This window comes from Grampus griseus (genome assembly GCF_964374135.1).
Source record: "Grampus griseus genome assembly, chromosome: 7".
In the NCBI taxonomy this organism is placed as follows: Eukaryota; Metazoa; Chordata; class Mammalia; order Artiodactyla; family Delphinidae; genus Grampus; species Grampus griseus.
In genome coordinates this window covers 28,025,194-28,097,282 of record NC_139001.1, presented here as the reverse complement: position 1 = coordinate 28,097,282, position 72,089 = coordinate 28,025,194, and the positions used below count along the sequence as shown (strand labels likewise).

Sequence of the window (72,089 nt, the reverse complement as noted above, 5' to 3'; positions counted from 1 at the left end):
GGGACCGTCTTTAGAGATGCTGACAGTAAAGCCATACTGCAAAATGACCTTCGCAAAAACTTGGTGTGGACCCCTCCTGCTCAGGACTCCGGTTTTCAAAACGAGGAAACATCTTTGTCTTTTTCTTTTTTATTCCAAGGTGATTTTCCCTCATTTCCTCTTACTGGTTTGTGGCCGTTTGGGTTTTGGGAAACTTGTCATTGAAAACAGCAGCACTCAGTGAGAATAAAGCAGAATGACACCCCAAGCAATTCCCCCTTTAGCTCTCCGCTTCTACTCATCTTCCAGGGGTCTACTTCTCCAGAAAAATCACTTATCCTATTACTCCTTTTAAGTCTGTCGTGCACTTACATTTCAAACTTAGGATGGCCCCCTGGATTCAAACTGCCGTATTATAATTAGCCAGCTTTATCAGCCTCCCAATTCTTTCTCCCTACAGCGGCCGGAGCAACTCTTTCAAAACAGAAATCTAAACACCTCAGTGGCTTCCTATTATGCGTAAGAATTCTTGATATTATCTATGAGACTCAGCATGGTTTGGACCTTTCTTCCTCTCTAGCAACATCTTGCATCATGCTTCTTTCAGCTATTTGATCCAGCCACTGGGATCTTTTCCAGTGATTATGTCCTGCTCATTCCTGCCACAGGTCCTTTGTACATCTTTCTGCCCAGTAAACTTTTTGCCTCTTATCCTCCATTCATCCTTCAGCTCTCAGCTCAGTAGTCAGATCTTCAGGAAAGTCTTCCCTTACTACCCTTTCTAGGTCGACAACTTTTTTTTAAACGCTTATTACTTTATTTATTTTGGCTGCGCCGAGTCTTAGTTGCAGCACGCGGCATCTTCGTTGAGGCATGCGGGATCTTTTTAGTTGTGGCATGTGGGCTTCTTAGTTGCAACATGCGAACTCTTAGTTGCGGCATGCATGTGGGATCTAGCTCCCGACCAGGGACCAAACCTGGGCCCCCTGCATTGGGAGCGTGGAGTCTTACCCACTGGACCACCAGGGAAGTCCTGACAACTTCTATTTAATGCATTCATAACAACATATACTACTCCTTCACAGCACTTACTGTAATTAAACTTTTACATTTATTTGAATGGCTTACGTTATTTATAGTTACCTCCTCATGAGACTGTAAATGTCATGAGAATACTAAGCTCTATAAGCAATAACTATGTCTGGTTTTGTATATCGTTATATCCTCAGTGCTGAGAACAATGTCTATGACCTGAGTGCCTGCCTATTTTCAATTTTTCAAACAAAGTTTGTTGCCTTAGAGGTTCCCATGACTATTATCTTTGAGAATTACCAATATCCCATATTTTCCCATATCAGTATAGAGGCCTGTGCTCCTTTCCTATGAGATTAAAGACTAATTTTCCAGTTTCAGGGGTAGAACTAAAAGCACATTCTTATTCCCCTAATGAGTGGATCTTTATGCAGTAGCATAGATTCACAAGGCACAAATAAACACACACAAGATTTAATGATGCCTCCTGTCTCATCAAGACCCAGTGGGAAAGAGAATACGGTGTATAGCCAAAGAGGGGAGTCAAGGATTAGAGATTCTCAGCACTCCAGACATACTGGGACAGAGATGGGATGGGTGGGTAGGATGGTTCCAATTGTCTTTGGTCCCCATGAAAACTGGGGACTTTCTCTACTGGTTGGAGAAAGAAGGGTGGACCTCGGCAGATGCAGAGTAGCAGCACGGATTGGGTGTGTATTCTGTTGCTTGGGCTGTTCTGCAGAGATGGTCAGCAAGGCTGCCCTATATGGGGCCAGCTGAGTGTCCCTTGACTTGCACTGAGTGGCATCAGACATTCAAAGAGTGGGCTGACCAAGCCCATCAGTCCTTTTAAAAACTTAGGCTAGAAGTCAATCTCACACTTGCATTTTTCACACTTAGTTCTAGCCACCTAAATTCAGACTGCTCTATTATATTCAAGTTGCATCAGCCAGACTTGGGATTCCACTAATTAAGAACAGTTTAGTAATTAAAGAAAGAAAGTCATACTATAAAGTTGTGTTTTCAGAGAATCTGAGGCTCCCTAAAGAAACTGTCCCCTTGAGGATGGCATGTCTGTTGTCCCTTAACCTATGTAAATTCACATGGTCACATGCATGGATCCCAGATGCATTCAAGTTCAGAACCAGGATCAGAAAGTTTTCTGGACCTGGTAATAGTGCAAATTGTTACATAATCTCTACCCCTGACTAAATTACTGAGAAAACCTGCAGACCTCCAAGCCTCAGTTAACATGTATCCTATGAACAGCTCTTGGCTCTCAAGCTGCAGAGGACACAGAAGAGAGTAACACAAGGTGCCCCCTATTACAGAGAACTGACAATCTATAGAAAAAGATACATGCTCTATAAAATAAATGGGGCAAGAGATATAATGAGTCCTAAGTTGTTGGGTTCTAGTCTAGTGTCTCTATAAATGTGGTCCACAACCTGTAGCATCAACATCACTTGGGAGTATCGTTAGAAATGCAGACTTGGGGGCCCTACCACGGTCCCACTGACTTGGAATCTCTGGGGGTGGGGAAACAGCAGGTTGACAATCTCTCCAGCGGATTCTTAAACACACTGAAATTTGAAAGGCATTATAAAAGTTGGGGAAAGTAGTCTGAATGAACTGAGAGCTGGGGGAAGAGTTTCAAGGAAACCCTTGAATTCAAGGGCCATCCTTGAAGGTCAGGTGAGTAGAATTTGGAATAATTAAGGGCTCAGGGGAGGGCATTCCAGGCAGAAGGAGGGGGAAATGAGCATGGCATGGAAGGGGCTGATTGAAGCTGAAGGTCTGGGGGTGGTATGGAGGCAAAGCCAGATCTTGTAAGGAAGTGAGTTTTAGAAAACATGTTACGCATAAAATACGAATATATGTATGCATATATATTCACATCTAGTTTTTTTCTCATTTCAAAGGTAATATATATTTTTTGAATAAAATGTAAGACATTAGAGAAGCATGTAACATAGAAAAAATAGAATGTTTCCCCATGACCTCTTCAAAAGGAAAAAAAAGGTAACATTTTGATGTAGATTCCCTTAGAATTTTTTCTATGCATACTCTAATCATCTCTCCCCCACAAGAAAAACAACAAAGTCTCCTCTGTTCACAGCTATGCAACTTCCTTTGCTCACTTCACAACACAATTCTCCATATCTGTGTCAGTCTTTCTCTGTTAGTCCTAAAGATCTACCTCATTCTTTCAAATGGTCCCATAGTATTCACTGTATAATGAGGTAGCAATGAAGCACCATGCTTTGTCACTGTTGGTTCTTATGCTGGGAAGAATCTGATGAGGGGGTGTTTTAGAATATAGTTGTGAAGATGGCTATGCTATGTGATGTGCTCAAGCTTTTAGAAGATCAGCTGGAGTGGAGGCCTGGGTGTCCAAAGCCAGCTCTTTACTGGAGTAATCATAGTCTACTATATCTATATATCTACATCTATATCTGTTTGTATATGTATGTATATACCTTATACATATATGTACATGATATTTATATCTATTCTGTATCAATATATGTATACCTTATATATATGTATATATGTATATCTATGTATCCATGTATATCTTATATGTATGTGTATACATATACGTATTGTATATGTATATCTATCTAGCGTTAAATTCCACATAAAAGCAAAATGGGGACCCTTACCCAGGGTTTTTTTTCATTTCTTTTTATGGCTGAGTAATATTCCATTGTATATATGTGCTACATCTTCTTTATCCTTTCATCTGTTGATGGACACTTAGGTTGCTTCCATGTCCTGGCTATTGTAAATAGAGCTGCAATGAACATTGTGGTACATGGCTCTTTTTGAATTACGGTTTTCTCAGGGTATATGCCCAGTAGTAGTGGGATTGCTGGGTTGTATGGTAGTTCTATTTTTAGTTTTTTAAAGAACCTTCATACTGTTCTCCAGAGTGGCTGTATCAATTTACATTCCTACCAACAGTGCAAGAGGGCTCCCTTTTCTCCACACCCTCTCCAGCATTTATTGTTTGTAGATTTTTTGGTGATGGCCATTCTGACTGGTGTGAGGTGATACCTCATTGTAGTTTTGATTTGCTTTTCTCTAATGATTAGTGATGTTGAGCATTCTTTCATGTGTTTGTTGGCAATCTCTATATCTTCTTGGGAGAAATGTCTATTTAGGTCTTCTGCCCATTTTGGATTGGGTTGTTTGTTTTTTTGATATTGAGCTGCATGAGCTGCTTGTATATTTTGGAGATTAATCCTTTGTCAGTTGCTTCATTTGCAAATATTTTCTCCCATTCTGAGGGTTGCCTTTTCATCTTGTTTATGGTTTCCTTTGCTCTACAAAAGCTTTTGTTTCATTAGGTCCCATTTGTTTATTTTTGTTTTTGTTTCCACCTCTCTAGGAAGGGGGTCAAAAAGGATCTTGCTGTGATTTATGTCATACAGTGTTCTGCCCACGTTTTCCTCTAAGAGTTTGATAGTGTCTGGCCTTACATTTAGGTCTTTAATCCATTTTGAGTTTATTTTTGTGTTTGGTGTTAGGGAGTGTTCTAATTTCATTCTTTTACATGTAGCCGTCCAGTTTTCCCAGTACCACTTATTGAAGAGGCTGTCTTTTCTCCATGATATATTCTTGCCTCCTTTATCAAAGATAAGGTGCCTGTATGTGTGTGGGTTTATCTCTGGGCTTTGTATCCTGTTCCATTGATCTATATTTCTGTTTTTTTGTGCCAGTACCATACTGTCTTGATTACTGTAGCTTTGTAGTATAAAGTCAGAGGGCCTGATTCCTCCAGCTCCGTTTTTCTTTCTCAAGATTGTTTTGGCTATTTGGGGTCTTTTGTGTTTCCATACAAATTGTGAAATTTTTTGTTCTAGTTCTGTGAAAAATGCCATTGGTAGTTTGATAAGGATTGCATTGAATCTGTAGATCACCCAGAGTTTTTGAGAAGGGTCTTTTTAAGAAAGACCATTCTCAGCTCCACAAATTTGTCTCCAACAAGTGGTGGTTTCTTGAGCTTGGCGGTGGAGACTTTTTGCCCCCGCCTGCTCCCCCCCTAGAAGTTTGGAAGTCTTTATAATCAGAAACTTCTTTCACTCTCTATTGCTGCAGCATGTGAGACTTTTCTTCTAGCATCTTTTTTGCTGAGTTCATCCTTCATGCCATCTTCTGAGGTGGGAGACATTAAGAAAACATATCTGATCATGCAAATTTTCACCAAAAAATATGTTCTTCACTTCACAACAAGAAAACAAGGGGAAAACAAGGGCCTAATACTGGAAGGGAAAGCCCTAGACTGGATGAAATGAAGAACTTCCTCAATATTAGGAGCTCTAGCATTAAAAACACCATCCAAAGAATGACCATTGCTTCTCTTCTTCCTCCCACAAGTTGCTTTGCAGGTGGGACCAATGACTCATAACTGAATGGCAAGTAATAAATAGTGCTACCAGGGCCACAGCTGCTTTTAACTCTAGGCAAATTCAAGAACTTGAAAGACAGGTGGACAGAAAAAGGGATGTCAGTATTTACCTTTGCAGCAGACTGCTTCTGGATTTAATAATCTTTAGAACTTATACTCATGGTGATTGAATAAGGTAATATACTGTTTTATTTTTTCTTGGTCACAGAAAAGGAAAGTAACAAGGGGGAAAATACTAAAATACAAAGTATATTAAATTTTTTTTAAAGTAGAAACATGAAGTATTGTGACCCAGAGCAATTCTAATTTCTACTACAACAGAATTAAGCATCTTTCAAAAAATGGTTTGTTTATATGGATGGTCCATTCAGATTATTATAACAAAATGTCACAGAGTAAGTAGCTTTCAAACAACAGAAATTTGTTTCTTACCATTCTGGAGGCTGGGAAGTCCAAGATCTTGGCACCTTCAGATTTGGAGTCTGGTTAGGTCCACTTCCTCATAGAAGGCAACTTCTCCCTGTGTCCTCACATGGTGGAAGGGGCAAGGGAGCTCTCTCGGGTCTCTTTTATAAGGGCACTAATCCCCTCACTCATGGAAGCTCTGCCCTCATGACCTAATTACCTCCCAAAGGCCCCACCTCATAAGACCTTCATCTTTAAGGTTAGGATTTCAACATATGAACTTTAGGGGACGTACACATTCAGAACATAGCATGGATTTTTCTCCTGTTATAGCACTGGAACTATGTATTAAAATTATAGTGATTCTTAACCACAGGTTTCTCCTTTTGGGAAATTCAACTATACCCCCAAGTTTGTTTATTTCAGTACTTTTATAGCAACAAAAGAATTTAATAGCTAGCCCTTAATCTCCAGAGGGTTTACCTAAATGATATCCATTCTTCCCTGTCAAAAAAAAGCCCAGTTTTATTTGGGATGGCAATGAGTCCAGCTAAAAACAAAAACAAAACCAAACACTTTATTTCCCACTCTTTCTTGCAATTAGGATAACAAGTTCTGGCCAATGAGATGTAAGCAGAAATCTGATGAATGAGCTTCTAGGAAAGCTACTGTTTTCCTCATTAAAAAAAAAAAAAAGTCAGATTGGCTTGTTATGAGCATTTTGCCTGTGCTTTTCCTGCTGCACATTGAGGGGAATGTCAGCGCAGGATCTTGAGGTTTAGAAGCTACTTGCTGAACTTAAGGGAAAAAGACAGAAGTGAAGGATGTTGACACAAAAAACTAGAGGTAGCATGCATCACTGATGGCAACACGGAGATACTCTACAGCCGTGCACTGTCCATTACGAGAAAAAAATATTCCCCTCACTTGCTTAAACCACTGTACTGGCTTCCTGATACATGGAGTGAGGGCATAATGCTAACTGATTAAACCACAGTCCTTTCTTTGGAGGATAATTTGGAAAAGAGAGACCTAGGGCCTGGCATTCAGTTTTACCCCCAGATTTACAGAATTATTAAAACCAGCGGTCGCCCAAGGGCAGAGCAGTGGGAGCATAATGAAACCAACAAAAAGTTGTCTGCTTTTTATTATCACCATGTTCCAGCAAATGTAACAGCCAGTGATAAAATACTCCTCCTTGAAAAAAATCTTCAGCCTAAATCCTAAACAATTGCTGAGGTTCCTGAATTTTAATAAGACACATATAGACATCAACTTAGCACATTTTATGACTTGTCCTTTAGTAAACGTTGTATTCTACATGGGCAACAATTATAAGAATTCTTAGTTATACACTGGGCTTCCAACACACGGGCACACACAAGCTCATTGAAAGGTAACTTTATAACGGTTCAGGATTTTTCCAACTCACTTTAGGGACCGAGTTTGTGTTTCCAACCCCTGTGGTACCACAAATGCCTGTGTTTAAGCAGTACATTTGACATAAGTATCACGGTGATTGCAAAGACAAAGAATCAGAACATGGGTTGACTTCTGTCATTCTTTGTGACTATTTGAACTTTTGGTATTTAAAATAGAAAAGAGTGAAACAGTGCAAACTGCAAGGTGAATATTTCTGATTGGCAAGTGCAAAATTTAGTTTATACATGAAATGTTTTACTGAATTCTAATATTATCTTTAAAATAAAACTTTCTTCTTGTTTTTAACCTTGTTAGTCTTTTGCAATTATTATTAAATTGTAATGGGTTTTTTGTCTTCATTATATATATTTTATTCATAATTTTGTTTATGCGTTTATTTTAGTATCTTTTATGGTTCTGGTAGTATAAGTTATATCCTTTATAAAAGCCTTGCAATATTCTTACTAGAAGTCAAGATAAAAGAATACCAAATCAAACTAGCCAAGGATCTAAGTTATCCATCTACTGAGTTTTAGTAAAAATACAGGATTAAGATTATTTTCCTTTGGAGAGTCAAACCTGAGACACTTGCCATCAGACTGACATTAAATTGTAATGTTTTAATTCATTACTGTGACTCACCAATATGTAGGTACAAGTTATTTCCTTTTTTGACCAAAAACACACATCATTGTAATTTAAAAATATTAATCCATATTTCTCTTTTTTTGAAATGTAATTTTTTTTCTTTTTTTTTTCGGTACGCGGGCCTCTCACTGTTGTGTCCTCTCCCGTTGCGGAGCACAGGCTCCGGACGCGCAGGCTCAGCGGCCATGGCTCACGGGCCCAGCCGCTCCGCGGCATGTGGGATCTTCCCGGATCAGGGCACAAACCTGTGTCCCCTGCATCGGCAGGCAGACTCTCAACCACTGTGCCACCAGGGAAGCCCACTATTCCCTTTTTCTAATGACTTATAACCTTTCCCTTTTAAAAAGTCCATTTGGGACCTACTAAGGCTATCAGTTCCCTGAAGTTTTCAGTAGTCTACAGTGGATCAATTCCTGGAGCAAGCTCTTCTCAGGAGGCTCCTAGAAGTTGCTTCCTTTCTCCTATTCTGCAAAAGGTTTTTCCTAGGCTGTTGTATTTTATTCTCCTTACTCGTCCTTGAATAAGGTAAGCTATGCCCAGACTGAAGCTTTATCACCAGACATGTTTTTGAATTAATTCCTTGTCAAGCGGAATAAAGCTGAATCCTCTTCTCAGACACATCTGGGGCAGAGGTCTCACTCACAGCTCTCAGATTAGTTCCAGGGTTTTGCCTGCTTCCACCTGTGCTCTCCTGCAGCAACATCTCTCACTGGTGCTCCCTTCTTCTTCTTCTTCTTTTTTCTTTTTGGCCACCCAGTGCAGCCTGTGGAACTTCCCCGACCGGGGAGGGAACCCGTGCCCCCTGCAGTGGAAACACGGACTCTTAACACTGGACAGTCAGGGAAGTCAGTGCTGCCCTCTTTTTTTTTTTTTTTTTTTTCCGGTACGCGGGCCTCTCACTGCCGTGGCCTCTCCCATTGCGGAGCACAGGCTCCGGACGCGCAGGCCCAGCGGCCATGGCTCACGGGCCCAGCCGCGCCGCATGTGGGATCTTCCCGGACCCGGGCACGAACCCGTGTCCCCTGCATTGGCAGGCGGACTCTCAATCACTGCGCCACCAGGGAAGCCCAGTGCTGCCTTCTTGATTGTGCCTCAGCTCATCCCATCTTTTCCTTCCCTCTAAGAACTAACACTGTGCCAACACTTGTCATAATCATTTCCTTGCTTTTATTTTATAATTTTATTACCTATGTGGCAATGCATTCCTAAATAATTTAATTAGTATTGACTTTTATTAACCACATTTAAAAGGAAGTTTATATCTTTTCGTGACTTGCTTCTTTCACTTAATATAAAGCATCAGTGCCCTCCACTCAAACAGGCATATGCTCCCGCAGTTGAGGAAGTCGGGTTTATTACTGGTTGTGGTGAGAGAGAACGCACAGCATGAGGAAGCAGGGGGCATCTCAGTAAGAAGATGACCAGATTTATTATAAGATTTCGTCTTGTGTTAGGTGATTCGAGACAGAGAGTTTAAGGAAGCAGAGCTTTGCTGTGGTTTGAATCCCCCTGGCAAGGAAATAGGGGTAATTCTGTGACTGGGTATTACACCACATCTTACCTAGAAGGAAGAAGACTTGGGAGAGATTGAAGGCTTTTGCCCAAGGAAGTGAGGCGACATGATGAAACAAGCCAATATTTAATGAATATTGAACCAACAGTGTTTCAAGCTAGACTGCACTAGGGCCTGGGCATGAGCAAGCCATGCATAGCTGAGTTAGAAAGAAAAAGAAGGGTCAGGTCTTAGACACCCTAAGACAGGAAAATTAGATCTGTAAACTGGCTATTTCGTTTAAGGAAGAGACCAAAAGAAGGAAGGTCAGTCATTCAGTCAGATATGCTGAGTTGACCTTTGATTTATCATATCTAAAAATGTCAGACAAGTCCTGTTTGTGTTTTACTGGATTATGGCTTTGGCAAAGTGGTTCAAATCAGTAATGGAGACATGGGACCATAAGTCATAGAAACTAACTAAACATTAACTCCCCTCCTTTTCCCTCCAAAACTATCTCATTCTCTAGGAGTTTTTGTCAATTTGCCTTCTTGTAACCAATCAAGAGGCAGTTTAGTGTGGTACAAAGATCATTTATTTTTTTCAGAAAATTAAAACCTTCAAACATATGGGAACAAATACAAGAATTAATATAACAAATTTATGTGTACCCACTATCAGAATTAACAAATGTTAATATTTTGTGATATTTGCCTTTGATATTTTATTAAGAAAAAATTATGGATTCAACCCAGTTCCATTCTCCTTCCTCCATTCTTAGAGGCAGCCATGATCACACACTTGATGTTTCCTCTTTGCTGTCTGTACGTTTTGTTTTTTCTTTTTCTTTTGAACAGTGTTTCTCACCATTTAAAAAAAATTATTTATTTATTTATTTTATTTTTGCCTGTGTTGTGTCTTCATTGCTGCATGCGGGCTTTCTCTAGTTGCGGCGAGCGGGGGCTACTCTTCATTGTGGTGCGTGAGCTTCTCATTGTGGTGGCTTCTCTTGTTGTGGAGCATGGGCTCTAGGTACACAGGCTTCAGTAGTTGTGGCACATGGGCTGAGTAGTTGCGGCTCGCGGGCTCTAGAGTGCAGGCTCAGTAGTTGTGGCACAAGGGCTTAGTTGCTCTGCGGCATGTGGGATCTTCCTGGACCAGGGCTCAAACCCATGTTCCCTGCATTGACAGGCGGACTCTCAACCACTGTGCCACCAGGGAAGCCCTCTATAAGTTTTAAAAATTAACAATTGTATGTATTTAAGGTGTAGCACATGATGATTTGATGTTCATATATCCATAATAAAATGATTACTAGAGTCAGGTTAACTAACATATTATTTCTTCACATAGTTACCATTTTTTGGTGTGTGATGAGAGCACCTGAAATATACTTTCTTTGCAAACTTCTAGTATTCAATACAGTATTATTAATTATAGTCATCATGCTATACATTCTATGATTTTTATACTGCTACCATATATATGGGTCCCTATCCAATATACAATATTATTCAGTATGTTTTAAAAGTTTACAGGAGGGAGGTCCCTGGTGGGCCAGTCGTTAGGACTCAGTACTTTCACTGCTGTGGCCCTGGGTTCAATCCCTGGTCAGGGAACGAAGATCCCACAAGCTGTGCGATATGGCCAAAAAAAAGTTTACAGGAATGTAACTTATGTAAAATGCATATTGTTGTTGCTACATATATTATATAATTAATGTCATTACAATTTCTCAATTTTATGTTTTTATTATTATCCATGTTGTTACGTATAAATTTGGTTCATTTGTTTTAATTTTTATGATGTTAATTTTTATAGAAGTATAATATACAGAAAAATATACAAATTTTAAACATACCACTTGATGAATTTTCACAAAGTGAAAATACCTGTGTAACAAGAAGCTAGATCAAGGAAAAGAACATTAACAGTGCTCAAAATACCCTTGTGTGAATGACATAATGCCATTTGCAGCAACATGGATGGACGTAGAGATTATCATACTAAGAGAAGTCAGTCAGAAGGAGAAAGATAAGTATCAAATGATATCACTTACATGTGGAATATAAAATATGACAAAAATGAACCTATATATGAACCAGAAACAGACTCACAGACATAAAGAACAGACTTGTGGTTGCCAAGGGAAAGGTGGGGTGGGGGAGAGATGTATTGGGAGTCTGGGATTAGCAGATGCAAACTATTATATATAGAATGGATAAACAACAAAGTCTTACAGTATAGCACAAGGAACTATATTCAATATCCTGTGATAAACCATAATGGGAAGGAATATGGAAAGGAATATATATATGTATAACTGAATCACAGTGTTGTACAACAGAAACTAACACAACATTGTAAATCAACTATACTTCAATTAAAAAATTAAAAAAACCAAAAACCAGAAGTGTACACTTCTGTTCATTATGTTCCTCCCCCAGAGTAATCACCCCATCAACATAGATTTGTTTTATCTCTGTTTAAACCTTTTAGGAATGTAATCAAAACAGAGTACTTTTTCTGTATCTGACTTCTTTTGCTCAACATTACGTTTGTAGGATTCATCTATATTGGTATTTGTAGGTATAGTTCATATCTTTCCATTGCTTTATGAATAAACTGTGTATCATTGCTTTATCTATTGTTTGAATACACCACATTTCATTTATCTGTTTTACTGTTGATGGGTATTTGAGTTGTTTGAAAATTTGTGCCATTATAAATAATGCTGCTATGAACGTGTATTTTGGTGACTAGATGCATGCATTTCTGTTGGGTATATAGAATTAGAATTGCTGAGTCCAGCTTTTTTTTTTTTTAATAAATTTATTTATTTTATTTATTTATTTTTGGCTGCATTGGGTCTTTGTTGCTGCGCGTGGGCTTTCTCTAGTTGCAGTGAGTGGGGGCTACTCTTCCTTGTGGTACGTGGGCTTCTCATTGCAGTGGCTTCTCTTTTTGCAGAGCACGGGCTCTAGGCACGTGGGCTTCAGTAGTTGTGGCTCAAGGGGTCTAGAGCACAGGCTCAGTAGTTGTGGAGCACGGGCTTAGTTGTTCCGCCGCATGTGGGATCTTCCCGGACCAGGGCTTGAACCCATGTCTCCTGCATTGGCAGGTGGATTCCTACCTGCTGTGCCACCAGAGAAGCCCACTGAGTCCAGCTTTAACAGATATTGCCAAACAGTTCTCTAAAGTGGGTGTACCAATTTACAATCAGCACAATCCTAACAGTCATATATGAGAGTTCCAGTTGCTCCATATTTTCACCAATACATGGCATTGTCAGTCCTTTTCTTTTTAGTTACTCTGGTAATAGGTAGGGGTGTCTTGTTCTAATTTGTATTTGCTTGTTGACTGGTGAGTTTTAATACATTTTCCTGTGTTTATTGTACATCTGGATTCCTCCTTTGAGAAGTTCCTGTTCAAATCTTTTGTCTGTTTTGTATTTTGTTGTGTTTTTTAAAGAATCGATTTGTAGGATAAATGCATTGCTGATAATTTCATTTATCTGTGGTTTACCTTTTCATTTTCCTAGGGATGTCTTTTAATGAATAGCAGTTCTTAATTTTAATATAGCCCTATTTATTAGGCTTTTTCCTCTTTATGGTTAATTTTTTGTGTGTCCTATTTAAGAAATCTTTTCTTATCTCAAGGTCATAACGAAGCTTTATTTTAAAATTTTTTAAAATAAATGTATTTGTTTATTTATTTATTTATTTATGGCTGCATTGGGTCTTGGTTGCTGTGAGCAGGCTTTCTCTAGTTGTGGTGAGCGGGGGCTACTCTTCATTGCAGTGCATTGGCTTCTCATTGCGGTGGCTTCTCCTGCTGTGGAGCATGTGCTCTAGGCATGTGGGCTTCAGAAGTTGTGGTCTGCGGGCTCCACAGCACAGCTCAGTAGTTGTGGCACAAGGGCTTAGTTGCTCTGCGGCATGTGGGATCTTCCCGGACCAGGGCTCGAACCCGTGTTCCCTGCATTGACAGGTGGATTCTTAACCACTGTGCCACTAGGGAAGTCCCAGAAGCTTTATTTTTAAACCAGGGTTATTTTTTTAAACTGATGTATAATATTTCATCTGCTGATGGATATTTACATTGTATCCAATTTCTTGCTGGGGTATATATATTTGTAAGAGCATAGGCTTTGGACTCAGATTTGGGTTTAGATCCCACAGTGTCATTTCACTGCTCTGTAATATTAGGCAATTCACTTAAGCTTTCTGATTTATTTTACCTCATCCGAAAAATGGAGATAAAAATGGAGGTAACAGGGGCTTCCCTGGTGCAGGGAAGACATGGGTTCTAGCCCTGGTCCGGGAAGATCCCACACGCCACGGAGCAACTAAGCCCGTGTGCCACAACTACTGAGCCCATGCGCCACAATAACTGAAGCCCGCGTGCCTAGAGCCCATGCTCTGCAACAAAAGAAGCCACCGCAATGCGAAGCCCGCACACCACAAGGAAGAGTCGCCCCCGCTTGCCACAACTAAAAAAAGAAAGTCTGCTTGCAGCCACGAGGACGCAATGCAGCCAAAAATAAATAAATTTATTTTTTTTAAAAATGGAGGTAACAGAGCCTATTGCTTGTTGTAGGCAAATCATATTACTTTTTCAAAGCAGAAATAGCCCCCTTTCTATAGCCCAGAATCTTTAGATATTAGAATACAAATTTGGGGGACTTGAGGTTTTAAAATCTCTTTATTGAAATAAAGTAAATATCACATGATAAATTATTTAAGCAATACAAAAATATATAAAATACAGAGCAAAAACTTTCTCTTTGCTATTCAGTCCTTCTCTCTTCAATAGTTACTTATGTATGCTTCTAGAATGAGAAATTAACTATAAATCCATATTGACAGATCTATAGATAGCTACCTTAAAATTGTATGCAAATGAGTTTGAATTCTTTTCTACCACGGTGGAGCTCTGTAATCTTGGGCAAGTTACTTAAACCCACCTGTGCTTTTCTAGTGTTGTCATCTATAAAATGGAGGTAATAATAATATTAAGAATATAGGATTGCAAAAAGGATTCGGTGGGTCATTGCAGGTAAAGCACTTAGAAGAGAATTTGGCACATAGCTAGCGCTCAATAAATAATAGTTACTTTTATTGTTTTCTTGGAGATATTTCCATGCTAGTCCATATAACTTCATGATCTTTTTTTTTTTTTTTTTTTTTTTATTTATTTTTGGCTGTGTTGGGTCTTCGTTTCTGTGCGAGGGCTTTCTCCAATTGCGGCGAGCGGGGGCCACTCTTCATCGCGGTGCGCGGGCCTCTCACTGTCGCGGCCTCTCTTGTTGAGGAGCACAGGCTCCAGATGTGCAGGCTCAGTAGTTGTGGCTCACGGGCCTAGTTGCTCCGCGGCATGTGGGGTCTTCCCAGACCAGGGCTCGAACCCGTGTCCCCTGCATCGGCAGGCAGATTCTCAACCACTGCGCCACCAGGGAAGCCCCATGATCTTTTTTAAAGGCCGTATGTACAAAACTTAAATGGGTACCTCCAGATTTTCAGATTTTCCTATTACACACGATTTCCTTCTATACGCAGCTTGGCAAGTTTTTGCAACTATATCAGTAGAGTAATTATTTGAGTTTGAATTGCAGAATCAAAAGATGTGGTGTATTTAAATTTTGAAAGATACTGCTAAATTGTCCTCAAAAAAGGGTACCAATTTGTACTTCTACCAATTGAGTACAAGAATGCCTGTGTCCTATACTATTAACAATATTCATTATTTATTGAGTTTTGTAATGTGATGAACAAATTCAATATACCTCATTTAAAAAAATAAGATTAAAAAAATAACAGCTTTATTGAGATATGTCACATATCAGACAATCTGCATATTTAAAGTACACAGTTCAATGATTTTAGTATATTCACAGAAATGTGTGATCATGATCACAATTTTCATGACCTCAATAAAAACTCTGTAACCATTAGTAGTCACTCCCATTTTCCCCCAACTTCCACTCCCCTAGCCCTAGGCAATTATTATTCTACATTTTATCTCTCCAGGTTTGCCTATTCTGGGGATTTCATGTAATTAGAGTCACACAGCATGTTCTTTTGTGTCTGCCATCTTTCATTTAGCATAATGTTTTCAAGGTTCATTCATGTTGTAGCAGTTATCAGTACTTCGTTCTTCTTTATGGCTGAATAATATTCTGTTGTATGGATATACCACATTTTGTTTATCCATTTATCTGTTGACAAGTACTTGGGTTGTTTAGTCTTTTTGGCTATTATAAATTATGCTACATTTTATTGCTAAAAATATTTCATTGTATGGATATACTCTTGTTTTAATATGTAATTATTTAATTGTGAAAGAGATGATTTTAATATATTTGACCATTTTCCATTTGATTTGCTTTTACTCATTGAGTTGTACAAAGTGTTGTATATTAATGACTGTATCTCTTTGTTTGCCAACTATATTGCAATAGCTTTTTCCAGTCTGTATATGTTCAGGTTTATTTTTCTCTTCCTATAAGACTTTAGGATTATGTGTCTTACTTAGAAAGTCTTTTTATATGCCAATATTATTCAGCAAAGAAATTCATCAAAGTTCTGAACTCTTTCAAAGACTATTATAATTTTATTTTTTTAACACTTACAGTCTTTAAATCTTCTGGAAATTTTTGGGTTATAAAGAGTGTGATAAAGGACCTATTTTATTTTACTTTTTATTCCTAGCCTGTTTACCTGTCACTATTTATTAACGAATGCATCTTCCCTTCTTTTCATCTACCCCAAATTTGACACATCTACCTTTTCATATATTAAATTCACATATGTATTTAGATTTATTTCTGATCTTTCTATTCTAGTCTATTGAGCTATCTATTTCTTCTCTAGAATATTTTGATTATTATAATGTTATCATATATTTTAATATATGGTTGTATTAATTACTTCCCCATTATTCTTATTTTTCAGAATTTTTCTAATTCTCCATTAACATTCTTGATGAACTTTAGTATTAGTCACGTTCAAAAAAATCATCTTGATGCTTTATTTGTCTTTGCATTGAATTTATAGATCAGTTAAAGAAATTAATGCTTTATAATAGCAAATAGTCTTCTCTCTTAATCCTGCAAGCAAAGAAGGAAAATCTGAAGTGGAAAAGGAAAAGGAAGATAAGGAAGAAGAGACCATTTTTCTCATAAATCACATCATAAAATGTAATGTAAAGTGCATTTTCCCTCTGAATAGTGCAAAACACTTTAAAAATATTACCTCAATCTCTAAAACATCCCAACATTATGCAATCACTATTTCTTTCTTTCTTTTTTCTGGCCTTGCTGCATGGCTTGTGGGACCTTAATTCCGCAGCCAGGGATTGAACCTGGGCCCCGGCATTGAAAGCGCCAGGTCCTGACCACTGGACCGCCGGAGAATTCCCTGCAATTACTATTTGTAATTTATAGACTGAAAGTGCAAGGCAGAATCTTGACCAAGTTCTTTAACTTTTATATATTTATTCTTAAATGATTTCCTTTCTTTTTTTTAGTATATATGAAGAACTGAAGGTAAATGTTTCCTGCCTTGAGGCTTTTGGCAGCTTCTGCCAGAGTAAAATGAAATAATAGATGGAGTTAAGAGAAAAGCTACCTGGGCTTCCCTGGTGGCTCAGTGGTTAAGAATCTGCCTGCCAATGCAGGGCATACATGTTCGAGCCCTGGTCTGGGAAGATCCCACATGCTGCAGAACAACTAAGCCCATGTGTCACAACTACTGAGCCCGTGTGCCACAACTACTGAGCCTGCACTCTAGAGCCCGCGAGCCACAACTACTGAGCCTGCGTACCACAACTACTGAACCCCGTGCTCCTAGAGCCCGTGCTCCACAAGAGAAGCCACCGCAATGAGAAACCCACGCACCACAACGAAGAGTAGCCGCCGCTCGCCACAACTAGAGAAAGCCTGCATGCAGCAACGAAGACCCAACACAGCCAAAAATAAAAACAAATAAACAAATTTATAAAAAAAAGAGAAAAGCTATCTATCTATCAATACAGATGGAGGTGGAGTTAATAGTGATTTTATTCTGATACAAGCCACTTTATGTAAATTTGACTCTTATCCCAACTTTGACTCTTATGCCACTGTCAAAATTATTTCCAGGTTATCCAAAGTGATGTGTAATAAACAGAAAAATAAATTAGCTCTTTCTTAGCTTCTCATACCTCTTAATTTTGAACAGTTTCTTTTGGAGTATCATGAAATTAAAGGTTATTTTCCTGCAATTTTTTTCCTCCTAAATATTTGGATAACATACTGGGGTGACTAAATAGATAGTTCACATCTACCATGAAGACAGCCAATCTGTAAAGAAAAGCTAAGAGAACAGGGAGTCCAAATGCACTTGGAGTACCTGGAAATTACACCTGGCAGCCAGCAACCTTTTGTGCTTCTTTGTTGTACTGTATTTTCTGGCAGCGGGCTTTCAAGGGAACCTTTATTTCACTGATTACTAAATTAGTGTTGGATTTAATGAGAGAGATCTGTCCTTTTATTTGTGCCTTTTTTCCTTCTTCTTCTTACTTAAAAAAAAAAAAAGGATCAGCATCACAAAAGCTTTGTACATTTCTAGTTTGCTTTTGATGATGTGACCATTTGCTCCCATCTATCTCCATGGTAATAAGCTTCTTCCACCCCCACTTTTCGAAGCCTCGGATACTTAGGAAGCTTCGGTACTGGAATAGAGTTGCATGCTAAAATAATACTGAGAAACAAATTGGTCTCTGTAAATAGGCCCCATCTTCAAAGCATTCAAATATTCTTCAAAATGTGATCCATTTTTCTTTGCTTGAAAACAGGTATATTTTAGATAAAATATTGGAAAGTAAAATTTGGCATCTCAGGAAATACATCTTAGTAAGTGCCCATAGTCCAAAACCAGACTTAGACAGAACTTCAAAATTAGAAGAGGCCTCAGCCTTCATCTAGTCCAAGATTTTTACTGCACGCTTGAGGAAACTGAGGCTTAACAAAGTTCATTGTCTTTTTCTAATCATAACTTGGGACTGTCTCCCAGCAAGGTATTCTCTCCTCTGTTACCAGTATTTCGACAATAGTAATAATTATTATTAATGTTATTAATAACAATCATTATTATTAGTAGTAATAAAAGAGATAATGCACAGAAAATGTTCTATGTTCTATAAAGTGCAAATAACTATTATTATGTCTATGCTAGGCAAATTTTCACTATAACTTTAAGTTCTTTAGAAGTTGATCTTTCAGCTTTCAAATCATATTCTTTTTTAAAATAAATTTATTTATTTTATTTATTTATTTTTCACTGCACTGGGTCTTCGTTGCTACACACGGGCTTTCTCTAGTTGCGGTGAGCGGGGTCCACTCTTTGTTGCAGTGCGCGGACCTCTCGTTGTGGTGGTATCTCTTGTTGCAGAGCACGGGCTCTAGAGTGCAGGCTGTGGTGCACGGGCCCAGTTGCTCTGGGGCATGTGGGATCTTCCCGGACCAGGGCTCGAACCCATGTCCCCTGCATTGGCAGGCAGATTCCCAACCACTGTGCCACCAGGGAAGCCCCTATATTCTCTTTTCTTTAATTTTAATTTATTTATTTTTGGCCGCACAGCACGGGCTTGCGGGATCTTAGTTCCCTGACCAGGGATCGAACTCGTGCTCCCTGCAATGGAAGTGTGGATTCTTAACCACTGGACCACCAGGGAAGCCCCTCAAATCATATTCTCTTAAAGAATATACTCATAGGGACTTCCCTGGTGACGCAGTAGTAGGTAAGAATCCTCCTGCCAACGTGGGGGACACGGGTTCGAGCCCTGGTCCAGGAAGATCCCACATGCCGTGGAGAAACTAAGCCCATGCACCACAACTACTGAGCCTGCACTCTAGAGCCATGAGCCACAACTACTGAGCCCATGTGCCACAACTACTGAAGCCCGCGCACCTAGAGCCCGTGCTCTGCAACAAGAGAAGCCACTGCAGTGAGAAGCCCACGCACTACAGTGAAGAGTAGCCCCTGCTTGCGACAACTAGAGAAAGCCCGTGCACAGCAATGAAGACTCAGTGCAGCCAAAAATAAATAAATACATAAATTTATTTTAAAAAAAGAATATACTCATAGAAGCCAATATTCCAAATATATATACACACACGCACATATATATACACACATATATAGTTGTAGCATATAAATAAAATATAACAGTGGTAATCTCTGAGTAGTGGTTATGATTTTCTTTTTTATAATTTTCTGTATTAAAATACATTTCTTATAAGAAAAAAAGTTTTTTAATTTTAGAAAAATTTGCACATTTGTTGCTTAAGATGTAAATCATTCATGTTTGGCCCATGCCACTGTTCTTTTCCCACAAAAACCAAAATAATTTATGGTTCACAATAGATACAGATATTCTGCTCTGCTTTACCTACTAAGACTCAGTGCTGGGGCCTGCAATGACTGCGCTTCTTCAGAATTCACAAAATATCAAGGATTCTCACTTAGCAAGGAAAGAATCGACAGCAAACCCAAGGTCTTCATAAAGAATATCCTCTTCACGGTTTTTTTTTTTTTTTTTTACCCACGTTTGGCTTATTGTTTTGTTGAAGAGCTACTTTTAAGGTAAAGATAACATTAAATAGTACTCCTATGAGCTGTTTAACCCCTCAAAGTACTTCACATACCTTAACCCATTTATGGTTTCATTAACGGATGTGTTTGATCTTGGAGACTCATCACAGTTCCACAGACAAAATGCAATGATTAATTGTATCTTGGAAATCATGGGAAACTCTCTGGGAACAAAGAGATGTCCAAGAATAACAACAGATGGGCCATGGTATCTGACATGGCGACTGTCTCCAGCACAGCATCCTACCTATGGCAGATGCTGAGAAAGTGTTCCATGACTAAGAGACTCCAAATTAGAGATCACATCAGGGCTTGGTTATCATTTAAAGCATCTGCTTCCCAGTTAACTAACACCCATGGGCCTGAGCCAGTTGCAAGCTATAAGTTCATCTCTGCTCTTGGCCACGTATAACATTGCAAACAACCGAGATTAACTTCCATTAATTTTTCCCTGCTTGATTGCAATTGAAATCAACTAGATCCAAACAGCTTTTATTAAGTTAACAGTAAGAGTGATTTAATTCTCTTTATAGAAGGATAATGCTTGAGACCTTGAGAAATGATCAAATGGTCATTTACCCTCCCTTCTTTTACACCTGGCTTTAACATCTTTCTGGGAACAACTCTAACTGGAGACTACAGAAGAATAGAAAAGGAACATGCAGTTTATGCTGGGATGTTAAAAACTAATGGGGAGTAATCACGTATCTTGAAACAATGTGTCTAATATAGATCTCTAGATTTTTGCCCTTTTCCATCTATGGTACTTCTATTCACTGGGTTAAGTCCAAAATCACAGAGTCATCCTCAGCTCCTGTCCTTCCTTCACCCCTAAATTCAGTCCATCAGCAAGTCCTGTTGGCTCCACTTCCAAAAAAATTCCCCACATTCCTCTACTCCACTTCTTTTCCTCTTCACAGCTGTCCCCTAGTTCATGCTCCTGTCATCTGTCACAGGAACAACACCATGACTCCTAACCAGTCCCCCGTTTCAACTCTCACTGTGATCTGGTCTCCCCATAGCAGGCAAATTCAGCACATAAATCAGATCATGCATGTCATGCCTCTGCCAAAAGCATCCCGTCTCACGGAACAAAATCCAAACTCCTTTTTGCCTAGAGCTCCTACCTGATCTAAGCACTGCCCACCTCATACTTTTTCTCCTAGTCTCTCCCTTGCTCTCTCCTCTGGCTGTGTTGGCCCCCATGATGTCCCTAGCTCTGCAGTTGCTCCCATGTGCCCAGAAGGCTCATCTCCAAGGACCTTCACGTGATTTCCCCATTCATGTCATTCAAGACTCTGCCCAGTTGCTTTCTCCTCCCAAGGAGGGCTTTCCCTCACTATCCTATCTAAGATGGTACTTTGCTCTTCATCTCCTTGACTTGCTTACTCTTCCTCATAGCTCCTATCACTACTTGACATTATATCTTAAGTGTTTGTTTTTTGCCTCTGCCTCTAGGATGAAATCATCACAAGAGGGATGTGGTCTTTCTTGCTCTCTACTATGATCTCAGCTCCAAGAGCAGTTCCTCACATATAGAAGGCACTCAGTAAGTATCTTTAGAATGAATAAATGGTCTCATCTTAATTCTTCTCCTGCGAAAGAGACCACTATGGGGATGAAGATCAATGTTAGACGGGATCAGGATACCTGGAGAATATGGAATCAGCATGCAGTGTATACACGAGCAAACAAAATGCGTTTCTACCATGGATCACCATGGATATATGTAAGCACTTAACATGGGTATTTGCGCTGTAGATTTCTGTGGCTACACAGAGAGGTGCTAACCCAACAGATACACTGTATTAAATGCTATGTAAGGCTCACTGCTGTCTTTTATATGTGTTTATCGCCCCCTTCAGGTGGTTTTGTTCCTAAGGGTAGAGACGGTGGCTTGCTCATCTCCCTATATTTTATTGCAAATAGTAGGTAATATGTAAATACTTGCTGATCTGAATGAAGTCCTTTCCACATCTGGCATAAATTTTTAGAGAACTGCATATCTCCCAAGTCTGATCACTTTTTAGATTCTGGTGTGTGTGTGTGCGTGTGTATATGTGTGTGTGTACCCATTCAAAACAAAAACACCTATTCTGAAGTGATCAGACTTTTTAATAAATGGTGCTGGGACTAGTTGGAGAAAGATAAAATTAAACCCATACCTCACACCAGAGTCAAGAATCATTTCAAAATGGTCAGGGATCTAAACATAGAATATTAAATCATACAAGTACTAGAAGACAATAGGAGTGAATTCTTTAACCTTGGTGCAGGAAAAGACTCAAAATCTAAAAGCAATGAAAGAATACATTTAAATATATCTGAATATATAAAACATTAAAAAAATTGTTTTTGCATGGCTTAAACAGCTAACAAATTGGGAGAAAATATTTGTAAGATATATTACAGATAATGAGCTAATGTTCTTAATACATAAGGAACTCTAAAAGGTGAGGGACAAGGACCAAAAACCTGATAGGAAAATGGGAAAAATACATTGATAGACAATTCTGGTAAGAAAAGAGGGGGAAGTTTTAGTCTATTCATTTTATAAGAAATAGACCATCTATACCAATCTCCATCAGCAAACAGAAGACCCAAATAGAATAACTGAGGAGAATTTAATAAAGAGTCATGGTGAAGGGAAACTAAAACCTTATGGTGCAGCACCCTGGAGCTAGCAAGAGCTAGGGAGCCATTACTACCCTAGGTCAGCTGAATGGAGGAGGCTGCCTGGGGAGCCACAGAGTCAAACCACAATGACTCAGCGGGGAGGGAGCTCGAGGAGTAAATACTGTGACTTCATTCACTACCCCCACCCCAGCCATGGATCTCTTGCTGCTATTGCCTAGTGGCTTGACCCAACCAGAAGTCTCCTGGGGCACAGAGCAGGAGAAGAAAGGTGAAGATATTATATGGAGAGATGAATGGGGAATGTTCAGAACACCAATTATTTCAAGCACAGTGTGTACCACATTCAGAACTAAGGGTCTCAAATGCTCCCAGGATGACCCTCTGTAGAATGTAAGAACCTGAGGCTACTCCCCTTTAAGAACATGGACTAGGCAGGAGTTAAGTTACACTTGAATTTCAGTTATCATGAAGTTTTTACTATATTATTATCACCCTAGGAATAAAAGTGTGGTAGATGGAAGATAACTAGAGATTTTTGACACTATTCTCATTGAGAAATGGAACCTATGTCTGCTCCCCTTGATTTCAGGTGAGTTCTGACTGCTTTGATCAGAAGAGTATTGTGGAAATGGCAGTTTCCAGGTGTGCCCTTCAGAGACTGACAACTTCCATTCCTGTCTCTTGGGACATTGACTGGAGCCCTGAGCTGCCATGTAAGAAGACTAACTGTCCAGAGGCTGCCATCAAATAAGGAAGCCTAAGCTAGCCACATGAAGAAACCCCCTGCAGAAGGAAAGAGGGATCCAGAGAGAAAAAGAGATACCTGACCAGCTTCCAGTTGCTCTAGCCTCCCAGATATTCAACTCACTGCAGGTGAGGTTCCAGGCATTCTGGAGTAAAAATGTGCTGTCCCTTACTGTGCCCTGTTCAAATATAGTAATAATAAGTTGTTGTTTCAAGCCACTAAGTTTACTGTGCAGCAATAGATAACTTGAACAGAATTTGGTCCTTGGGGGAATTTCCTGGTGGTCTGGTGGTTAGGACTCTGTGCTTCCACTGCCTGGGGCCCAGGTTTGATCCCTGGTTGGGGAACTAAGATCCCACAAGCCATGTGGCACAGCCAAAAAAAAAAAAGAAGAAGAAGAAAAAAAGAATTCCCTCCTTGGAAGTGGATGCTGTCCTAACAAATACCTAAACCATATGACACTGGCTTTGGGACAGGGTGTCAGGAAGAAGAAGAAAAGGGCATGAGGAGACTCTGGTGAGGGGGTGAAGGACGATGGAGGCTGGAAAACAGAGGACCCTTTAAATGTAGTGGCACAAAGTGTGGCAACACTGTCACCTGTAGGAAGGTGAAAAATACAAAGGCTGCTTAATTAACTCATGGGGTCGGTGGGGGAGATGTCCGAGTGGAATGTAGAAAGTGCCAACTGGCTTTTCCTGGTGGCCTATGATAAAATACAAGATGGGAGAGATGATCTAATGAAGAAATCATTCACGTTTTTGGCAGAATTGGAAGGAAACACAAAGAAACTAAGATTCACTGGGTTCTGAAATAAAACTGTCTTTCATCCCCAGTCACTCCCATTAAAAGATTCTTAAACAAGAAATGCCTTCAGGGCTAAGATCAAATCCAGAGTGTGCCTATAAGATGTTTTGTCAGAGAAATTCAGGGCAGGCCTGGGAGTACTTCTAAGAATCTTAAAAGCATGTCTCATAGGCCATCTCAGTAAACCATGGAGCTTTCAGGAATTTTAAAGGCCTCAAAGAAGGCCCATACCAGCCTCAAAGAAGACCCTGGATTTCTTAAGTGTAAATGGACAACATTTTACCTCACAGGACTGCTGGGACTATTGAACAAAATAACATTAATTCATTTGAAATATATGCTGAGTGTCTACTCTGTGCCAGGTACTGTACCAGGGTTTGCAAATTCCTGATACATACTAATCTTCAGGATTCTGGAAGAAGAAATTGGAATTCCCAGGAATTCTTGGGAATCAAAATCATAAATTATTCTGTATTTTTCCATAATACCTTCTTTACATGTTTTTAAATAATGAATGACTCTATAGTAAACAGTGCACCATTTTTCTGTGAAAGGGTTATACTAAAAGTTTCTGAAGTTTTCTGCAAAAAAGAAAAAGGTAATAATAAATGCATGGTTTATTATTATGGACATATATATTGATGCAAGATTATACTACATTTTGTAAAAAAAATTAATAAACAGAAACCTCAATTAAAATAGAGTCAGGGGGCTTCCCTGGTGGCGCAGTGGTTGAGGGTCCGCCTGCTGATGCAGGGGACACGGGTTCGTGCCCCGGTCCGGGAAGATCCCACATGCCGCGGAGCGGCTGGGCCCGTGAGCCATGGCCGCTGAGCCTGCGTGTCCGGAGCCTGTGCTCCGCAACGGGAGAGGCCACAACAGTGAGAGGCCCGCGTACCACAAAACAAACAAACAAACAAAAACAAAACAAAAAAAAAAATAGAGTCAGGAGACCAGAAGGGAGAGCTGTCATGCCATAGATGATAGCTGAGCCCAACAAGAGGAAGAAAGACTCCTCTCTTTTTCCTGGCAAGAGCTCAGCCAGTGAGAGACTGTCACAACTCAGCCAATGAAAAGCCACTAGACTTCAAACTCTCAATTCCTCCAATGAACTCTTTGTTTACTATCACCCCTCCCCCCTTCCCACCAGCTTCCTTTTCCCTCTTTAAAACAGTTCTCCACTCCACTTTTGCTGGGGACCGGTATGTGCACCGTGGTTGCAGACCCCAAATTACAATTCTTTGCTGACTTCAAATAAACCTATTTTTGTTGGAGGTATAACTGCAGTCTATTTGTTTTAAGTCAACAATTTTAGTGACATGTAAAAATGATCTCTACCTGATATAGACATTTGATAATAGAAAACATTAAAAGAAGGGAATATCACCACAAAACAAATGCCAAATAAAGTGATTTTCGAATTTGAAAAATAATACCACAAACATTTAAATTTTAAGAATTATCATTCTTCTTTTAATTTTTTAAAAAATTATATTTATTTATTTATTTTTGGCTGTGTTGGGTCTTCGTTGCTGCCCATGTACTTTCTCTAGTTGTGGCGAGTGGGGGCTACTCTTCCTTGCGGTGCATAGGCTTCTCATTGCGGTGGCTCCTTTTGTTGCAGAGCACGGGCTCTAGGCGCACAGGCTCGGTAGTTGTGGCTTGCAGGCTCTAGAGCGCAGGCTCAGTAGCTGTGGCGCATGGGCTTAGTTGCTCCGCGGCATGTGGGATCTTCCCGGACCAGGGCTTGAACCCGTGTCCCCTGCATTGGCAGAAGGATTCTTAACCACTGGACCACCAGGGAAGTCCCATCCTTCTTTTAAATTGAAGTATAGTTGATTTACAATGTTGTGTTAGTTTGTGGTGTACAGCAAAGTGATTCAGTTATACATGTATATATATTCTTTTTCATATTCTTTTCCATTATGGTTTATGAAAGATATTGAGTATACTTCCCTGTGCTATACAGTAGGACCTTGTTGTTTATCTATTTTGTATATAGTAGTATGTATCCCCCATCCCCTTTGGTAACCATAAGTTTGTTTTCTATGTCTGTGAGACTGTTTCTGTTAAAAATTATCATTCTTAAAATGAAATTTTAAAAACACATGAAGCATGAATTGCCCTGACTGTCTTGGTCTTTGTTTTATGACAAATATTCCAGATATTGAATGTTCTTTCATTTTGTGTTGACAGTTGAATTGCTGAGAGTATGTCTAGAAGCGTCTTCAAGTTGGTTGTTAAGGTACATGTTGTTTGTTTATTATAAATTCATTCCCTTTTTAAAATGATTAAAATATTCTTTCTCTGATTTTGATTTTTGCCCTTGAAGTTCATATTATTCTTGCTAATTCAGATTTTAGACCAGTTTCAGACTTCATGATGGTTAGTCCACAAAAATATATACTCTTCTTTGCATTTCTTCTGATAAGGCATATTCTCCTTCACAAAAGTCTTTCCAGTAATGATTTTGCTAATTGAGCGATTTTGTTCTTGTTTGCCAAAGCAAAAATCTGTCCACTTAATATAAACTACTAACATTGCTTAAATGTTTAATGAGGGGTATTAGATCTCTTTTTCTGAATTAAGCAATTTGATTCTAATTTTTTTTTAAGCAGAATTCTGTTTTTGCTTAGAAGAGTTGCACCATGGTTACTTAATGCTTCAACTGCTAATCAAGCCAGTTTCAAGCAATTTAATATCTCTCTCACAATTTCATAATATTTCTCTTTGCAAATAAGTATTCTAACTTCAGTGGGCCTAAAATCATTTTTCTGATTTAGGGCTTTTAAAAATCTCTTGATTATTATTTTTGTGTGTGTGTGTTCCAGAGTGTTTTGCAGTCCAAAATGACCTGTAAGTTGTTTTTTTTTTTTTTCCCCACTCTTGTTGCAAAAGAGAATTTCTCACTGGAGAAAATGTAAACAGTATTATAATTTTTCTTATTCTAAAAACTGTCAGAAGGACATCAGCTTGCAGATCATACTGATTAGCTCCAGCTACATCATCTGGATCTGTGCTAATTGCTTTCATCTTTCTCATGTTCAGAATCTGCATTGTGTATGCTTCCTCTGCTAGTTGTTTTTGATGCTTTCACCTTTCAAGGCTTTAACTAAAACACTTTTGTTACAGCCAAGTGAAGTAGCACAATTGCTGGAAACTTTCCAGATTTTTCCATTACTGCCACGGCATCACTAGTTTTTGATATTGGTGGATTCCTTCAAACCAGTAACATCTCCATGCACATTATTAAACTTTATTTCTTGTAGGAAGAATTATAATATTTTCCCCTCATTTCTCAATGGATTTTTCTCAGAATTCAGAAAAATATCAATGCTCCAAGAATTTCTGGAAAAGAATGGAAACACTACACTGCTCCAGGTGCTGGGGTTACTGCAGTGAACAAGACTGACCAGGTCCCTGCTCTCATGTAAACACAAACGAATGAGCTATTTCAGGTAGTAAAAGGGCACTGAAGACAATAGGGTGGTGTGTCTGGGGATGGGTGTGGTATGTTAGTATTGAGGTGTGGCGCTATGTAATCGTAAAGCTACAAGGAGCAGTGGTGCAAATAAGTTTATTTCTCTCTCATATAAAAGATACCTAGGGGACTTCCCTGGTGGTGCAGTGGTTGAGAGTCCGCCTGCCAATGCGGGGGACACAGGTTCGGGCCCTGGTCCAGGAGGGTCCCACATGCTGCGGAGAGGTTAGGCCCATGTGCCACAAATGCTGGGCCTGCGCTCTGGATCCCGTGAACCACGATTGCTGAGCCAGAAGTGCCACAACTGCTCAGGCCTGCGTGCCTAGAGCCCACGAGAGGCCCCCCTCTCACTGCAACTGGAGAGGGCCCGCGCGCAGCAGGGGGGACCCAGGAAAGAAAGAAAGAAAGAAAGAAAGGAAGGAAGGAAGGAAGGAAGGGAGGGAGGGAGGGAGGGAGGGAGGGAGGGAGGGAGGAAGGAAGAAAGAACATCTTAAAAAAAAAAAGATACCTAGAGGCTGGTACTGCACGCCCCTTTCCCACCCCACAGCACCATTCGCTTTCCAGGCCCCTATCTGCCCTGCTTCCCATCCTCACTGCCATCTCAACATCCAAGATGTTTCCAGAAGCTGCAGTTATTACATCTGCATTCCAGACAGTAGGAGAGGAGAAAATAAGAAGGGCTTCTTTGCTTCCCCTTGCTTCTAGGAAGTCTCACTCAACATTTCCACTTACAACCCATTAACAAGACACATCCAGCTGCCAGCACTGGCTAGGAAATATGGACCAGTATATTGGGCATCAAAGGGCCCAGCTAAAGATTGGGGTTCTGTGGGGAAGGGCAGCCAGGAGTGCAAGGTTCAGGAAGTCTTCTCCTAGGAAGTGCCAATTCATCTGGAACTTGAAGGATAAAAAGCCTCTTGTTAGAGGATGGAGCAGGACATCTCAGGCAAGGGAAACAGCAAATGAAAAAATGAAGTTATGGGAAATGCACAATGTTTGGTGACTTCATGGAAACGAGTGGAGTGAGACTGGAGAACAGTAAGGAAAGGAGGAGAGGAGTCCCAGAGACAGACAATGGCTGGACCATACAGGCCTTCACCTGTTGCCAGGAGAGATTTGCTTTCATTTAAAAAAAAATTAAAAAGATTTTAATTGCCCTGGAAATTAGTTTTAAAGGCAAGGAGTGCCATGCCTTAAATGCTTACTGGAATGCTTGGGTGCTAAAGAAATCTTACTCATTAATACACTGGAAATGTCTTGGTTCTGATTTCATCACTGATCATTTAATAGGATATGACAAATTATTGCTTATTCTGCCTTTGTGTGTTGGAAGGCAACAGGTAAACTTCTTTTTGCTTATTAGCTGCCTCAGTGAGAAACAGGCAATATCATGTAGCAGATCCTCAGTGGAGTACTTTCTGTAGGGGCCTGAGGTACAGCAGATGTGAGGGACTTGGGTGTGGAAGGTACTAATGAATAAGCAATAGTAATAGCATATCTGTGACTTGTGGGCAGCTCTTTCAGGATATGTAAAAGCTGAGAAGGATTCTTTTAACCATTGCTTTTCGACTTTTTATCTTTTTTCTTTTTAAGGCCATTAGACATTTGGTAGGAATCTGCTTATACTGTTAGGCAAGACTACACAGCAACATTTACATATGTAAATTGACACTTGATTGTTAGCTTCTGTTAGATATTTTGTGTTCCCCTAACACTGTAGGAGTTAAAGTTGAGCAAAAGCTATGAGAACTTTTCAGCCTCGGTTCTGGAATTGCCGCAGATGCCTGTCTGTGGTCGCCCTCTAGTGGCCCAGTTAAGCCTAACATTTAAACGCCACCTGACAATCAATCTTTTCTAATATCCTCATCTACCAACAGCTACTCACCCCTCCGGTCTCAGAGAGGCCTTTGCCAGCGTTACCCCTCCCTCCTCACCGTCTCTTATAAATTGATTTGTGTGATTATTTGATTGACATCCATCTCCTCCCCCCTCTAACTAGACTTTAGTGCCTGACCCCATTCTTCAATAAACATGTGTAAATTGAACGAATAACTGAGCAGGGCTTGAATGTCAAGAGCCTTTCATACGTCTTCACTCCAGCCGGCTGCAGTCATTACGAGAAAATAGAAGTTCAAGGTTTCTGTGCTGGACATTTACCTAAAGCACCTGATGTTATTTAAATGTTTTTAAAAATTAAAGTATAACATATATACCAAACAGTGCACAAATTGTAAGTATACAGTTCAATGATTTTTCACAAACTGATCATACCCATGTAACCAGTCCCTGGATCAAGAAACAGAACATTACCAGAAACCCAGAGACACACCTGTGCCTCTTCTCATCGCTACCCTACCCAACGTATAGGGTAACATCATCGAATCATTTTGCCTGTTTTCCTAGTTTATAAAAATTGAATCATACACTATGGACATTTTGTATCTGGCTTCTTTTGCACCATATTACATTTGTGAGTTTCATCCATGTTACTTTTTGAAAATACACTCCAAAGATCAAAAATGACACTTCCGAAAAAATTCCAAAAGACTGCTTAAATGACCCTAAGTGACACAGCCATGTCTCTTAAGCTGAGCACAGTCCCCCCAAACACTTGGGCAGCCAAAGAAACAAGCGATAAAAATGAGATCCAGGTTTTTAAAGCAATGACTCAGAACCCTCTGTTCCTCCCCTCAATCCATTTTATTCCAACTTTTAAGGCAATTTTTCTCCTAGTTCAAATGCTTGGACTAATGTCCACACCCTTCTCTGAGTCCCCTGAATTTTTTTCCTTTCTTCCTGTTTTTTGACCTGTATGCTTCTTCTCGTGTGTGTGTGTGTGTGTGTGTGTGTGTGTGTGTGTGTCCCATTTCCTGCTTGATGGTGGATGGAGGATTGAAGTGGGAACTGTGAACCTTAGTGTTGGACATAAAGAAGTGAAAAGGGATCCAGGATGGAAAAAATGGAAGCCAGAAATGACATACAGATGAAACAAATATTGTCTCAGGAAATACTTCCATAATCTGAAGATGAAGCAAATATTTTCTCAAGAAATACTTCCATAATCTGAAGGAAAAATAGATTAATTACAAAGGAATAAAAATCCACGAAATAAGCCATAACTATTAAAGGAAAAAATAAAATTTCGTTTCTCTCAAAGGAAGGCAGCCTAAGCCTTCAATGAACGAACTTCTATCCACATTTATGAAAATATTCAAATACGAATAGCTGCCACTTGGGGGAGAGTCTAGGAATGTGTTTGAAGTTGAGTGGCTCTGTAAGCAGCAGTGTTATTATAGAATAACTCCATGTGTCTACCTTACAATAAAGTAGAACACTTGATAGTTTAAATATTGGCTTCCTGAACATGCTCATATTTGCGTCTCACAAAAGTCTGGTGAAGTAGATAGGGCAGGAATTCTTATAGGTATTTGAGAGAAAAGGAAACAGGTTCACAGAGCATAAAGCCATGCAACTAACAAGAAGCACATTGGATGGGGAGGTAATGGACAGCACGGTGACTACAGATAATAACACCATATTGTGTATTTGAAAGGTGCTAAGAGAGTAGACCTTAAGAGTTCTCACCACAATAAAAAAAAACAACGTTGTAACTGTGTGTGGTGATGGACTAGATTTGTGGTGATCATTTCACAATATATACAAATATCAAATAATTACGTTGTGCACCTGAAACTAACATAATGGTCTATGTCAATTATATCTCAATAAAAATTAAAATAAAGCACATATGAGACCAAAAAAAAAAAAAGGACACTGGAAGTTTGAATTCAAAGATCTTGATCCCAAATCTAAACCTTTTCTTGCTGCACAATCCTACTGTTACAAGCAGGAGCTTTACAAAGCTTTGGTTTAAGAAATTTACAGAAGTCCAAAGTCTGGTTTTCAAAATGACGTAATAGACTAAAGGACCATATTAGGTGTTATGGTTATAGGGAGACCTGGCCAGTCAAAGGAATGCGATTATTTGGCAGCTCACTCTAAGACTTGCCCTTAGGAGATCAGCAAGTTCATTGCCCCTATTTTTTAGACAATTCGTGGTACAACAATCTTAACTTTACCCAATAATTCCATTCCAGGGTCTACTCACTTTTATCAACAGGATAGTTTGTACCTAATCCTAAATCCTCCCAATAGCAAGTTCAAAAAAAAAAAAAAAAGCATTCTAAGTTCCAAGGAAGAAAAAAAATCACATTTTGCTTCATAAAGTCAAAGTGGACAATGCTGACCTGAGAAAGCAAAGGTGCCAGCAATAGACTGCACTCTCAGCTTGTCTTCCTAGTAACGATGGAGCTGGTAGCTAGTTTGTGCATTTGTTAGCAGGGCTGTTTGCTACATGCTGTGCCACAAATTAAGTTACCAGTTTTCTCTGAATTTTGTAGTGGGTGGCACGGGCCCCTGGGGGGCAGGCATCTGTGTTTTTTTTCCTGCTTGGAATCCATTCCACTTTCCAGTATCCCTCTTTCCTTAGGTGAGCACTTCCTCATTCTCAAACCTTGTGGTCTTGCTCATTCTATCCCTAACTCCAGGGATACGCTCGCTCGGGCTTCATTTCAGCCACTTAGAATATTCTATTCTACGGGCCACAGTGACCAGGTCAGGAAGAGGGAAATTAAATCAAACCTGGCCAGTGAGACGCAAAGCAAAGACTTTGTAAGAACTCCCCTTCGGGATTCTGAGCTACAGTATGCTGTGTGCCTGGAGCTGTGCAGGTCCACCACGTGGAAAGAGCCTGTTGAGAGCAAAGCCAACACAGAGGAAAACAGAGCTGAGGAAGACAGAAGGCTACAAAGAATGACTTCTGATGATCTCACTTGAACCCCTGCATGCAGTCATGCCCAAGGCTTGTCGATCACGTGCACCCACACATCCTTTCTGTTAAAGCTTGTGTGGGTGAGTTTGCAGTCACTTGCAATTGGAAGAGTCCTGCCCAGTGCAATATAAGTGATCTCAGTTCAGAGTTATCTGCATTCTGACCCCATGTAGGCTGATCTTTCCTTTCCTATTTTGCAAGAAGACAGAAATATAACCCAAGTATCAGTCAGACATAACAGCTGCTGCTAATCTTTTTTTTTTTTAAAGAATTTATGTATTTAGAGCCTACCTGGCTCTTTGGTGGGGCTGGTGGCGGACTCTGGGAGGACTCACACCAAGGAGTACTTCCCGGAACTTCTGCTGCCGGTGTCCTTGTCCCCATGGTGAGCCACAGCGGCCCCCCGCCTCTGCAGGAGACCCTCCAACATTAGCAGCTTCTACTTTGTCTTTGGATGTGGGGTATCTTTTTTGGTATTTTCTTGGATGGGAGGGGAAATGAAAAATCTGATAGAGAGAATGGTTCTTCTTCTTGGCTACTGTTGGAAGCTGTGGGTCCTTGAGCTTCTGCAGACTTTGGAAGAGGGAATCCTTAGCTGAAACTTTCAAGAACCAGGGGGCGTCCCAGAGAGCCCACAGAACGATTAGAAGAATCTTTGCCGACCCACCAGAGATCCCTGGATTCCACATGGAGAACCATCGATCTAAAAAGCGACATCTTGATTTCAGAATCCTTCTTTTTTATAAATAAATAAATAATTTACTTATTTTTGGCTGCGGTGGGTCTTCGTTGTGGTGCGCAGGCTTCTCATTGCGGTGGCTTCTCTTGCTGTGGAGCACGGACTCTAGGCGCGCAGACTTCAGTATTTGTGGCACGTGGGCTCAGTAGTTGTGGCTCACAGGCTCTAGAGTGCAGGCTCAGTAGCTGTGGCGCACGGGCTTAGTTGCTCCGTGGTATGTGGGGTCTTCCCAGACCAGAACTCGAACCCGTGTCTCCTGCGTTGGGGGTCGGATTCTTAACTGCTATGCCACCAGGGAAGCCCTGCTGCTAATCTTCTACTGAAGGTTCTCTGAGCAAAGTTGGATCCAGGATATTTGGGAGATTAAGTGTAAATCATTAAACACTTATCTTTAGCAAGTGAGATATTTGTTCATACAGGCTTCTTTAAACAGTCAGCTTTATCTCTAATTTTAAGTTTAGGTTAGGTTTTTTAAATGTCTACAAATCTCCATTGTTGAAAATGTAGGCTTGAAAACGTCTGCTAAGTTAAAAACTTATTTGCAAGACTTTAAAGGAAGGGAAAGAAATGCAGCTCATTAAAAAATGAGCCTTCTATTCTTGAGGAAAAGGTTCGATGAATTTCAGGTCCATATTTTCTGGTTTGAGGATAAATAATGCCAGTTAATTTTTTTCTTTTCTTACTACTATGGGTATCAAAACTAGAGAAATATGAGTTAATTTTTTTAATTTAAAAATAATTTTTAATTAAACATTTTTAATTAAAATATTTTTTAATTAAAGGAAAAATTTTTAATTAAAAATAATTTTTTTAATTAACAATAAAAAATTTTTTAAATTTGGCAGCACTGCACGGCATGCAGGATCTTAGTTCCCCAACCAGGGATCGAACATGGGCCCCGACAGTGAAAGCTCTGAGTCCTAACCACTGCATTGCCAGGGAATTCCCAGGTTAATCTTTTTATTTTATTTATTTATTTTATTTATTTATATTTTTTGCGGTACGCGGGCCTCTCACTGTTGTGGCCTCTCTCTTTGCGGAGCACAGGCTCCTGATGCGCAGGCCCAGCGGCCATGGCTCACGGGCCCAGCCGCTCCGCGGCATGTGGGATCCTCCCGAACCGGGGCACAAACCCGTATTCCCAGCATCGGCAGGCGGACTCTCAACCACTGCGCCACCAGGGAAGCCCCCAAGTTAACCTTTTTAAAGATTATAGTGGTTATTTGTGGTGCTTTGAATCTTAAAGAAACTCAACTTATGAAAATGCGAGTAACAGCATTAACCACACAATAACACAATATACAATAATGATAATACAATAGATATAACAGCAATAGAAGCTTACATATGTTGAACATTTATTATATGCCCAGTCCTGTGCTAAAGGCTCAACATGCATTATTTAATTTGTGCCTCACAACAACCCCATTAACCATCTTGTGTAATGAGGCACAGAGTGGCTAAATATTCAGTAACTTAGCCCTGGCCTCCTGGTTGCTTATTGGGAAAACCTGAATTCAAACCCAGGGCTGTCTGCCTGCAGGGCTTAATTACCAAACTATACTACCTGGATTTCCAATCCTCCCTTTGTTCCTAAATGTGCATACATTTAACTGAGGGTGTTTTGCTTGCCTGATTGTCATGATTTATAAAATTTTAAATCAGTATTACAGATTGTGTGGTGGGTGCATTGTGAACATCAGAATGTACAGTTTTAGATTTTCATGAAACTTGGAAGTTCTGGCCACCCGGCCCCTCCTTTTCCCAAGGAGGGAGGCAGGGATTATGTCCAGCTGCCCCCTGTTGATGGGGCAGTTCCACTCCGAGCTGGCCCAGTTCTCTGTAAATGCTCTTGCCGCTCCCCGGCTTTCCTGCTTCCATCCCTCCTCCCAACTGCCTGTCCTTTGTCTTTAAGGAAATGCAGGTCCAATTGCATGAAGCCTGCTGAATGCCTTCCAGGGTCTCCAATTACCTGAAAGCACTTCATACCCTGCTCCACCCCACCGTTTTTTTTTTTTTAACATCTTTATTGGGGTATAATTGCTTTACAATGGTGTGTTAGTGTCTGCTTTATAACAAAGTGAATCAGTTATACATGTACATATGTTCCCATTTCTCTTCCCTCTTGCATCTCCCTCCCTCCCACCCTCCCTATCACACCCCTCCAGAAGACCAAAAGACAACCCTCAGAATGGGAGAAAATATTTGCGAATGAAGCAACTGACAAAGGATTAATTTCCAAAATTTACAAGCAGCTCATGCAGCTCAATAACAAAAAAACAAACAACCCAATCCAAAAATGGGCAGAAGACCTAAATAGACATTTCTCCAAAGAAGATATACAGACTGCCAACAAACACATGAAAGAATGCTCAACATCATTAATCATTAGGGAAATGCAAATCAAAACTACAATGAGAAAAAAAAAAAAACTACAATGAGGTATCATCTCACACCAGTCAGAATGACCATCATCAAAAAATCTAGAAACAATAAATGCTGGAGAAGGTGTGGAGAAAAGGGAACACTCCTGCACTGCTGGTGGGAATGTGAATTGGTACAGCCACTATGGAGAACAGTATGGAGGTTCCTTAAAAAACTACAAATAGAACTACCATATGACCCAGCAATCCCACTGCACCATTTTAGTGTCTTGTCTGGCCTTTGTCTCCACCCACTCCTTATATTCTGTCCTCTGGCCATGCTGGGTTTCTCACTGTCCACCCAACGCACCGTGCCCTGTCATGCCTCTGTGTGTTCACGCCTTTCTCGTGCTGTTCTGCTGCTATCATGTCCGTCTGCTCTTTCTCAATGGTTAAATTCTTACTTATAATTTAAAACCCATCTCCAATGTTATCTCCTCAGGAGACAGAGAATCCTCCTCGGGAATTCTCCTTACTTACCCAGGAAGAACTCACATATTTCTTCTTCTGTGCCTCTGTAGCCCTTCACATCCTCAGCTCCTACCCAGTTAACCACATTTTACTGCATCAAATTAATTGTGGGTCTGGCTTTCCTACTAGACTCTGAGCTCCTGAAGGGGAAAGGCCCCGTCTTGGTCCTCTGTATTCCCAGAACCTGATACAGTGATTGGCACAGAGTGGGGACTCCAGCAATCTTAGCTCCTTCCCGCCATCTCCTTGATGGCTGTCTTACCATCTCCAAAATTTCTCTGCTTAACTCAGCAGCACTGGGACCCAGGACATAAAAAGCGCTCAATTAACCTGTTTTGAACTATCCATTAACTCTGTGGCTGGCACGGCAGGTCTCAACCTGTGTCTGACCCCATATTGACCTTAGCCTTCTCAGTATCCCTCTTAGTTAATTTCCCCAGCTGCCAGCAATACCTGTGACCTGCAGGCTCTGCCCTTCTAATCATTAAGCCAATGAGGAGGTCGGCAAGCTAAGACGTTAGGAAGCTTGACTACTCAGGAGCCAACATGTGTTATGGCCAGTAGTTTCAGAAGCAATAGTGGTGAACAAAATCCCAGCTTTCCACCCGACCTCAGGCTACTTCTGCCCACCAGTCTGTCTGTCCCTCTAGTGGGAAGTAGGGCTTGACTGGCCTCACTTCTTGTCTGAGTTTCCTACCGGGACAGAAACCCGGATCGAAGCAGCATCCTCGGGGCTGTGGGTTCCTGGCACCTAGCCGAATTCTCAGCGTCCATCTTCTTGGCTCCCATCGTCCCTTTTATTGACGCAGCATCAGGCACTGCTCCGAAAGTTCTGCCTCCATGCTCTTGTCTGGTTTCCGGGAACACAGATGAGAACCCACTAGCATTTGTTCTTCCCTCTGGAACCTGGTGGCATATGCAGTAAACCTTCCTTTGGAGTAGGGCACCCTTCCCTGCTCCTGTCCTCGTGACTGCGGCCAGCTCCAGGCTACCTGCTCCAGCCTGAGCTCAGCCGGCCCTCCAAAGTGGTGTCAGCTCTGCCCCTGCGTCTTCTCAGCCTCTACTTCCAAGTCGATCTTTTTCCTTTTGTTTTCTGTCTGCTAAAGATTGATCTTGGATTTCCTAGTCCTTCCTGCACCTATCTAGGTACACTTGCCCTTCTATTAAAAAGCAAAAAAAAAAAGGCCTTCTTATTTTCAACTCAAGGGAATGAATAATAATCATATGCTAACTGTACGGGTTTTCAGTCCTGGGCTGATAAGATTTCTTTTCTTTTCCTTTTTTTTTTTTTAAAGTTTCACAGGGAAACCACCCCCATCTCTAAATCTCTGTATTGCAGAAGGGGTCTATGGCCACTTTCACAGATATGAGCTAGTCCCGTTGCTTCTAAAGCGGTAAAGTGACTCAAGTCTCTTGTTACTAATAGGATGCTTGACCGAAGCGCCATCCTGCATTCGTTTTCCTTTTCTGATCAGCAGTCCAGGGAGACAGGTTTCCTCTGCTCCCTAATAGGAACACTGGGAAGCACCCTTAGGTGCTCTGTGAGAATTATTCCACACGTACTTTTTTTTTTTTTTTTTTTTGCGGTACGTGGGCCTCTCACTGTTGCGGCCTCTCCCGTTGCGGAGCACAGGCTCCGGGTGCGCAGGCTCAGCGGCCATGGCTCACGGGCCCAGCCGCTCCGAGGCGTGTGGGATCCTCCCAGATCGGGGCACGAACCCGCGTCCCCTGCAGGCGGACTCTCAACCACTGCGCCACCAGGGAAGCCCGTAGATGTATTTTTGATCCTTTTGTGGGAGGAGGTAAGTTTCACATTCTTCTATTCTGCCATCTTGATCTCCCTCCTGGAGAGCGTCCTTCATGTTTCCTGATGGAGAGCCACTTACCGGCATGTTGCAGCATTTTCCATGCTTTCATTCTCTTCCTTGTTTAACTTGTACAAATAGTCTTTTTTGAGAAGAGCCTGCCAGTGACTTATGGTATCGTGCCCTAGATCTGTGGTGGTTTATCGAACCCCTTCCTCCCCAAATGAAGGCAGGATTGTCATGGAGGACAAATCACTATTGTAACTGGAAGTGGGGGTCTGGCAGCTCGCTGCTCAAAAGCCAATAAAGAGGCAAGATTGGTGGAAAGGAAAGTTTGCTTTGTTTTGGATGCCGGCAACCGCGGGGGAGGGCGGACTCTTGTCCAAAGGCCGACTCCCCACCGCGTCCCCCCAGACAAGCAGGGGCAAGAGCCTTTATAGACGGAGGGAGGAGGCTACATGTAGAAACAGCACAGTCAGCTCTGACCGTCATGTCGAAGTTGGAAATGCAGTGATCTGACCAGCATCATCTTGATTGTTTTAAGTACAGTTAATCTCCAGTTCCAGGGTTGGTTTGTTCCCATTTTCTTGAGGTTAATTCTCAGAATTGTGGCAGTTTATGTCATGACTACAATCTGGTCATCACGTAGTTAACGTCTTCCACCTGGTGGGGCTTTTAGTATCTATAAGAGCTCACAAGCTCACAGGATATGGCTCAGAATATTCTCTATAGCCCTTGAGGAGGAGCTGAAGGTCCTTGACTGTGTTTGCTGACTGAACTATGATTATTCAGTCTTGTTGGACTGTTTTCCTTTGTTTCTGTACTTTCTCATTTCTCTGATTAAACTTATTCATTGGCTGAAGTTTTTCCACAGACAAAAGGCAGGCTGAGGACACGGGGGGCTAGACCACAGGGTCCTGCTCCGTTTCACTATGAGGCCTGCAAACTCCCTTTCACTGTGGGACCTGTTGGCAGCAGGGAGCCCCCCAGTCACACCCTCCTTTATGGTCTTGCTGGCGACCTTGTCTAAAATGACGGAAGCTACTATAGCCAGTCTGGTTTCATGAGTGTTGCTTTTGAGTTTCAAAGATCCCTTTTTCCTGTTTCCAGCCCTCTAGGTGGGACCCTTTTCCCGCCTCTCCCTCTGCCTCTTTTCTCCTCATTTAGGATGAGATTACAACCTTTAAGTAAATTATTGCTACAAATGGCACATCCAGGCAATAGTATACAGTTGCCCCTTGACCGACACAGTTTTGAACTGCTTGAGTCCACTTCTACATCGATGTTTTTCCATAAACATACAGTTGGCCACCTACATCCACAGGTTCTGCATCCAGGGCATCCAATTTCAACCAGCAGCTGGTTGAATCTTCAGATGCCAAACCCGCGGATGAGGTCGGTCGACCATGCCAGCCTTTTTATAGGAGGGACTTGGGCATCTTGGTATCCCCAGGGACTCCTGCAACCCATCCCCTGCAGATACTGAGGATCAACTGTACATGTTTCTGACCCTTCCAACCACCCCCCCACCCAAGTCTTCCTTTGTCAAAGCGTGTCCTTATCCTGCCGGAGGCAGAGCCGTATAACCTAATGGTGAACCGCGAGGATTCCGGAGTCAGAGAAATCCGGCTTCAAATCCTGGCTCTGCTCCTTCCATTTGTATGTGGCGCTGGATTAATCATTTAACTGTTATGAACTGGTATCCTTGTTAAATGCAGATACTGCCAGTACCTAACTCATATGGCTGTTGTGAAAAGATTAGAAGAAGCAAATGGATGTGAAGTGATTGGCAGTGTGCCTGCCACACTGGAAACGCTGTAAATGTTGTCAATTATTATTGGCTACATGGCAGAGAGAAACATTGTCAAAGTAGCAGGACAGCCTTCCAACGCTGTTGTCCTTTCAGCAGCTGCTTGATCCCTGGTCACTGATGCGGGAGTTATATTACACAGTGCCACCAAGTCAGCTTTCCATGTCTGGATGTATATTCCAGATGTTTAAAGAATTTCAATATCTTCCTGTCATAAAGCATCAGCAGAGACTCGTCTGAACAGTGCCAATTAAGTCTTATCTCTAAAATTATAATAATGTGTATTATACCTCATGGGGAATTTTTTTGTTTGCTTCTGAGCTAATGAAGATATTAAAACTGATAGGTCCAATGAGGAAGTGGGTAGAGAAGAGGCTGCTTCCCACCATGTCGCCATGTTAAAAAGCTCCCTGTAGGGCAGCAGTTACAATGAATCCTCACTAGCCCAGGACAAGCTGAGACATAACGGTTTAAATGGTTCCAGCTTCTGTCATTAGGATCACCATTGGGTTGGCACCTGTGTCTCTCCCTTTGATTTTTTTAGTATTTTCTTATTTTCTCGTACCACAAAATGTTCCATACTCACATTTATTTTCCCTGCTCCTGTCTTGGAATTAACCACTTGTCCTAGGAGCCCTGGTTCCCTTTATTGGAGAAGGGTGCTTAGATATAAAGAAAAAACATGCTATTGTTTTCCCTACACCACACACAATACTCCAAAAGCTCTGTACTCTGGTCCCCAAATGTGTGGAGGTTCCCCCCCATCCTCTGCATCAAGCAATTCTGCAGCACCAACTGGGTTTCATACAATATAACTCAATTTTGACACTATCTACCCAGAGATAGCATCAGATCCCGTGGGTTAAGGGCTCAGTCTTTTAAGACTGCCTGCATCCTCTTCAGATGCCAATCGCACCCAGGTTATCAACTGTGCTTCTGACCTACTGGCTATAAATTGGAGGTTCCCACAACCTCCTCCCTGAATTTCGTTAATTTGCTAGACTGGCTCAGAGAACTCAGAGAAACAGTTTATTTACTAGATTACAGGTTTATTAGGAAAGGATATTTTTTAATAAAAGGACTTTTAAGAGGTTTTAGTCTTAATTTGTTTAAGGAGTATAAGTAGTGGTTTAAAGAAAAGACTTTTGCTAAAAATAGCTGGTGATAAGATCATGGCTATTAAACTCGTTTCTTTCACAGGAAGTGGCTACTCTTTTGTTTCTGAAAATTTGTTAGGACAGATTTAGTATTCTAAAGAGTCTAAAGTTATATATATGTCATTGTTGTCACTTAAAAATCTTGGGCAGAACAGCCAGATGGAAGAGCTGCATAGGGCAAGGTGTGGGGAAAGGGGCTCAGAGTATCCTTGCCCTTGCCTGGTGCATAACCCTCCCAGCACCTCCATATGTTCACCAACCTGGAAGCTCTCCAAACCTCACCCTTTTGGGTGTTAAGTAGGCTTCATTGCATAGACATGGTTGGTGATATTACTGACCACCTCTCCCTTCCCCACAGGTGGCTGGTGGCAGTGGGGCTGGATGTTTCAAACTTCTAATTACAGGTTGGTCCCCCTGGCTATCAGTCCCCATCATTATGGACTTTCCAAAAGTCACCAAAGTTCCCAGGACACAAAATGAGACAAACAGGAAAGCAATAGTTGTTCCTGGGAAGGAAAGAATCAATAACCAATGGGTAGCCCCAAACCAAATGCACGACAGTCACAATTCAAAGAACTAATTCTTACAAATGGTTTTCTCCACTCATCTGAATTTGTAAAGAAAGGTCAGATTAAGCCTATGTAAACTCATATTTCCATCTGCGGTTCATCTGCACCAAACTGAACCCAACTGACTCCTACTTTCCACTAGTTATTCCTAGAAAGAATTTCTAGATTACTTTGATAATTATAGTCATCTATTCTTGTAAACCTCTTAGAGAAGAAAAATATGGACCTATAAAGAAAAACGTTTACAAAAGGGAAAATAAGGTTTTGTCCATACTTTACCTCTGTGAATAATGGATAATACCTTACAGAAGAAGAGGATTTCTTGGGGTCATCCAGGGACTTTGGAGGCATAATTGTTCACATCTACGTATTCAAGCCTCCCCTTGTAGCAGATATCTGTTATTTTTGTCAGCCCTACATCTCTTCTCTTTGAGAACTGCTCCTCCACAGGTAGAGCTAGTAATCCCAAGGTCCTATCTCCCCAACACATGGTGGTCATGTGACCAAGTCTGGCTAATTAGAATATGCCACCCTCTAGGAAGCACTCATGGTTCAGGGCTGGCAACTCACCCCTGCAGGACTAACAGGAATCCTTTTAAGAGACCAGATCTAAATGTTCAGGGAGAGAGATGGGGATTTTGAACACTAGTGATCTGGTAATCCTGGATTCCTGTGGACTGTCTCATGGGAAAGCCTGTTTAAGGATGAAGCCCACATGAAGGAAAGGATATCATTGTTTGAACCCTTGAATACATTTCGGCACGACAACAGCTGTGACTTCCTAGTTCTAATCCTGTTTCAGTTTAAACTCTTTTTTTTTGCGGTACGCGGGCCTCTCACCGCCGCGGCCTCTCCCGTTGCGGAGCACAAGCTCCGGACGCGCAGGCTCAGCGGCCATGGCTCACGGGCCCAGCCGCTCCGCGGCATGTGGGATCCTCGCGGACCGGGGCACGAACCCGTGTCCCCTGCATCGGCAGGCGAACTCTCAACCACTGCGCCACCAGGGAAGCCCAGTTTAAACTCTTTTGAGTTGACGATCTGTCACTTGCAACAGAAGGCATCTACTCCACCTCCCTAGAATTGGATAAATAAACTCCCATGAGTAAGAAGGGATGCTCAGGGTTAAGTTCAATTCCCACCTGCACAGAAACACTATTATTCGGTGGATGCCTGAGCCCCTCAAAGAACAGGATGGTCACTACCCTGTGCCTATTACATTGCCACTATTTCTACCTACTTTAAAGTCTTTTTTGTGTTGAGCTGATAGCAGTCTCCCCATAAATCATACCCATTGGTGTTGCTTCTGTACTGGACTCAGAACATTAGTCTGGGCTCTTTTTCACATGGGATCCTTTTAAATATCTGAAAATACTTTTTCTCTACAGTTTCAGTAGTCCCAGTTTCTTTACTCTTAGGAGATGGTTTTTAGACTCTTCACAATTCTGGTATCCTCTTTAGAAAATGTGACGTTAGTAATGATACCTTTACAATGTATTGCCTAGAAATGAGAAATTTATTTGACTAGTTTGGAGAACAGTAGATCTATTATTTCCTGTATTCTAGGTACTATAGCTCCCTTACATATTCTTATAATTACATTATTTTTAGCCAAGCTTTGGGCTTCTTGATAATTTTTAAAAGTCCACAACAAGTACAAAATACAATACTTAGGACAATAAAAAGATAAATAAAATGTAACAACAATAGTTAACATTTAATGAGTTACTATATGTCAGGCATTTTATAGCATTATGTTATTATTCACATCTTACAAATGCCCCATGATCTGGCTTCTATGATTAGCCCCATTACAGTTGAGAGGTTAAGTGCTTGCTTGATGTCTCACAACTAGTGGATGGTAATGTTAGTATCTAAGTCTGATTCCCAAAATTAGCTCTTGAGAATTCAGGAGCAATGCTTCTAACAGAAAACCAGCTAGAGGGTTATGGTAAACTGTTAACTGTGAAACCTGAAGCATTTTAAAAGTTGTAATGATTATTAGTTAATTTAAATTTGTTGAGTTGAAATCTGTCGCTGCTGCCGCTTTTTTTTTTTTTTCTACTGCTGATGCTTCTTAGAGGCAAAATTGAGTACTGTGAATCCTTGAATGGAGGATTATAATGGAGGATGAAGGGGGAAAAGAAACATTTTAAATAAAGCCTGATTAAGGGACTTGCCTGGTGGTCCAGTGGTTAAGACTCTGCCCTTCCAGTGCAGGGGGTACGGGTTCGATCCCCGGTTGGGAACTAATATCCCACATGTCATGTGGTGCGACCAAAAAAATAAAAATAAATAAAAGGGAAGTTCTTTAAAAAAAAAATAAAGCCAGATTAAGTAAGTATTAAAGAGGAAGAGTTTTCAAGAACAAAAGAGGTGCAAAAAGTGAGTTGTAGGACCTGGAAACCATGGTGAAGAATCTGGTGAGACTTAGTTTAGAATGGACTAGTCTGATTTCAAGGAAAGAAAAGATGATGAGGTACAACAGGGTTTATCTTATTTTCCAAGCCAGGACCCTGAGAGGGTGAGGCAGGTGGCCACAAAGTCTGAGTCAGTGGGAACAGGGAAGTTTCCAAGTGGGAGTGTGGTAGACCCTGGTGGGTCTCTGGGATCTGGGCTGATTTGCAGCGGTCCCCTTTCATGTGGTACGTGTGGTGAAAGTTTTCTGGAACTCTTAACAAAGCCCAAAGGCTATGAGAACAGGAGCTATATTTATGCACTCTATCAACAGTTCCCAATTCCCACCTTTGAGACCAGCATAAGCTGGCAGTGGGATGATTCAGGCAGAAAGACAAACATTGTTTGGAGGATACTGCTCAAAGCAGCCTCAAGATGCGAGCTTGGGTGTTATTCTAAAGAGCCAAGGTCGTGGCTTTCAAATGCAAGGATGGGCAGAGGATCTGCCCTACACACTGTTCATCATCTCTGAATACACCTAGATTGATCTGAGACATTTTAAGACCAGTGGGTTATGAACAACCATATATGTCTGTAGACACTGAGAGAGGGATAGAGACACAGAGGAAGTCAGCCAATGACATGTGGCATAGCTGTCCCTGTTTTCTAAAAGAGATGAATCAATATTCTGGTAAAAGAACTACTCATATACAATGGTAAGAAAAAATGTAAAAAAGAATTGGTTGAGAAATCATAAGTAAATAGGTGTTGAGCTTGAAGGTGAAAGTGAAGGAAGTATTTGAACAAGGGTATGGGATCTATCTTACCCATGAACTCAAAGTTTCATAAATTAGAAATGGATCTGTCAGATGTTGGGAGATGGAGGAGAAGACATAGGCTCTGTGAAAAGGCACAAACAAATGCTGGATTCCCTTCTCCGAAGGGCCACAGCCGCTCCGGTGAGCACAGACCAACCAACATGCCTTTCTTCACCTTCTCTTAGGAAATACCTATGCTGTGTCACAAAGCTCTCAAACACTGCTATTTGAGTACAATTTACACTTACTTAATAAGCTCTTCGGCTAAGTTATAAGTTTATCTTGCCTACACGGCATAACAGTATATTTAAAAGGTGCAAAATAATCTCTTAGTAATTGTGATGTTGGGACAAACTTTTAAACCATAACTGCCTTCCTTCTGGTGAGCACTGGGTGGTGCTCTCATCTAAGAGGAAGTAAATCTAGGCAGTTGTGCACCAGGCCTCTGTCGCTCTGCCTACCACAGCTTCGAAGTCCTTAATCTCTCTCTCTTCGTAATTCTAAATGTGGGTGCATAGGCACCCTGGTATTTTTTGTTTGTTTGTTTGTTTATAACAGCTTTATTCATAATCACATTTATGTTCAAACTGAAGGAGATTTATAGATGTATACAGGGCATCCTGGTATTTTTAAGTATTCATTACAATTTTCCAAATTTCCTTGAAGAATCTGTATGTAGTGCTTTTTAATATAATGGGCAAAAAATTAAAAGTGATATAAAACAATTAGATTCCACTTCTCTAATTATATTGGCATTGTTCCTGCTGACTTCAATGTTTCTGGATGTATCTGTTCTGAAGAACTAGCTAAAAAGTCATTATGTTAAAAACAAAACCAAAAAACCTCTGTTTATTGTTTAACATTTTATTTTATTATTTTTTTAAATGAAAGATAAAACTTTTATTGTGTAAGTCACTGAACTGTTGGTGCTCTTTGTTACAGCATTTAGCTTTCCCTGACCCATACATTCTTCTTTGTCTTGTGCTCTTAAAGCTGGAGTGCACCCCAGGCTTCTCACCTACACACACTCCCTTGGGCATCCTGTTCAGGCTTATAACTTTCAATACCATCTACCCACCAATGACTTACAAAAGTAGATCTCCAGCCCAGCCTCTCTCCTGAACTCCAGGTTAGTATAACCAGTTGCCTGGTTAACAATTCTGCTTAGATGTTCGCAGACACCTCAAACTCATCTTGTCCAAAATGGGACCTCCTGGTTTTCCTCCACAAACCTGCTCCTCAGCAGTTCTCCCTGTTTGGGTTGACTGCAACTCCTTCCTTCCAGTTGCTCAGACCAAACCTCTCTCTCACCTCCACATTGAATCCAGCAAGACTTTTTGTTGGCTCCACCTTCAGAATATGTTCAGAATCTCACCACTTTTCACCTTCATAAATGCCACACCCTGTCCTGAGACACCATTCTCTCACCGCTAGTATCTCTCTGTTTTCTTCCTCTCCCCTTCCTCTTTCTTTTTATTTTCAAGTTTCTTCAAATAACCTTAGCAATTAATCCTAAAAGAAGCAACGCATATGCCCAAACAATGTATTCAATATTCTAGTTTTGTTCTTAGAGAAAAAAAGTTGTTTTTTAACGAGAGCTGGAAGGGCCGAGGAGAAAGTAACTAAGTTAAGAAGTTATTGGAATAGTTTTGATGAAAGGTAATGTGAGAAGGAGTGGCAGTGAAAATGTAAAGGTTTTAAATAGCTTGTGTTGATTATTACACAACCACCTTTTCTTTTTTTAAAAAAATTTATTTTATTTATTTTTGGCTGCATTGGGTCTTCGTTGCTGTGTGTGGACTTTCTCTAGTTGTGGCGAGTGGAGGCTACACTTTGTTGTGCGGTGCGGGCTTCTCATTGCGGTGGCTTCTCTTGTTGCGGAGCATGGGCTCTAGGCGTGTGGGCTTCAGTAGTTGTAGCACACGGGCTGAGTAGTTGTGGCTCATGGGCTCTAGAGCGCAGGCTCAGTAGTTGTGGCGCATGGGCTTAGTTGCTCTGCGGCACGTGGGATCTTCTCTGACCAGGGCTCAAACACGTGCTCCCTGTGCCACCAGGGAAGCCCCTACACAATCACATTTTCCAGTTCACAGGTCTGAGTAGGCAGCTAGCTTCGGCCTCTTGGAGGAGAATGGGGTCACGTTGCTTGTGGAGGAAGAAGCAGTGTTAGTGTTCTGTACTAATGCTTCTCCTTTACTGGTTTTTGCTTATGTGGATTTGAAATAATTTTGCTTGTTCCATTGCTCTCCTTTTATTTTTTAAAATGCTTTTGACTTTAGAGCTCAGGTTCTAGATGCTGGTTCTGAGCCTACTGACAATATCACTTCTGTCTCAGCCAAGGTCTGATGACTAATGCTGTTTCCCTCCCAGATCTGGTCTTAACTATCAGACCACCTTCTCTCTTATTTCTCTGGGCTCTTCATACTTTGGTCAACTCAAATTACTCATTGTTTCCCTCGTATGTGCCATGCTTTCTTCCCTGTGGGACAAGATTAGTTCATGGTGTTTCTACAACATTTATATCCATTTCTCCCAAATCCATAGAACTTAATAATAATGATGATGATGATAATAATAATTGTAGACAGTTGGTGAGCACTTACCATGTGCCAGGCACTGTACTTAGTGTTTACAGGCTTTATATCATTTTAACCTCACACCATGCAAGGGAGGGACTTTTACTATCCCTATTATACTGACGAGGTACACTCTGCCCAGATCCTTTCAGGCCTTCTTTCCAGCTCTGAGTGCCCAGCTTCAGCAGGCTTTGCTGCTAACGCTTGCCCTGCAACCTTCTGACGATTGCCCCTCACCAGCCAGTGAGGAGAGTCCAAAGGCTCTGGGAGTTTTGTGTCTCCCTTGCCCTGTGATCAATGGCAAAGGGGACTGTTGTCAGATAACCAGCCCCCAGATCCTTTGCCTCCAGGCGGGAGAAACTCGGAGGTATGGTCCGTGCTTTGAGGCTCTCCAAGGGATCCGGCTAAGTTGGCATTTTCTTCCCCATCTTGCTTCTTCAACTCCCTCACCTTTCCTTGTGGGAGCACTTCCCCATAAGTCACTTTTCCTGAATCCCTGGTTCATGATCTGTGTCTGGGGGAACCCGATCTGAGACTCTTGCCTGGCTCGTACAAGATACAGTTGAGATTCAAACTAATGCAGTCTAAGTGCAGTCATATTTTAGAGTTCTAATCCCTTTGTTATATTGCTTGTCACGTCGGTATGATCATCTGTTTCAATCTCTTTCTCCTAGCATTCTGTTAGAAATTTTACCAGAAGGATTTTGGAGCCGGGTCTTTGATAGTTCTTGGTGTGGTGGTGGGAATTCAGAGTCCTTCCTAGGGATGGATGAAGTTGCAGTAGGAGCGTCTCAGATACTCTGACAAGTATCTTGGGCTTCTTCCTCAATGCTCCCACAGTCGTGTAGACATACATGCAACAACCATGCTGCTGGGATGATTATTTTAAAAATTCTGTTGGATATTCTGCTCCCTCACTAGACTGTAAGCTCTTGGGGACAAGGACCCACTTCTGCTCATTGTTGTTTCCTGGTACAGAGCCCAGTGTCTAAAAATGGAGGTGTTCAATCTTTTCAGATGTAATTCTGTAGTATAGGAAACTAGATTTAGAACTGCAGTTCTTAAATTTCATTTGCATATGAATCACCTGTGGGGTGGGGTTTAGGATTCTGTCTTTTAACTGGTGTCGCAGGTGATCCTCAACCCATTACTGATACTTTGAAAACACTGATGTACAAGGTCCAGATACTCAGTAATAACTAAGGAACACTTACGTTGTAAGTTCTTATTATATATCAGTTGCTTTGTGCCTGGCATCCTTGTAAGAGAATTATGGCTCTTAACTTAATTAAGCCACATTTAACTTCTATGAAGAGAAAAGTATTATTACCCCCTTTTTTTACAAATTAGAAAACTGAGACACAAAAATGTTAAAAGTGCTAACTTGCTCCATTGCCTATAGCTAGTAAGTGGATGTGGACCCAGGCATTCTGGCTCCAGAGCCTGTCCTCTTAACTGCTTCCCCACACTACCCTTTCCGCTGATACATGTAAGAAAAGCCACGTTATCCCCAGCTTTATTTTTGCTGAGCCTTTCTTTCCAAGGAATCTGAAAGGAAAAGAAAGCTACGTAACTGCAGGAGACACACAGGAAATATTTTATTAGCTTCCAGATGGAGAAAACAGTAGAGTAAAAGTATTTCAGTAGAAATCCACGGCCCTCCTCAGGGAGCCCACTCTGGCATCCAGGGCCCCCCAGTCGTGGTAGTGCCTGTAGTCCCCCGGCCTCACCAGGTACTGCCGCCCGCGGTAGTTGGGCATCTCATAGAGGACCCACCAGCCCTCCAGCACGTGAAGGGAGCGGATCTCATTGAAGTGGAAGCGGTCGCGGAGCGAGGAGCAGTCTTCCGTGAGCTCCGCCATCTGGCCTCGGTAGTCCTCTCGCTCGTACATCCTCAGCCGGTGGGAGCTGGTCTGGGTTCAGCAATCAGCAGATGGGAAGGGTCAGAAAACCTAGCCTTTAGCAACCAATCACTCACACTGCTGGGGGAATGGGCATTTTTAAAAATCTTTTCTATATCAAAGATGACAAATTAAAAAGACAACCAACACCAGGGCCATTGGGTATAGTTGGGTAGATTGCACACTGCAAAACTGAAGAGGGGGCCATTCACACAGATCAAGACATTTATGGTGCTCCATAGTTTTCTAGGGCCACAACCTACACGAATCATATTTAGTACCTACTTAGTACCATTCTTAAGTGACAATTTTTATATATAATTTTTGCTCTCTCCTTTATAGACTTAAACAGTGGTCTGGAGCTCTCCTTGGAGGATATAAAAATAATTAGATATTAAAATAAAAAGACAAATATATCCCTGGCAAAAGGCATTATTTTCAATCTCGATAGCATTAGAAGAGGCTGGGAAGAGAGGAAGTCGAATTGCTTTCCCCAAAGTGAAGCACAGGAGGTGGCAGTCCAGCCCAGGCAACTCCTTAATCCCTTCCTTTCTGCTTTGAGTCCTGCTATTCTAAAATCCCGAGAAGCAAGAGCCATCGTAACGATTAGGTTTCAGTTCTCACCTCTAATATATGGTCTGGCAAAACACTTTTAGGTAATTAATAAAAATAGAAGCTCAAGATCATGAAGGAGGCCTGTCTAGATCAATAGATTATAAAACCTTTAGAAAAATGTAAGGGCAGGCTGTCAGTCCTGGGCAAATCCTGTCTGTCTCTTCCTGAGCACTTGTTCTTTTATCTGCTTGTTCCTTCGCAGCAGGTACCCACTCAATTCCTTCTTCCTTCTTCCACCATTAAATCCTCATTAGGAAATGTTCTCATAAGCAGTTCATTCTGAGGTATAAAAAACTGCTAATAAGGTATCTTCCATGGTTTGCAAAAGACTCACGTGTGCGTTGTCTAATTTGATCTTCACAACAGCCTGACACACGTGGAGCAACCATTCTTAGTCTTTTCTTCTTTTAAGTGAAACTAATGACTAGAGCTTTCAGGCTGTAATCAAAGGGTCAGGGCTGGAAAGTAAAAGTCCAGATTTCCAGGCTCCTAATGCCAGTCTGGGTCCTATCAAGGCTTTCAACCCTCTGAGGGGATTTCAAATTTCCCCAGAGTGGTACATTTTCCATAGGACTCTGTCATAGGCAAATAAAAGCCTCCCTAACTGTAGAATTCCAGGCTGCTCAGGCTTTACTTGGGTAGCAGTGGGCTTTGCAGGTGCTACTAGAATCACATTGTTGGTTATTTGTTTTGCCTAATCAAAAAACAGAACTTGAGGGACCCTTGATATTCATAATGGTTAATATTTGGAGGAGGGGTTAGTTTGCCAGGTGCTGGGCAATCTCCTTTTGACCTCATCACAGCTCGATGAACCAACTGCCCTTATTAACCCCGCTTTACAGATGAGGAAGTAGAGAAGTAGCCCAGTAACTAGCCTAAGGGCACCTGGGTGTGAGGAGTTCACCTATTGCTTATTCCTCAGCGGTGGCACAGACACTCTAAACTAATGCCGTGCACCACTTTTGTCCAGTAGAGGTGAGCTTAATTTTAGCAAAGGAGAATACAATTTCAATTAAGAGCATTGCATCACTCAATTTTTCGGTGGAAAGAAACCTTAAAGACATTAATAAAGGGAAAGAGAACCCGGTTAGAGCCAGCAAAAGAAGGCCACCGTCCTGCAGCCTGACCACTGTGTCTGGAGCACTGGTGTGACCCGAGGGCACGGCAGGCCGAGGGGAACCGGACTCACGTGGGGGATGAGGCGGCAGGAGCGGACGGAGTCGTTGAGGCCCATCCACTGCTGGTAGTCAGGGTAGTCGCCGCGCCGCAGGAAGTACTGGTGGCCCTGGTAGTCGGGCTGCTCGTAGAGCATCCAACAGCCACTGTCCACCCGGATGGAGTTGCAGCGGCCGAAGCAGGGCTGCAGGTTGGAGTGGTCGCTGCTGCACTCGTAGTGGCGGCCCTGGAAGCCCCGGTCCTCGTAGAAGGTGATCTGCAGGGAAGGGAAGGACAGGGCTCAGAGGCCTGGGCTCCAGCCCGGCTGCGGGCCCCTCCCGCCGGCGCGGGGCTCACCTTCCCCATGGCTGCTGGATGCGGGGATGCGAGTTCAGTGCGGTGGGGCGAGCGCGCGGGTCTATATAGCAGGAGGGCTGCTGCGTTGGCAGGAACGACACAAAAGGGGCCCCCGCGTGAGGAGGATTTCCTCTCTCTCTTCTATATAATGACGGCGGGGGTGGACGGGGGACTTATTGTATGTTTTCTCTTAGACTCTCCAGAGCTTTCGAACTGATGACCCGCGTAAAACTGTCACTTGGTGCCTCTGGGGCCTTTAAATGAAGCCTATTCAGGAGATTGGAAGCGAGCAAAAGTGCCTAACGGGGTTAATGCTTGTAATGAAACATTTTTTAACCTTTTTGAATTTCGAAATGATCTCTTTTTGAGGAACAACACCGGGTAGTGACCGGGTCAGAGGTCAGGATGGGCTCCAGCGGGAGGCGTTTAGATGAGAGAGCGTTTCCTTGGTGTGAGGATGTGGGACGTGGGATGCACCTGCCTTCTCCGCAGGATGTTTGAAGGAGGATGGGATTCTTCTCTAAGAGAACCTCCTACCAGCCTCCCCGCTGATGAGCGGGTGCAGCAGACAACACACCGGAGGAAAGGTGATGGGGGTTGGACTCCGAGGAAACCCTCTTTAAGCACCTGGCTCGGCTCTGCTCCCTGGAGACTGGACCAGGGCCGCCTCCAGACTCAGCTGCTGCCTCCGGCCCACCAGCAGGAAGCCCGCAACTTTGGAGTTCATGAGGGGACTAACGGGTGGTTATTACTCACACTGTAACTTTTTATTTAACCAATAATTTTGCAAACCAGGTGCTAAAGTTAATTAGTTCTAGCTGCTGAAAATTCAAGTTAACATGCAAATGTAACAGATTTAAAATCCTACAATCTTGGGAAGATTCTGCTTTCTGTACCTTCCCCAGCCCTGAACAAGCCTGGTTGCTCCCTAGTTAATGCTCTGGTTCCAGGCGCTAGAGTCTTCCTTCCTTACCACCCACCCCCCATCCCCCCAGCAGCTTCTGGGGCTCCACTCTTTAGAACAGGATTTCACAACCTCATACTATTTGCATTACTCTCAAGGTTGTGACAACCAAAAAATATTTCCAGACATTGCCAAATGTCCCCTGGGGGAGTGAAATCAACCCTGGCTGCAAACCACTGCTTTAGAAGGAGCTGGTCCTCAAACAGATGTAACCGTGATACACCTGTCTCATTCCTTAGTGTGGATTCTTGCTATTTAAGTCTAATGCTAATAAATTGTTTGCCCTGAACAATTTTATTTGAAACACATAAATTTAATAAGCCTGATTCACATTTTTTCTTTTAAAAATTCTAATTTTATAGAAAATTGGAAACTACAGAGAAGTAGAAAGGAGGAAAAAATTCAAACCATAGTACCGTATTTTAAAGATCACTGTGGGGCTTCCCTGGTGGCGCAGTGGTTGGGAGTCCGCCTGCCGATGCAGGGGACGCGGGTTCGTGCCCCGGTCTGGGAGGATCCCACGTGCCGCGGAGCGGCTGGACCCGTGAGCCATGGCCGCTGGGCCTGCGCGTCCGGAGCCTGTGCTCCTCAACGGGAGAGGCCACAGCAGTGAGAGGCCCGCGTAATGCAAAAAAAAAAAAAAAAAAAAAGATCACTGTGGATGAATATTTTAAAACCTCCTTTCAGTTCTGCAAGATGAAAAAGTTCTAGAGATCTTTGCACAAGGACATCCATGTAGTTAACACTACTGTACTGTGGTTAAAAAAATGGTTAAGATGGTAAATTTAATGTTATGTGGGTTTTTTTGTTTGTTTTGTTTTGTTTTGTGGTACGTGGGCCTCTCACTGCTGCGGCCTCTCCCGCTGCGGAGCACAGGCCCCGGATGCGCAGGCCCAGCGGCCACGGCCCACGGGCCCAGCTGCTCCGCGGCATGCGGGATCTTCCCGGACCGGGGCACAAACCCGCGTCCCCCGCATCGGCAGGCGGACTCTCAGCCACTGCGCCATCAGGGAAGCCCTGTTATGTGTTTTTTGTCACAATAAAAAAGACACCTCATTCCTCCCCTGCAAAAAAAACCTTCTTAATTTTCATTTCTTTGATCTAATACTTTCATTTCTAAGAATTTGTCCAAAGGAAATAGCTAAAGGTACATGAAAATATTATGCACAGTGGCATTTTATCAGACCACTGTTTATAATATAAAAAATTAGATACAAATAAAATGTCCACATAAGGCATTAATTAGGTAAGTTACAGAACATCTCTTTGATGAGATGCTACACAGCTACCAAAAATCATGTTCTCAAAGAATTTATTTAATGATATGGAAAATGCTCACCATATGTTAAAATTTAAACATGAGTATATTATACACTGAAAACTACAAAACATTGCTGAAGAAAAGAAGATATAGGGGCTTCCCTAGTGACGCAGTGGTTGAGAGTCTGCCTGCCGATGCGGGGGACACGGGTTCGTGCCCGGGTCCGGGAAGATCCCACATGCCGCGGAGCGGCTGGGCCCGTGAGCCGTGGCCGCTGAGCCTGTGCGTCCGTAGCCTGTGCTCCGCAACGGGAGAGGCCACAACAGTGAGAGGCCCACGTACCGCCAAAAAACAAAAAACAAAAAAAAAAACAACAAAAAAAAGAAAAGAAGATATAAATAAATGGAAAAACATCTTGTGTTCATGGATTGGAAGATTTAATATTGTTCAGATATGAATACTTCCCAAAGTGGTCTACAGATATAATGCAATCCCCATAAAATTCTAATGTTATTTTCTGTGGCAGTAGAAAAACCCACTCTAAAATTTATATAGAATCTCAAAGGATCCCAAATACCTCAAACAATCTATTTGTGTGTGTGTGAAGCCATTTTTAATTTTTATTTATTTATTTAATTTTGGCCTCACCGAGAGGTTTGCAGGATCTCATTTCCTGGACCAGGGATTGAACCCGGACCACCACAGTGAAAGCGCTGAAGCCTAACCACTAGACCACCAGTGGACTCCCCCAAAACAATCTTGAAAAAGAAGAACAAAGCTGGAGAACTCACACTTTCTCATTTCAAAACTTACTACAAAATTTACAGTAATCAAAACAGTGTGGTACTGGCATAAAAATAGACATACAGACAAATGGAATAGAATAGAGAACACAGACACAAACCCTTACACATATGGTCAAATGATTTTTGAGAAGGTTGTCAAGACCATTCAATGGAGAAAAGACAGTCTTTTCAACAATGGTACTGGGAAAACTGGATATCCACATGCAGAAGAATGATGTTGGACCCTTACCTTACACCACATACAAAAACTGACTCAAAATGGGTTAAAGAACTAAAACTATAAAACTCTTAGAAGAAAACGTAGAGGAAAATCTTCATGAGATTAGAATTGGCAGTGATTTCTTGGATATAACACCAAAGCATAGGCAATAGATAAATTGGAGTTCATCGAAATGAAAACTTTTGTGCATCAAAGGAGACTATCAACAGAGTGAAGAGGACACCAATAGGATGTGAGAAAGTATTTGCAAATCATATATGATAAAGGATTGATATTCAAAATGTATAAAGAACTGCTGTAACTCAACAACAATAAAACACCCACCTCCAAAAAAAAAAAACCCAATTGAAAAACAAGGCTTGAATAGACACTTCTCCAAAGAAAATAATACAATGGCCAATAAGCACATGGAAAGATGCTCAACATCACTAATCATTAGGGATATGCAATCAAAACTACAATGAGATACTACTCCACATCCATTAGGATAGCTAGTATAAAAAGCAAAATCAAAACAGAAAACAACAAGTCTTAGAGAGGATGTGGAGAAATTGGAAAGCTTGTGCATTGCTGATGAGCATGTAAATTGGTACAGCCACTGTGGAAGACTGTATGGTAGTTCCTTAAAGATTAAACATCAAATTACCATATGATTTAGCAATTCCACTTCTAGGCATATACCCGAAAGAATTGGTAGCAGGGACTTGAACAGCTCTTTGTACCCCAATGATCATAGCAGCATTCTTTATTACACCCAAAAGGAAGAAACAATTCAAATGCCCATTTAAGAACGGATGGGTACACAAAATGTGGTATATGCATAGAATGGAATATTAATCAGCATTAAAAAGGAATGAAATTTTGATAAATGCCACAACGTGAACAAACCTTGAAAACACTATGCTAAGTGAAATGAGCCAGACACAGGACAAATATTATATGATTCAATGCATTTGAGATACCTAGAATAGTCAGATTTATAAAGAAAGAAAGTAGAAGGGTGGTTACTAGGGGTTGGGGGAAGCTGGGAATGGGCAGTTATTGTTTAATGAGTACAGAGTTTCAGTTTGGGATGATGAAAAATTTCTGAAGATGAATAGTGCTGGTGGTTGCACAATGATGTGAATGTGCTTTATGCCACTGAATTGTACATTAAAATGGTACATTAAATGTAATGGTACATTAAAATTAATTGTACATTAAAATGGTTATAATGGTAAATTTTATGTTATGTATATTTTACTACAATTTAAAGCATCTTCCATGAGCAACAAGAAAAGAAGGGAATCAATATGAATTTTTTCAATATTAATTTCTTGATTTCAATAATGCTACTGTGGGTTAGGACTCCACGCTCTCACTGCCAAGAGCCCAGGTTCAATCCCTGGTTGGGGAAGTAAGATCTCACAAGCCGCACAGTGCAGCACACACACACACAAAATCTATTGTGGTTGTAAGAAAACATTAAAATCGGATAACTCCTAGTGGTTGAAAGGGAATTAAAAAGCATTTAAAACAGAGTTTATTTTAACTTACTTATAGTCCTCTTACTTTATAAGAAGGGAATAATTAATATAATTAATGTCTTAAAATTTTTTTTACATTTCCCTTCTTGGGCTTTCTTCCTCTTTCTCCCTTTATTCATTCCATTCTGACTATCTTACACCACCAAAGCTTACATTCAAGAACTGATAATATTTCAAGGTCCTCTTTAATCTTGGGAATTAGTGCTCTGGGCACAGTTGTGCTGTAGGCAAAGCTTGTTGGTTGATTTCCTTCACCCAACCTTCCTTGTGTATTGCCCTGCTTGCAGCTAGCAGCTATGGTTTCCAGGGACACCAGCTTCAGGTTGATGATATGGTGGGAGATGGACAAAACTTGGAGCCCTGACGATATTGTTGAGCTGCTGAACTAACCATTCCTAAATTCCGTGCTACCCTAGGACTTCCTATCATGTGAGTTAATAGATTTCCACATTGTTTATCCATTGCTATGGTGTTTTGGCTAATGTCTAATGTATGCTAACTGATTCAGATCCATTTTTGGCCAAGGGATTGGGGTGAATTCTGATCAAGCTTTGGAGATGAGTAGCTTACTGGGTAGAAGGTGGGGAAAAGTAATCCGGGTGAGGAAAAGATGTGAGCAAACTCAGAGATTGGATGTGATTGGATGACTTGGATGAGATTGGATGTGATTGGATGACTTAACGTGATTGGATGACTTGGATGACATGGAGTAAAGGACAACTGGGGTCGGGTAATAAGAGAGGAAGTAGGTAGGCTGGGGCCAGTTTCTTGAAAAAGGTAGAATTTTTCCCTGTGGTCAGTGGAGCAATATCAAAGGTTTTTAATCAGGGAACTGACTTGATCAGATCAGTCTTTGAGTACAAACGTAGTCGCCACTCCTTTCTAAGATTCTAGCAATGAGGGTGCAAGTAAGAAAACAAGCAGTAGAAGAACTAATGTAAGTGAATATAGTGTTATACTTCCCTATAACCTTACACAGGCAATATACTAACACACACAGATATACACACATATGGAGAGTGTATGTATACAGTTATATAAATATATATTACTGTGTGTGTATCATGTGTGCATTTATATGGACAGAGAATGCAGCTTTGGATTATCCTATATATTTAATTCAGTTCCTTGTTGGTTGGTTGCTTACCTCATGGTAAGAATCTGTAAGCTGGTGCTGTCGTTATTTTGACAAGCATCTTCCTGATTCCACAATGGAAAAGCACTGATTTTCTGAGCTGTGAGTTCTGAATTCTGATGCCACTTCTATTATTAACTGTTTGAAATTAGAATTGAACCTTAGTTTACCTTACATAAAATGAGTGATCTAGGTTAGATGACCTCCAGGTCTGAAATATGTTAAACACCACATTACTTCGTTGTGCTGCAGTGACTTGCTTTCCTCCCTCCCTCCCTCTCTTCCTTCTTCTTGGCGGGGGGGATTTTCCATTAGGAATTTCTTTGAGACTCTGAATAAAGTTCTAAACAGTCACCTCGGAAAAAGTCACATTTGCTCTGTGTCAGCTAGACATGTGTATTGAACTACAAATAAAAGAACACCCAATGGTGGTGCTGTAATCAAATGTGGGTTTATTTTACTCCCATTACAAGAAGTCTCAAGGTAAAGTGTTGCTGGCATTGTGTGATGGTTAATTTTATGTCAGCTTGACTGGGCTAAGGGACGCCCAGATAGCTGGTAAAACATTATTTCTAGGTGTGTCTGGGAGGGTATTTCCGGGAGAGATTAGGATTTGGGTCAGTATACTGAGTAGAGAAGACCATCCAATCTGCTGAGGGCCTGAATAGAACAAAAAGGAGAAGGAAGGATGAACTCCCTCTTCCTTCTGCCCTCAGACATCAGCATTCCTGGCTCTCAGGCCTCTGGACTCAGACTGATTTATTCCACCAGCTTTCCTGATTCTCTAGCTTGCAGATAATGGGACTTCTCAATTTCTATAATCACATGAGCCAATTCCTATAATAAATCTCCTCATCTATATCTATATAGATCCTATGGGTTCTGTTTCTCTGGAGAGCCCTGACTAATAAACATTGATTCAGGGGCTTGACCACATCAAGGCCAGCATTTCTGAAACTGTGACATTTCCCTTGTACTTGTCAGCTCTTGAGTGTAAATGTCTGAAATAAGAGGGAATTGTGGCACCAGGGCAGCTGCTCCCTTTCATTAGGAAGGCAAAAATTTTTCCAGAACCATCTCCTCTCTCCCCATCAGCATTCCTCCACTGAATGTTTCAATGTCCAGAGAGTGTCATGAGACCAGTTCAGCATCAAAATCAAACGGGAAAGAAAAAAAAAAAAAAGGCAAAATAATGAAAGGAGAAAAAAAAAAAAAGAGTCCGCCTTCCAGAGATTTGTGAACTCAATTTTGCATACAATTTAGGGAATTAAAAAATCTTCTGAAGCCCATTGTAGCCAGCTTCAGAATCCCTGATTTAAGAAGTGGGTCACGCTATCTCTGAACCTCAGCTTTCAGATCCTCACTCCTCAAAGAAAAACTGAAGAGATATCTCACTATCTGGTTTGAAGAAGCAACGTGTTTAAAGGCCAGAGAATCAAGTAAGATAATGTATTATGAAGTGTTTTGTAAACTGTAAAGCTCTGCTTCATTTGAAAGCATAGTTCTATTGTGAGAATTTTCTTTGTTACCCGTAGATCATACACCTTGATTTCCACGTGCATCTTGTATGTATGTGCGTGTGTGTGTGTGTGAGTGTATAAATAAAATAATAAATGTAGGACAAAAGGAAAAACACAAGCAAACCATTGCCAGGAAAACAGAAAATATTTTATTACTTTCCAGATTGAGAAATGATGCACGTATTTCAGTAGAAATCTATGACTCTCCTCAAGGAGCCCACTTTAGCATTCACAGCCCCCCAGTCATGGTAGCGCCTGTGGTCCCCCGGCCTCAGCAGATACTGCCTTCCCCGGTAGCTGGGCAACTCATAGAGGACCCAGGAGCCCTCCAGCACATTGAGAGAGTAAATCTCATTGAAGTGGAAGCGGTCCTGAAGAGAGGAGCAGTCCTCAGTGATCTCTATCATCTGGCCTCTGTAATCTTCCCTCTCATAAAGTCTGATCCTGTGAGAGCCAGCCTGGCCCATCCGGAGGTGGAAAGAGGAGAAAAGCAAACCATGAAATGATTCCAACACATTCATACCATTCAGTTTGGTGAGGACCAGCTCAAGCCATTTTCAAATATATGGTAAAAATGAATTATTTCTGAATCTTTGTTTTCCAAAGGTGGAGATTCAGTACCTTTCCAAGATCATAAAGTGTGACTAAAAATTAAGAAGGAAATCTCACTCTTTAATATATTCAAATATTTCCCAGGATGAACTGTTAATCACGCTCAGGACACTGTACCATAGAGAAACCCAAATCCTTAACAGCTTATGACTATTTTTGCCATTTTGAAGAATTATTTTAAATTTTCAAGCATGTGTCTTTGAACAGTAAAGTCAGTTTATGAAATGAATTACTCTACATTGAGTTTAAAATAAATCTTGGAAAAATCACCAAGGGCTTAGATGCTTTTGTTTCTGTGGAAAGCAAAGTGAAACATCTGAAATCTCTCAGTTACATACTTGATTTTCATTTAGTAATTTATGAATAGAATGAGGAAAAATGGGAAAGAAAAATGAGTAAGCCCAAGGGCTAATTTTTAAAAAACTTAGTGTTTTAAGACACATATGAATTATTTGTAGCCTGTGTATAAAATCTCTGCATTGCTCTCTACTGAGAAAAAGTACTTTTATTTGTACAGGTGGGGAAAACCAAAACATGCAATTGGGAGGCAAAAAGGGGAAAGAGTCTTACAAGAATGAACCCTTGTAAAATTTTCCTTTTCAACTCCTGTCAGCTCAGAAACTCACTAGCACCTAATTATTTTTCTGTTGGATATTAGTGTTTTTTCTACAACTCCATCGTAAATGATTCCAGGTCAGGACCTCTATTTTATACATGCCCGGGGCAGCGGATACATTCTTACTCAATAAATATTTGTTGATTAACTGGTACCTGGGCAACAATTTACTTCTGTTCAAGGCAAATTATATTGAACTAATATACCACAGCTTGCCTTTTCCCCAAACTCTCAATTATTCTAAATGATCACTACTCCAAATGTTTAACCTTTGCTTGAAACTATCCATTCTGGGTCCAAAGTGAACCAGAATGATATGGAACTGGACTTACGTGGGGGATGAGGCGGCAGGAGCGGACGGAGTCGTTGAGGCCCATCCACTGCTGGTAGTCGGGGTAGTCGCCGCGCCGCAGGAAGTACTGGCAGCCCAGGTAGTTGGGCTGCTCATAGATCATCCAGCTGCCGCTGTCCACACGCACTGAGTTGCAGCGGCCCAAGTAAGGCTGCAGGTTGGCGTGGTCGCTGCTGCACTCGTAGTGGCGGCCCTGGAAGCCCCGGTCCTCGTAGAAGGTGATCTGCAGGGAAGGGAAGGACAGGGCTCAGAGGCCTGGGCTCCAGCCCGGCTGCGGGCCCCTTCCGCCGGCGTGGGGCTCACCTTCCCCATGGCTGCTGGATGCGGGGATGCGAGTTCAGTGCGGTGGGGCGGGCGCGCGGGTCTATATAGCAGGAGGGCTGCTGCGTTGGCAGGAACGACACAAAAGGGGCCCCCGGGTGAGGAGGGGATTTTCGTGTACTCTTTTTTCTCTTTGCTGTCAGAATCCATGGGGCTCATTGTGGGTTTTGGTCCCATTCTCTCTGGAGTTTCTATCACTAGCTGATGCTATTGAGACAGTTTGGAGAAAAAAAAAAAAAAGTAATTTGGGACATTGTCTATTTAATAATAGAAGTAGAACTTCAGCCATTTCATATATAGTCCACTCTTTTATTTGTATGGGTTGGGGAAAAACAAAACAAAACAAAAAGCGGTGGAGCAAAAAAGTCAGAGTCTTAATACGGCAAATATAAACTGACCTGTACGAAGTATGTGCCATAATATTGAATACGAAGGTTAATAAGAAGGAAATGACCTGCACTGAATACTGAAAATTTCAAATTAGTCTTTTAAGAGAGCTTCCTCATTAAAGGGTGCAAGAAATTGGAATGTTTTACCAAGAAGGTTCACAAAATTTCAAACTTTCAGTGTGGTAAAAAAAAACAAAAACAGCAAATGCAGATCTTTATTATTTGGTCTGATTTTGTTGCAGTCATATGTGGAAGTAGACTGAAGATTGGAGGTTTTATCTTGGTTACTTGTAATTCAAAAGGGAGAATAGTTTTAAGATGATTAATCTCAGAAAGAAGAACGAAAAGGGAAATTTCTAAAAGCTTAAGGAAATAAGAAAAAGTAATGCTTTTAAAATACAAAATCAGATTACCTCTTAGGTTATTTATAAAAGAAAACCAAATTCCTAAGAAACCCATTTCTGGTAGGATCTAGATACACGTTTGTTCTATGGGGAACAAGAGTACACAAAGCTTTTGACTTAGAGGAAATTAATTGCACGAACACAAAGAGGAGCTATAGCTGGAATGGTGTAGCGAGAGGGAGGAATAAACATCTAGAAGGTTGGACTCTAGGAAGGCTTTAGAAAATATTTATCAGCCTGGAAGAGGATAGTCTGATGGACTGGAAAGAGCGCTGGAGGGGAAGATGACCTATGCCTTTAGCCTCTTTGATGTTCAAAGAATTAGTCACAGTCCTATGTTGACTCATTGAAATACTTTGTCTTTCCTTTGGGTCATAAATCTTTGTAAGTTGATATTTATCAATTAGACACCAACTATGTATAATATGGTGTTTCAGTTCTTGTTATCCAGTATGTAAAGGCATGTATTTGCAGAGTTACTTATGTTAGCCTAGTGGAATATATGCAGCCAGAATCTAAAGAATAAAAATCATTTTAATTAAAAATGAAAAAAATAAGAATGAAAAATAATAATAAATTAAAAAAAAACCCATCATTTTGCTCAGAGCTGTTTCTCTGGGGAGTGTGTTCATGGGTGAAAGCAGTAGAACATGAGAACCCTAATGCAGAGTCCCAGAGAGCGTCTAGAGGAGCAGCATGGGGGTGTCAGTGGGGACCACCACTTCAGCTGACATGCAGCTACAGCCGAAATTTAGGATCCAACTGGAGGACCAAAACAAGGGCACTTTGGGCTTGGCTTTTTCATTAACTGGGAAGACGGAAGGCTTTATTTCAGCCTGGGGAAAGAAATCGGGAAAACCCCCTACTCTTCTCATAGAATTGAAATGTGAATGCTGTGGGCCAAAATGTGGCTTAATTTCAGTGCTCTACAGAAAATTCTGGGAGTGACAGTTGTGTATAAAACCTAAGTCCCAAATTGTACTTAGTGTGCTAAGTGAACATAGGTTGAGACCTGACACTCCTTGCACCTATGGCACAGAAGCAGCGCTCTACACCAGTTGCCTGGAATGAATGATGGCAACTGTCTTTGCAGGGAGAACAAGAGAGAAGAAACACCCTGTTGTCCTGAGCTCTGGTCCAGGAAGTAACCCTTTGTCACTCTATAAATATTCACATGGTTTCAAACAAAAGTGAAGAAAAAAGAGACTAGTTCAGGTTCAGATTTTGCTGCATGCAGGGTTAATGATTTGTGTAGCTAGTGTAAATAGTCTACAAAATGAAGTGTATAAGAAATACCACTTTCCTTATTTTCTGTAACTCAGAATATTTTATGAATCTAAGTCTCATTCCACTGGGATGGAGAGAAAATTTAACTTTACTCATTGTTGGGATTTCCTCTCCTCACTTACCCAGGCTCTATGGTTGGGTTTCGAGGGCTTACATGGTACCAAGGCGTTTCATGGTGGGGGAGGATTCACTGGAAACTACTGTGATGTCCATTGTTGGTGGATCTTCCCAGTTTTCACACCAATGTGGAAATAAGAACAGCCTTGAGGGCTGTGGACTTGGAGATGTATTTCGCTTGGCTGACACAGTGTTTAGATGTTTTTGGTAATGCTTTAGGTTGGTTCATTCTTTCCACAGTTCACCATACTACCCATTACTCCTTGTCATCTTTTTTTTTCCATCTTTATTGGAGTATAATTGCTTTACAATGGTGTGTTAGTTTCTGCTTTATAACAAAGTGAATCAGCTATACATATACATATGTTCCCATATCTCTTCCCTCTTGCGTCTCCCTCCCTCCCACCCTCCCTATCCCACCCCTCCAGGCGGTCACAAAGAACCAAGCTGATCTCCCTGTGCTATGCGGCTGCTTCCCACTAGCTATCTACCTTACGTTTGGTAGTGTATATACGTCCATGCCTCTCTCTCGCTTTGTCACAGCTTACCCTTCCCCCTCCCCATATCCTCAAGTCTCTAGTAGGTCTGTCTTACCCCTAGGTTCTTCATGACATTTTTTTTTCTTAACTTCCATATATATGTGTTAGCATACGCTATTTGTCTTGCTCTTTCTGACTTACTTCACTCTGTATGACAGACTCTAGGTCTATCCACCTCATTACAAATAGCTCAATTTCGTTTCTTTTTATGGCTGAGTAATATTCCATTGTATATATGTGCCACATCTTCTTTATCCATTCATCCGATGATGAACACTTAGGTTGTTTCCATCTCCGGGCTATTATAAATAGAGCTGCAATGAACATTTTGGTACATGACTCTTTTTGAATTATGGTTTTCTCCGGGTATATGCCCAGTAGTGGGATTGCTGGGTCATATGGTAGTTCTATTTGTAGTTTTTTAAGGAACCTCCATACTGTTCTCCACAGTGGCTGTATCAATTTACATTCCCACCAACAGTGCAAGAGGGTTCCCTTTTCTCCACACCCTCTCCAGCATTTACTGTTTGTAGATTTTTTGATGATGGCCATCTGACTGGTGTGAGATGATATCTCATTGTAGTTTTGATTTCCATTTCTCTAATGATTAATGATGTTGAGCATTCTTTCATGTGTTTGTTGGCAGTCTGTACATCTTCTTTGGAGAAATGTCTATTTAGGTCTTCTGCCCATTTTTGGATTGGGTTGTTTGTTTTTTTGTTATTGAGCTGCATGAGCTGCTTATAAATTTTGGAGATTAATCCTTTGTCAGTTGCTTCATTTGCAAATATTTTCTCCCATTCTGAGGGTTGTCTTTTGGTCTTATTTATGGTTTCCTTTGCTGTACGAAAGCTTTGAAGTTTCATTAGGTCCCATTTGTTTATTTTTGTTTTTATTTCCATTTCTCTAGGAGGTGGGTCAAAAAGGATCTTGCTGTGATTTATGTCATAGAGTGTTCTGCCTATGTTTTCCTCTAAGAGTTTGATAGTTTCTGGCCTTACATTTAGGTCTTTAATCCATTTTGAGCTTATTTTTGTGTATGGTGTTAGGGAGTGATCTAATCTCATACTTTTACATGTACCTGTCCAGTTTTCCCAGCACCACTTATTGAAGAGGCTGTCCTTTCTCCACTGTGCATTCCTGCCTCCTTTATCAAAGATAAGGTGACCATATGTGCATGGGTTTATCTCTGGGCTTTCTATCCTGTTCCATTGATCTATCTTTCTGTTTTTGTGCCAGTACCATACTGTCTTGATTACTGTAGCTTTCTAGTATAGTCTGAAGTCAGGGAGCCTGATTCCTCCAGCTCCGTTTTTCGTTCTCAAGATTGCTTTGGCTATTCGGGGTCTTTTGTGTTTCCATACAAATTGTGAAATTTTTTGTTCTAGTTCTGTGAAAAATACCAGTGGTAGTTTCATAGGGATTGCATTGAATCTGTAGATTGCTTTGGGTAGTATAGTCATTTTCACAATGTTGATTCTTCCAATCCAAGAACATGGTATATCTCTCCATCTATTTGTATCATCTTTAATTTCTTTCATCAGTGTCTTATAATTTTCTGCATACAGGTCTTTTGTCTCCTTAGGTAGGTTTATTCCTAGATATTTTATTCTTTTTGTTGCAGTGGTAAATGGAGTGTTTTCTTGATTTCACTTTCAGATTTTTCATCATTAGTGTATAGGAATGCCAGGAATTTCCGTGCATTAATTTTGAATCCTGCTACTTTACCAAATTCATTGATTAGCTCTAGTAGTTTTCTGGTAGCATCTTTAGGATTCTCTATGTATAGTATCATGTCATCTGCAAAGTGACAGCTTTACTTCTTCTTTTCCGATTTGGATTCCTTTTATTTCCTTTTCTTCTCTGATTGCTGTGGCTAAAACTTCCAAAACTATGTTGAATAAGAGTGGTGAGAGTGGGCAACCTCATCTTGTTCCTGATCTTAGTGGAAATGTTTTCAGTTTTTCACCATTGAGGACGATGTTGGCTGTGGGTTTGTCATTTATGGACTTTATTATGTTGAGGAAAGTTCCCTCTATGCCTAGTTTCTGGAGGGTTTTTATCATAAATGGGTGTTGAATTTTGTCGAAAGATTTCTCTGCATTTATTGAGATAATCATATGGTTTTTCTCCTTCAATTGTTAATATGGTGTATCACATTCATTGATTTGTGTATATTGAAGAATCCTTGCATTCCTGGAATAAACCCCACTTGATCATGGTGTATGATCTGTTTAACGTGCTGTTGGATTCTGTTTGCTAGTATTTTGTTGAGGATTTTTGCATCTATGTTCATCAGTGATATTGGCCTGTAGTTTTCTTTCTTTGTGACATCCTTGTCTGGTGTTGGTATCAGGGTAATGGTGGCCTCGTAGAATGAGTTTGGGAGTGTTCCTCCCTCTGCTATATTTTGGAAGAGTTTGAGAAGGATAGGTGTTAGCTCTTCTCTAAATATTTGATAGAATTCGCCTGTGAAGCCATCTGGTCCTGGGCTTTTGTTTGTTGGAAGATTTTTAATCACAGTTTCAATTTCAGTGCTTATGATTGGTCTGTTCATATTTTCTATTTCTTCCTGATTCAGTCTTGGCAGCTTGTGCCTTTCTAAGAATTTGTCCATTTCTTCCAGGTTGTCCATTTTATTGGCATAGAGTTGCTTGTAGTAATCTCTCATGATCTTTTGTATTTCTGCAGTGTCAGTTGTTACTTCTCCTTTTTCATTTCTAATTCTATTGATTTGAGTCTTCTCCCTTTTTTTCTTGATAAGGCTGGCTAATGGTTTATCAATTTTGTTTATCTTCTCAAAGAACCAACTTTTATTGATCTTTGCTATTGTTTCCTTCATTTCTTTTTCATTTATTTCTGATCTGATTTTTATGATTTCTTTCCTTCTGCTAACTTAGGGGTTTTTTTTGTTCTTCTTTCTCTAATTGCTTTAGGTGCAAGGTTTTGTTTTTTATTCGAGATATTTCCTGTTTCTTAAGGTAGGATTGTATTGCTATAAACTTCCCTCTTAGAACTGCTTTTGCTGCATCCCATAGATTTTGGGTAGTTGTGTCTCCATTGTCATTTGTTTCTAGGTATTTTTTAATTTCCTCTTTGATTTCTTCAGTGATTACTTCGTTATTAAGTATTATATTGTTTAGCCTCCATGGGTTTGTATTTTTTACAGATCTTTTCCTGTAATTGATATCTAGTCTCATAGCATTGTGGTCGGAAAAGATACTTGATACAATTTCAATTTTCTTAAATTTACCAAGGCTTGATTTGTCACCCAAGATATGATCTATCCTGGAGAATGTTCCATGAGCACTTGAGAAAAATGTGTATTCTGTTGTTTTTGGATGGAGTGTCCTATAAATATCAATTAAGTCCATCTTGTTTAAGGTACCATTTAGAGCTTGTGTTTCCTTATTTATTTTCATTTTGGATGATCTGTCCATTGGTGAAAGTGGGGTGTTAAAGTCCCCTACTATGAATGTGTTACTGTCGATTTCCCCTTTTATGGCTGTTAGTATTTGCCTTATGTATTGAGGTGCTCCTATGTTGGGTGCAAAAATATTTACAATTGTTATATCTTCTTCTTGGATCGATCCCTTGATCATTATGTAGTGTCCTTCTTTGTCTCTTCTAATAGTCTTTATTTTAAAGTCTATTTTGTCTGATATGAGAATTGCTACTCCAGCTTTCTTTTGGTTTCCATTTCTATGAAATATCTTTTTCCATCCCCTTACTTTCAGTCTGTATGTGTCTCTAGGTCTGAAGTGGGTCTCTTTTAGACAGCAAATATATGGGTCTTGTTTTTGTATCCATTCAGCCAATCTGTGTCTTTTGGTGGGAGCATTTAGTCCATTTACATTTAAGGTAATTATCGATATGTATGTTCCTATTCCCATTTTCTTCATTGTTTTGGGTTTGTTATTGTAGGTCTTTTCCTGCTCTAGTGTTTCTTGCCTAGAGAAGTTCCTTTAGCAGTTGTTGTAAAGCTGGTTTGGTGGTGCTGAACTCTCTCAGCTTTTGCTTGTCTGTAAAGGTTTTAATTTCTCCATCGAATCTGAATGAGATCCTTGCTGGGTAGAGTAATCTTGGTTGCAGGTTTTTCTCCTTCATCACTTTAAGTATGTCCTGCCAGTCCCTTCTGGCTTGCAGAGTTTCTGCTGAAAGATCAGCTGTTAACCTTATGGGGATTCCCTTGTGTTTTATTTGTTGTTTTTCCCTTGCTGCTTTTAATATGTTTTCTTTGTATTTAATTTTTGACAGTTTGATTAATATGTGTCTTGGCGTATTTCTCCTTGCATTTATCCTGTATGGGACTCTCTGTGCTTTCTGGACTTGATTAACTGTTTCCTTTCCCACATTAGGGAAGTTTTCAACTATAATCTCTTCAAATATTTTCTCAGTCCCTTTCTTTTTCTCTTCTTCTTCTGGAACCCCTATAATTCGAATGTTGGTGCGTGTAATATTGTCCCAGAGGTCTCTGAGACTGCCCTCAGTTCTTTTCATTCTTTTTTCTTTATTATGCTCTGCAGTAGTTATTTCCACTGTTTTATCTTCCAGGTCACTTATCCGTTCTTCTGCCTCAGTTATTCTGCTATTGATCCCATCTAGAGTATTTTTAATTTCATTTATTGTGTTGTTCATCGTTGCTTGTTTCATCTTTAGTTCTTCTAGCTCCTTGTTAAATGTTTCTTGCATTTTGTCCATTCTATTTCCAAGATTTTGGATCATCTTTACTATCATTATTCTGAATTCTTTTTCAGGTAGACTGCCTATTTCCTCTTCATTTGTTAGGTCTGGTGGGTTTTTATCTTGCTCCTTCATCTGCTGTGTGTTTTTCTGTCTTCTCATTTTGCTTATCTTACTGTGTTTGGGATCTCCTTTTTGCAGGCTGCAGGTTCGTAGTTCCCGTTGTTTTTGGTGTCTGTCCCCAGTGGCTAAGGTTAGTTCAGTGGGTTGTGTAGGCTTCCTGGTGGAGGGGCTAGTGCCTGTGTTCTGATGGATGAGGCTGGATCTTGTGTTTCTGGTGGGCAGGTCCACGTCTGGTGGTGTGTTTTGGGGTGTCTGTGGACTTATTATGATTTTAGGCAGCCTCTCTGCTAATGGGTGGGGTTGTGTTCCTGTCTTGCTAGTTGTTTGGCATAGGATGTCCAGCACTGTAGCTTGAGTGAAGCTGGGTGTTGGTGTTGAGATGGAGATCTCTGGGAGATTTTTGCCGTTTGATATTATGTGGAGCTGGGAGGTCCCTTGTGGACCAGTGTCCTGAAGTTGGCTCTCCCACCTCAGAGGCACAGCACTGACTCCTGGCTGCAGCACCAAGAGCCTTTCATCCACACGGCTCAGAATAAAAGGGAGAAAAAGTAGACAGAATTAGTAGAAGTAGAAAGAAAGAAAGAAAGAAGGGAGGGAGGGAGGGAGGAAGGAAGGAAGGAGGGAAGGAAGGATAAAAAGAAAGAAGATAAAGTAAAATAAAATAAAGTAAGATAAAATATAATAAAGTTATTAAAATAAACAAATAATTATTAAGAAAGAAAAAAAAATAAAACGGACGGATAGAACCCTAGGGCAAATGGTGGAAGCAAAGCTATACAGACATAATCTCACACAGAAGCATACTCTTACACACTCACAAAAAGAGGAAAAGGGGAAAAAATCATAAATCTTGCTCTCAAAGTCCACCTCAATTTGGGATGATTCATTGTCTATTCATGTATCCCACAGATGCAGGGTACATCAAGTTGATTGTGGAGCTTTAATCCGCTGTTTCTGAGGCTGCTGGGAGAAATTTCCCTTTCTCTTCTTTGTTCTCACAGCTCCCAGGGGCTCAGCTTTGGATTTGGCCCCACCTCTGCGTGTAGGTCGCCTGAGGGCGTCTGTTCTTCGCTCAGACCGGACGGAGTTAAAGGAGCCGCTGATACGGGGGCTCTGGCGCACTCAGGCTGGGGGGAGGGAGGGGCACGGAGTGCGGGGCGGAGCCTGAGGTGGCAGAGGCCGGCGTGACGTTGCACCAGCCTGAGGCGCGCCGTGCGTTCTCCCCGGGGAGTTGTCCGTGGAGCATGGGACCCTGGCAGTGGCGGGCTGCACAGGCTCCCCGGAAGCGGGGTGTGGATAGTGACTTATGCTCACACACAGCCTTCTTGGTGGCGGCAGCAGCAGCCTTAGCGTCTCATGCCCGTCTCTGGGGTCCGCGCTGATAGCCGCGTCTCACGCCCGTCTCTGGAGCTCCTTTAAGCAGCGCTCTTAATCCCCTCCCCTCGCGCACCAGGAAACAAAGAGGGAAGAAAAAGTCTCTTGCCTCTTCGGCAGGTCCAGACTTTTCCCCGGACTCCCTCCCGGCCAGCTGTGGCGCACTAGCCCCTTCAGGCTGTGTTCACGCCGCCAACCCCAGTCCTCTCCCTGCGCTCCGACCGAAGCCCGAGCCTCAGCTTGCAGCCTTGCCCGCCCCGGCGGGGGAGCAGACAAGCCTCTCGCGCTGGTGAGTGCCGGTCGGCCCTGATCCTCTGTGCGGGAATCTCTCTGCTTTGCCCCCCGCACCCCTGTTGCTGTTCTCTCCCCCGCGTCTCTTAAGCTTTCCGCCTCCGCCACCCGCAGTCTCCGCCCGAGAAGGGGCTTCCTAGTGTGTGGAAACATTTCCTCCTTCACGGCTCCCTCCCACTGGTGCAGGTCCCGTCCCTATTCTTTTGTCTCTGTTTTTTCTTTTGCCCTACCCAGGTACGTGGGGGGTTTCTTGCCTTTTGGGAGGTCTGAGGTCTTCTGCCAGCGTTCAGTAGGTGTTCTGTAGGAGTTGTTCCACGTGTAGATGTATTTCTGGTGTATCTGTGGGGAGGAAGGTGATCTCCGCGTCTTACTCTTCCGCCATCTTCCCGGAAGCCTTACTCCTTGTCGTCTTAAAGAAGGTGTTTCGCTTACAGGCATACCTCATTTTTTTGTGCTTTGCTTTGATGAGTTATGCAGATACTGTGTTTTTTACAAATTGAACATTTGTGGCAGCCCTGCATTGAGCAAGTCTAGCAGGGTCATTTTTCCAACGGCATTTGTTCATTTAAAGTCTCTGTATCACATTTTGGTAATTCTCACAATATTTCAAACTTTTTCATCATTATTATATTTGTTATGGTGAACTGTGATCAGTGATCTTTGATGTTATTATTGTAATTGGGGGCACCATGAACTGCACCTATATAAGACAGAGAACTTAATCCATAAATGTTGTGTGTCCTGACTGCTCCACCGACAGACTGTTCCCCATCTCTCTCCCCGCCTTGGGCCTCCTTATTCCCTGAGACACAGTAGTATTGAAATTAGGTCAGTTAATAACCCTACAATAGTCTCTACGTCCTCAAGTGAAAGGAAGAGTCACGTGTATCTCACTTTTAATCAAAAGCTAGAAATGATTATGCTTAGTGAGGAAGGCATACGCTGGTTGAAAGGTAAGACAGGCTGAAAGCTAGGCCTCTTGCCCCAAACAGTTAGCCAAGTTGTGAATGTAGTGGGAAAATTACTGAAGGAAATTAAAAGTGCTACTCCAGTGAACACACTAATGAAGAAACTGAAACAGCCTTATTGCCTATATGGATAAAGTTTGAGTGGTCTGGATAGAAGATCAGACCAACCACTACATTCTCTTAAGCCAAAGCCTAAACGAGAGCAAGGAGAACCTAACTCTCTTCAATGCTATGAAGATTGAGAGAGGCGAGGAAACTGCAGAAGAAAAGTTTGAAGTTAGCAGAGGTGGTTCATGAGGCTTAAGGAAAGAAGCTGTCTCCATAACATAAAAGTACAAGGTGAAGCAGCAAGTGCTGTTGTAAAAATTGCAGCAAGTTATCCAGAAGATCTAGCTCAGATAATTAATGAAGGTGGCTACACTAACCAACAGATTTTCAGTGTAGATGAAACAACCTTATATTGGAAGAAGATGCCATCTAGCACTTTTATAGCTAGAGAAGAGAAGTCAATGTCTGGCTTCAAAGCTTCAAAGGACAGGATGAGTTTCTTTATAGGAGCTAATGCAGCTGGTGACTTTAAATTGAAGCCAGTTCTCCTTTGCCGTTTTGAAAATCCTAGTCTTTTATAATTATGCTAAATTTACTCTGCCTGTGTTCTATAAATGGAACAACAAAGCCTGGGTGACAGAACATCTTTTTACAACATGGTTTACTGAATACTTTAAGCTCACAGTTGAGACCTACTGCTCCATGAAAAGATTCTTTTCAAAATATTACTGTCAATAACAGTGCACCTGGTCACCCTGGAGCTCTGATAGAGATGTACAATGAAATTAATGTTATTCTCATGCCTGTTCATACGACATCCATTCTGCAGCCCATGGATCAAGGAGTAATTTCGACTTTAAAGTCATATTATTTAGGAAATATATTTCATAAGGCTATAGCTACCATAAATAGTGATTCCACTGATGGATCTGGGCAAAGTCAATTAAAAACCTTCTGGAAAGAATTTACCATTCTAGATGCCATGAAGAGCATTCATGATCCGTGGGAAAAAATCAAAATATCAACAATAACAGGAGTTTGGAAGAAGTTGATTCCAACCCTCCTGGATGACTTTGAGGGATTCAAGACTTCAGTGGAGGAAGTAACCACAGATATGGTGGAAATAGCAAAAGAACTAGAATTAGAAGTGGGCCTGAGGATGGGACTGAATTGCTGCAATCTCATGATAAAACTTTAATGGATGAGGAGTTGTTTCCTATGG

General features: G+C 41.2%; 2 protein-coding genes across 2 annotated transcripts; both read right to left on the bottom strand.

The window, feature by feature from the left end:
* Nucleotides 1-48,923: 48,923 nt before the first annotated feature.
* On the bottom strand, nucleotides 48,924-51,415 carry LOC309825415 (gamma-crystallin F; the record flags this gene model as incomplete). The annotated part of the gene is made up of 3 exons (XM_082658954.1): nucleotides 51,312-51,415; nucleotides 50,989-51,231; nucleotides 48,924-49,196 (listed from the first exon to the last, which is right to left on the bottom strand). The coding sequence occupies exons 1-3, from the start codon at nucleotides 51,318-51,320 to the stop codon at nucleotides 48,924-48,926; spliced, it is 525 nt and encodes a 174-aa protein (XP_082515080.1). The 5' UTR covers nucleotides 51,321-51,415.
* Nucleotides 51,416-58,928: 7,513 nt separating this feature from the next.
* On the bottom strand, nucleotides 58,929-60,426 carry LOC309824773 (gamma-crystallin D; the record flags this gene model as incomplete). The annotated part of the gene is made up of 2 exons (XM_082657935.1): nucleotides 58,929-59,201; nucleotides 60,304-60,426. 2 exons carry the CDS (start codon nucleotides 60,424-60,426, stop codon nucleotides 58,929-58,931), a joined length of 396 nt encoding a protein of 131 aa, XP_082514061.1.
* Nucleotides 60,427-72,089: the final 11,663 nt, after the last annotated feature.